At 57.8% G+C, this 68,840-nt stretch overlaps 3 protein-coding genes and 1 long non-coding RNA gene across 4 annotated transcripts; 1 reads left to right on the forward strand and 3 right to left on the reverse strand.

Moving 5' to 3' along the window:
* Positions 1-2,022: 2,022 nt before the first annotated feature.
* Positions 2,023-8,997, forward strand: OPRD1 (opioid receptor delta 1; the record flags this gene model as incomplete). The annotated part of the gene is made up of 3 exons (XM_084274402.1): positions 2,023-2,216; positions 7,479-7,828; positions 8,465-8,997. The coding sequence occupies exons 1-3, from the start codon at positions 2,200-2,202 to the stop codon at positions 8,995-8,997; spliced, it is 900 nt and encodes a 299-aa protein (XP_084130528.1). The 5' UTR covers positions 2,023-2,199.
* A 6,483-nt stretch (positions 8,998-15,480) lies between these two features.
* On the reverse strand, positions 15,481-20,107 carry RCC1 (regulator of chromosome condensation 1). The gene is made up of 10 exons (XM_084274295.1): positions 20,076-20,107; positions 19,383-19,464; positions 19,085-19,272; positions 18,618-18,797; positions 18,440-18,536; positions 17,771-17,893; positions 17,415-17,570; positions 17,098-17,217; positions 16,527-16,679; positions 15,481-15,973 (listed from the first exon to the last, which is right to left on the reverse strand). Exons 2-10 carry the CDS (start codon positions 19,450-19,452, stop codon positions 15,798-15,800), a joined length of 1,263 nt encoding a protein of 420 aa, XP_084130421.1. The 5' UTR covers positions 19,453-19,464; positions 20,076-20,107; the 3' UTR covers positions 15,481-15,797.
* Positions 20,108-20,978: 871 nt separating this feature from the next.
* Positions 20,979-22,440, reverse strand: LOC311200138. Its single transcript, XR_014617803.1, has 3 exons — positions 22,341-22,440; positions 21,963-22,003; positions 20,979-21,596 (listed from the first exon to the last, which is right to left on the reverse strand). It is a non-coding gene; the product is annotated as an uncharacterized lncRNA (long non-coding RNA).
* A 633-nt stretch (positions 22,441-23,073) lies between these two features.
* Positions 23,074-60,484, reverse strand: PHACTR4 (phosphatase and actin regulator 4). The gene is made up of 13 exons (XM_084274347.1): positions 60,346-60,484; positions 35,964-36,140; positions 35,455-35,535; positions 32,810-32,968; positions 32,332-32,691; positions 29,165-29,759; positions 28,312-28,526; positions 27,736-27,886; positions 27,035-27,090; positions 26,167-26,228; positions 25,283-25,420; positions 24,627-24,703; positions 23,074-24,057 (listed from the first exon to the last, which is right to left on the reverse strand). Exons 1-13 carry the CDS (start codon positions 60,359-60,361, stop codon positions 24,042-24,044), a joined length of 2,103 nt encoding a protein of 700 aa, XP_084130473.1. The 5' UTR covers positions 60,362-60,484; the 3' UTR covers positions 23,074-24,041.
* Positions 60,485-68,840: the final 8,356 nt, after the last annotated feature.

Raw genomic sequence — 68,840 nt, forward strand, 5'->3', positions numbered from 1 at the left:
ATGCTCTCCCCTCTGATGTTACATCCCTGCCTCAGTCTCCCCAGTTTTGGAGACTTCATCCAGGACAATCACCCCTCTCAGCAGGTGAAGCAGCACCAGCTGAGTGCAGGCAGATGAACGGCGAAGCCCTTTAAAGATTTTTCCATTTGTTTTATGTATCTGCTGGGTTTATTTTTAACATTCCAGCTGAAAAACAAATAAATAAAGAAAAGCCAGAGCTGAGCCAGGAGGATGTGTCTGCTGGAGCCTGCCAGGGCGATGAGCCCCTTGCAGATAACCTCTTGGGACAGGGTCAGCCTGGGGTCTGTGGCTGTGCTGGCAGCCAGGCAAAGGGCTGAGCTCTCCTCCAAAGAGCTCCTGGGCCATGCTAAAAGCTTCTTTACACCCCTTGACCTGATGTTTCCCTCCTGCTGGGAGCGACCAGCAGCCAGGCTGCCTGAGAGATGTGCACAGCAGAGTTACCACCCTGTTCCTGGCCTGGGGGGGGCTGTTTCCACCCCGGGAAGGTGTTTAAGCCCCATGTCCTGGAGCACACACGTGTGCAGGACGTGGCCCAGGGCAGACAGAGCACGTTAAAGGGGTCCCTGTGCTCCCCATCCCAGCCTGTATCCACCCCACCAGCCCTGTGGGGTGAAGCAGCCCCCCAAAACCCTCTCTCTGTGCCAGAAACCCACCGCCCATCGGTGCTGCCTCCTCGGTCAGAGGCCCAGGAGCTGTTTACCATCCGAACTGTTACATGAATGAAAAGCCATTAATTCCCTCCCAGGCGTTTTTCTGAGGCTCCTGATGAAATATCTGGATGCTTCGCCACTGCAGGAGTTTTATGCTGGCAGAGCACTACGCAGGCTGAAAACCCCATCCCCAGGGCTGAACCAGCTGCTGGCCTCTCCTCCAAGTCCTCTGTCCCCTGCCCTGTCCTTGCTGAGCCAAAAGCACCCAAAATCACAGTAAACCATCCTCCCTGGTCAAGCTAGCCCCGTCCCAGGGCACAGGACAATGAATGGATCCATCCTCAAAGAGGAGAGGCGACAGAAGCACCCCAAAGACACATCCCCACAGCCCCCACATCTGCTGGGTCTCCAGGGAAATCAAAGCTCCTGCTTTGCAGACCCTGAAAGGGGGCAGACCTGCAGGTTTGGGGTGGGGCTGCCCTCACACGACCCTCAGCATCCCACAAGCCCAGGATAAGAGCTGTTTCTACACAACCACACCACACACCCCCCTCCAGACAAAGAAAACCCAAACCAGACACTGTGCCGAGATACATCGACCCCAAAGCCCGGGACACACACCCCACGGATGCTCGGGGCTGCCCCCGCAGCCCTCACCGGCTCCAGGAGAGGGATGCAGGCAGGGATGGGGGGCAGGCAGGGACTGAGGCCGGGGACAGGCAGTAACCAGGTCGGGGAAGACAAGCTGGGGTGGGGGAGAGGCAGGGAGGGGTGGGGAGGGTGCAGGTGGGGACCTGGGGTGCGGTAAGAGGGGCAGGGATTGGGGTGGGGGTGTCAGCAGAGGCTGGAAAGGCAGGAATCGCGGGGGGAGGACGGGCAGGAACTGGGGGGAGACGGGCAGGGACGGGGGGGGCAGCGAGGGAGCAACGAGGAGTGGGGGGAGCAGACAGGGAGCGGGGCGGGGAGGGAAGGGACCTGCCGGCGGGAGGGGGATGCGGGAAGGAGGTGGGATGCGGGAGGGGGGTGAGATGCGGGAGGGGGGGTGAGATGCGGGAGGGAGATGGGATGCGGGAGGGGGGGGCGAGGTGCGGGGGGGGGTGTGAGGTGCGGGAGGGGGGTAGGATGCGGGAGGGAGGTGGGATGCGGGAGGGAGGTGGGATGCGGGAGGGAGGTGGGATGCGGGCGGGGGCAGGCGGGCGGGCAGGGCCGCCCCCGGCCCCACGTGGCTCGGGGCACACGCCGGGTTTATAAAGCGTCCCCGGCCGGCGGGCGGGCGCGGGAGGCGGCGGCGGCCGGGAGCGGGGCTGGGACCGCGGGGTGCGGATGCTCACGGGCTATGGAGCTGCTGCCCACGGCAGCCGGGACCACCTGGGGCAACGGCTCCGCCTGGGGCCCCCTGCCCGGCCACGGGGCCAACGACACGGGGCCGCAGCGGGCCAAGAACGTCACCTCCATCCTCATCGCCATCGTCATCACCGCGCTCTACTCCGTGGTGTGCGTGGTGGGGCTGCTGGGCAACGTCCTGGTCATGTACGGCATCGTCAGGTGAGCGGGGCGAGGGGGCAGCGTGTGCCCGGGGTGCGGGGCGGGGAGGGGGGGGGCAGGAGTGAGTGAGTGTGCCCCGCGTGTGAGTGTGCCCCGCGTGTGAGTGTGCCCCGCGTGTGAGCACCGGCAGCGGGTGTGCCCCGGCCGCTTGTGAGCAGCCGTGAGCACAGGTAGCGGCGGGGTGGGCGTGATGTGCGGGTGAGCAGCGTGTGCGTGAGCACGGGTGTGAGCAGGGGCTGTGCGGAGGCTGCATGAGAAGCAGCAGCAGCAAAGACCCACCCCCCCCCCCCCCGTGCCGGGAGCAGCACGGGGAGGGGGCGGATGGGAGCCGGTGTTTGGGGGGCAGCTGGACACGCACCCCGAGCCCAGCGGCTGCGGGTTCCTCCTCCTCCTGCCTGGGGAGCAGGACCAGAGCTGCTCACAGCTCGGGCTGGGAGAGGCTCAGAGGGTTTTATTCCCAACACGTAAATGCCACTGCTGAGACCTGCCCCCCTCACAGGGAGACTCCCGAATCCCCCCGGCACCCACCCCACAAAGAGGAACCGGGGGGGGGGTCCCTCTGGTCCCCACCCCGCCCCATCACCGGCACCCGAGATGCTCCGTGAATCCCCCCCCCCAGCCCGTGAGCTGGTGTTTGCGCCGGCGGCAGCTCCCGCAGCCGGTTGACTCCAGCGCTGCTCGAACAAAGAGCAGCAGCGCATCGCCCGGCCCCAGCTCACACCACGGCAGAGCTGCTGCCCCCAGCCCCCGGGACCGGCTCCAGCAGCAGGGCTCCCCTCACCTCCCAGGGGACCCCGAACCCCTCCTTGGCTCCATCCAGCGCTGCAGTGGGAAAGCAGGTGCTGGGGCAGGTCCTGAGCCGGCAGAGACCCCTCTACTGAGGTTTTTCCCTGCGCAGGGAGGGGTCTGTGGGGTTTCTGCGCCCCAGGACAAGGAACAGGACCCCAACATCCTCCTTTTTGGTAAGTGGGGCGCAGGGAGACGCTGCTGTACCCAGCCCAGCACTTCAGCCAGGCTGCAGGATTCTCTGCCCAGGCACCTGCCCCTTTGTCCAAGCTGCTGGGTGCTGCTCTCTGGGTGAGCAGGTCTGGGGGCCGAGGCTGCGGTTCATACCGGACAATGAAGCCAATCACAGACCGTGGGACCACCGTGGCAGAGCCCCCCATGGCCCCAGACCCCACTGGCAGCAGAGGAGGGGGCTGGATGGGGCAAGATGTGACCATCACACTGCTGCTGGCGACGGCACGGAGACTGCACCAGCCTGGCAGGAGAGAGCAGAGGTCCTGCTGGTACCTGGGCTTCCCAGCCCCCTCTCCCACGCTGGAGGGGGCTTGTCCTGGGGTGCCCAGGAGTCATGGGGTTAATCCCAAATCCCATTGCCCCAGGACTGCTGTAAGCTCAGCCTGGGCCAAAGCTGACCTTGTAGCTTGATTTAGACAAGTCCCAAGAACTCCCAGTTTTAACCATTTCCACCCCCTGCCCCCAGCACTTTCTGTCCCCAGCCATCCTCACAGGAGGTCAGCACAGCCTGGCACTGCCTGAGCAGGAAATAAATACGGTGACTCACCAGGGGGGGGAAGGAAACCAGCCTGAGCCACGTCCCTGAGCCACACCAGGCTGCCCAGCACCCTTGCATCTGGTTTCCCACTGGTGTGTGTTTTTAACCACCCAAGAGGACAGGCGGGTGGGCAGTGGGATGAGGGTGTCACTCCCTGTCCCTACCTGATGCAGGATGGGATTCTTCACCAACTTGAGGCAGCCCCAGACTGGAAAAGCAAATGAAGTGGTGCAGACGTGCTCCCTGCACGGTGTCACGGTGAAGGATGGGTGTTATTAGCCCCCTCCAGCTGGGTCTGTGCATAGAGAGGAGGGAAGGCATTTTAAAGAGAAGGTTTTAATGTGCAAACACCATCCTCCCTCTTTAACTCCCTAAGTAGCCTGATGTTACCCAGGTGCAGCATCCACACATCCCATCACCGGGGTTTCTAACCTCCTGTTTTCCAGCCCACCAGCTGATGCTGGAATTAAACTTGTCTCCCAAGGAATGGATGAGCACTGAGGTCCTGGGCCAGGAGGGGCTGTGGAGACACACACACAGAGCCCCTTACATGGCCCAGCCCACCTGAGTTCTAAAGGATCATGAATCCTTTGCTGGAAAAGACCTTTAAGCTCCAACAGTTCACCCAGCGCTGCCAAGAGCTCGCAGGGTGCATCAGCAGAGCTGCTCCAGGCTGGCAGGGTTTAAGCTGGGACTAGTTAGGCTCCACTGGGGAAACCTGTGTCCATGTGGGGTAGGGCTGTGAGGTGGGATCAGCTCGGGTTCAGACCTCGCTGCTGGGGACACACTGGTCATTGGCCTGTGGGGACATCTCCTGTGTCACTTCCCACCCTGCAGAGCTCCTGGGCAGCCTGCAAGCTCGGCTGGAGCACATCCTGCAGGGCTCTGGGACCCCCAGGGCCCTGGGGATGCGGTGCTGGGGGTGCTGCAGAGCCTGTGCCTTCCAGGGAGAGGGTACAGGCAGGACTGAGCCCCACAGCTGAGCTCCCCGAGTCGCACCCAGCACCCCAGGGAGCCCCACACAGTGAAACCCAAAGCACTCTGTGTCCAGAGCAGCGCACCCAGAGGGAGCTCAGCCTGCCCAGCACCCAACAGCTCTGAGGTGGCCGGTGCCTCTGCATTGGGAGGCACCTTTCAAATACCCCTGGAAGTGATTTGCAGCCGTGAGCTCAGGCTGGTGAGTGCCCACATCCCACAGAGCCCATCAGCCCCCTGCCAGCCCCTGCACAGGCTTCAGGGGGGCTCTCTGGTCCCTGTGCAGGATTTGCCCATCCAGGCTCTTCAAGGCCAAGGAGTCTGTCCAGTTGTTTCTTCCCCTTGTTATTCCCAAGTGGTTTGGAGAGCTGAGGGGTCCCTACGTGGGAGCCCGAACTGCCGGCGCCGCAGAGCTGCCCTGAGCCCTCTGCAGCCTCCTCCCTCCTCAGCACCCTCCAGATTGCCTCGTTCAAGTGTGTGACTTCCCAATCAAGGCACTCGCTTAATTGCAAAGGGTTTGGCAGCCTGGGGAGCTCCATCAGCAGAAGCTGCTCGTTCAGTGCTGTGGGGGGAAAAAAAACCTCTTCCCTGGACCAGCCCCTTCTTTTGTGGCTCAGGGGGAGGGGGTGTAACCATAACAGACCCCCCCCCCCATCCCATACAGTGTGTTTGACCCTCAGCCCAATCCTGGAAGGGGGCTGAATCCTGCACCAAAATCCTGGGGGATAAATCGTGTCTGACCCCCATCACTGCTTTGCCCCATCCTGCCCAGGGGGGGATGCTCCAGCCCCAGCCCCAGCCCCAGCCTGGCCCCCCCATCCCTGGCACATCTGGCTGGGGGCTGTGGAGCTGCTTACACAGCACGGCTGAGCACGCCTGCCAGAGCACAGCCTGAATCACTCGTGGTTTTTTCCCCACTTTGCTCAAAAAGCAGAGATCAGAGACATGTGCAGCTGCCCAACCCCACTGCTGGTTCACCTGGGTGAGACAGACCTGACAGTAACAGGAATTCTCAGCTTGTTGTTTAACCTGGAAGGAAACTGGTCTGAGGAGCGTTCGCAAAGAGCTTGGAGAAAAATAACACTAAAGAGAACTGAAAAGGACTTTTCAAGGGAAAGGCATTTGTGGGTTTTTTTTTCTCCCAGAGTTATTAAAAAACCCCAGAGTTCACCTCAGCTGTTTGCAGCCTGGGGCAGGGGGCTGCCATCCGCAGCCAAGGTGAGCAGGAAGGGGATGCTGCGGGGGCCAGGAGCTGGACAGAGCTGCTGTGTTCTCCCAGAGAAATGTGGTTTTGCAGCCTCTGTGTCCTGGTTCTGGTGACAGCATCACCTGGGAGGGGGTCTCTGCCCCCTCCACCATCCTCCTCTCCTGGCCCTGCTGAGGTGAAAGCAGAGGATGAAGTGAAGAGAACTGATGTTATCACCAAGCCCAGGAGCTCTTTCCTACACCAACCCACTCCCCTGGGCTGGGGCAGCAGAGCAACAGCCCTCTGACCAGGGGGACTCAATCCACTCACCCCAAGTTGTTCAATCTTCAGCTGGCAGCCAAGGGGCTGTTACCCCAACCCCCTCCATGCACCAGAGCCAAACTCAGCCCCCTCTGTCTAGGGCCAGACCCCACCCCAGGGGTGCACCAGGCTGGTTTAGCCATGCTGGTGTTCAAACTGACACCATTGTTTGGTAATTAATTAATTAGGGTGCATCTAAATGAGCTTGGGGCTGCGGAGGATGCTCTGAGCAGTGAGGACTTGCTGGAGGGAGCACACAGGGAGGGTCTGAGCTGGTGCTGCACCCCTGCCCTCAGCCCAGCGACCAACCAGGGGCTGCTGCAGACCAGCCCCAACTCGCTGCCCTTCGGGGACCCCCCCACAGCCCCCTCAGCAGCAGGGATGGGCACCCATTTCAAACCCACCATGCCAGTCAAAGCCTCACCTTGGGGTAACCCGCAGGGCTGGGTGCTCTGAGGATGGGCACCCATCTGCACCCAGCCACAGCTCCCACCACAAGGACTCCTCATCCCTTGGGCACTCAGGGCAGGGCGCTGCTCCATGACAAGGACCAGAGCTGGTGCAGCCACAGCCCCTGCCCAGTGCCCCCAGCCACGTGCCACAGCCCAGGCAGCCAGGCTTCCCCCAGGGCTCTGGAGCTCCGGGCTGGCTAATTGGGCTGCTTCCAGATGGCCGGTTTCCGGGGTAATCGATCCAATCTCTGCAAGTGAACTCGACAGGGAAGCAAGCCAGATAATCACGATTTATTGGGTGGAAAATCAGATAACAGGAGGTAAAGGACGCGGTGCAACTGGTCCAGGGGAACGGAGCACATCGATTGAACTGGGGAAGTGACTTCTCTGAACATTGCTGCAGATTTCCTTTGGATGAAGGCAGCCCCGTGGGCGAGTGTCACCTCCTGGCTCAGGTGAGGGATGATCCCTTGGGCAGAGGCTCAGCCACGTTCTGCAGGTGCTGGATGAGGTCCCATGAGCTCAGGCACAGAGCACATGGCACAGACTAAACTTTCTCAGGGTGCTCCCTGGCTCCTGGAAAGGTGCTGAGCATCTCTCTGCTGCAGGAGGACATGGCACAAGCACATCCTTTCACCCACCAAGGGTGATGGCACCTTGTGCCCAGCCAGGGAAGCCAGGCTGTGTCCCCTCCTCCTCACGCTGAGCACGCACAAAGGCTTGGGCACAATAAGCCAGCCCTGTAACGGTCCCTTCTCTGCCACCCCCAGGTACACCAAGATGAAGACAGCCACCAACATCTACATCTTCAACCTGGCCCTGGCAGACGCGCTGGCCACCAGCACGCTGCCCTTCCAGAGCGCCAAGTACCTGATGGAGACCTGGCCCTTCGGGGAGCTGCTCTGCAAGGTCGTGCTCTCCATTGACTACTACAACATGTTCACCAGCATCTTCACCCTCACCATGATGAGCGTGGACCGCTACGTCGCCGTGTGCCACCCGGTGAAGGCCCTGGACTTCCGCACACCGGCCAAGGCCAAGATCATCAACGTCTGCATTTGGGTGCTCTCGTCTCTCATCGGGGTGCCCATCATGGCCATGGCAGTCACCAAGTCCAAAGGCAAGTGGCTTCTGGGGGAAAGTCCCCTCCTGTCCCATCTGTCCACCCTGGGGGTGACCTGGCAAACCTCAGCGACCTGCTCCTGTGGCAGGTTTGAGCTGAGTGATGGGCGCCCGTCCCCAGGACCACACACACCCCCTGCCACAGAACATCAGCACGGTGTTATTTCCATCTTGGTTGGAAACTGTCCTAGAAATGATCCTCCCACTTCCCCATCTCCAGCCCAACCAGTGCCTGTCCCCAGCTGTCCAGGGGCAGATCAGGTGCCAGGAACACCCACAATGGTATTGCCAAGTCCCCAGCTGGCCCACACTCAGGTCCGTGTGAGGACACCATCCCTTGGCTGCTCAGACAGCTCTGGGCATCTTGAAGTGGAAGGTGACACAGGGATGCATCCGTCACAGGGGTTGGGAGGAGACAGCATGGGGATGGCCCAGGAGGCTCTGCAGGGAACAGCTCCCTGGGTCATCGCTCCTACCTCATCCCATTGGCACCCCCCCAGGGGCTGGTGGCATGAAGCTCACAGGGAATCTCTGCAGAGGTGGCGGGGGGGGGGGGCACACATCTCCTTGTGGACATGCTCAGCCATGGCCAAGCAGACACAGCCACCAGCTCCCTCTGTCCTCTCTCCTGCAGACGGGATGGTGCTGTGCACGCTCCAGTTTCCTGACCCCCCCATCTACTGGGACACCGTGACCAAGATCTGCGTCTTCATCTTCGCCTTCCTGGTCCCCATCCTGGTCATCACCATCTGCTACGGGCTGATGATCCTTCGCCTGAAGAGCGTCCGGCTCCTCTCGGGCTCCAAGGAGAAGGACCGGAACCTGCGGCGCATCACGCGCATGGTGCTGGTGGTGGTGGCAGCCTTCATCATCTGCTGGACGCCCATCCACATCTTCGTCATCGTCTGGACGCTGGTGGACATCGACAAGAAGAACCCCTACGTGGTGGCCAGCCTGCACTTCTGCATCGCCCTGGGCTACACCAACAGCAGCCTGAACCCCGTCCTCTACGCCTTCCTGGATGAGAACTTCAAGAGGTGCTTCCGGGAGTTCTGCCTGCCCTTCCGAGCCCGGGGGGACCAGAGCAGCTTCTCCCGAGCCCGCAACACCGTGCGGGAGCGGGTCTCCACCTGCACCCCTTCCGAAGCCCGCAACAAGCCCGCATGACTAGAGGTGGGCAGCCTCCAGAGGGGCTGCCGGGGCCACGCAGGGGACGACCTGCGCTCCGAAGTGACCCAGGTCACCAGCACGGAGCTGTAGCAGAGCAGCCTGGGTGCGAGCTGGGAACACCCCTGGGCTTTGGTCAGACTGAAACAAGGGACTGCAGAGACTTCGTTTTGCCCTGGAGAACCCAGGGTGGGGGAATCGGGACTCACTCAAAGGGACAGGGAGGGGAACAAGGCAAGAGACCACCTGGGCAGAGCTGCTCTGCTGCTGCTCCTCCTGTGCTGGGGGGAACCGGCAGCCCCACACACCCAGCAAGGGCTGAGGCTCCCTGACACGTGGCTGCTGGCAGAGCTGGGGCACCACGATGACAATGACCTGAGCTCCTCTTCCTGCATGGACTGAAACAGCCCCACGGCACGAGGGGAAACACTCCCATGGCAGGAGGGGACTGTGTCAAGAGGTGATGCCACCTCCCTCCCGCTCTGAGCCGTGTCCAAACATGGCTGGGAAGAGGAAACCACGTCGCTTTGGAGACACCAAATTGCTCCCGATCCAGAGTAAATGACTTGCTGGAGTCCTTCCAGCTGGGCTGCCCCTGAGGACAGCTCTCTACTGATAATGTCATCACTGTCTTATTTAGAGACCTCTGACTGCAGCCCGGGCAGCCTGAGACACAGATGTGATCCTGGGAATAGGGATACAGCCAGAGGGAAGGTGAGAGGTGGGAGGAGCAGGACACATCCCTCCCTCACCCCATCACCACCTGCCTACGCCACATCCCACTGGCCCCGGGTGATGGGAACTGCTCCTGGCCCATCTGCCTCCAAAGACTGAGCAAGATCTCAAGGAGGAAGGGATCTGTGGGGATCTGAGGAGTTTCTCACAGCGCTGAAGCAATTAGGGGGCTAATGGGCAGCACTGGGAGGGCTCAGCCCCTCCCTGCCCAGCGCTGCTGGGTTCCCTTCACAGAGCCAAGAACAGGGTTCTTCTGGTTTCAGTCCCAGGTGGGAAGAACATCAACATCACATCCCAATTCCCCAGAACACACTGAGGAAGGACCCACGACCCTGAGACAAAGAGACCAGGGGGAGCTGCTGTTCCTCTGCAGGGGCAGCCAAGCTCCAAGGCAGGACCCCCCAGGCAGGGACCCCTGGGCCATTTTATCCACGCCAAACAGCAGCTGATGGGCTCTCCAGCCCCTGAACCACCCCCTGAACCACCCCCATGCCGGCCACAAGCAGAGCCAGGGAGCCCTGATGTTTCCTTCCTCTTACCTTCCCACCATCGTGGCTGTGGCTGGCAGATCAAACAGGCTGAGGAAGAGGAGGAGGAGGCAGCACAGGGTGGTAATAGCTTTTATTGGACAAATTGATGCAGCTGGAGGAAGCAGGCGAGTGCTGGGTGCACCTGGGGCTCGCAGGCTGCAGGCAGAGTCTGGGCTGCGTCTCTGGTTTCTCCACTTGCATCAATTCAGCCTCATAAAGGCCATTACCTCTCCTCCCCAGCCCCACCTTTCTCCGGAGCCTGTGGAAATCACAGCCACCCCCTTAGGGTGGCAGAGCCAGCGAGTCCCTCCTGTCCCCTTGCTCTGACTGACCGCCTCACACACGGCCTTGCATCCACCCAGACACCTCCAGGCCCTGCCCAGGGCTCCTCAGGACCCCTTTGCAGGCAGGATGAGTCCTGGGCCACCAGCAGAATCGTGCCCGGTCTGCTCGTCCCCCATCACTGCCAGCCCACAGGATCGGCTCCAGGGCAGAAACTGGGGCAGAACTCCAGGGTCCCATGAGGATGAGCTTCAGCTCTGTCAGAAGAGATGCTCCAGAAGGAGATGAAGACCACCCTTCAGCTCTCCATCTCCATAGCAGCTGCTGAGAACACAGCAAAGAACCCAGGGGACACAGGGGAGGTGAACCCCATCCCTGTGGATCTCTGCCCTGGTACAGCCCCTTCGAGGGGCTCAGGACTCTGTGGGCAGCTCGGTCACCCCCCAAAGCTCAGCCACCCCTTTCCCCATCCCCTCGGGATCTTTCCATCTGGAGGAGCCCTGCCAAGTGCCCAGCGTGCTGGGACATGTTCCTGCAATGGCCTTTAAGCAGGTTAAAAGGCTTCAAGTCATTATTTTTTAAACACAGCTGGGTGATGACAGGGACCTGGAGCATCCCTCGCCTGCAGCAGCATCCCGGCAGGTCCTGAGGGCTGGTCCAGCTTCTCCCTGCAACGGCACCACCTGAAATCCAGCTCCACCAGCCCCTCGTGTGGGCTGGGAACCTGGGGTGGAACCCTGACCCAGGGAAGCGTCGCTGGGCCCCTGTGTGCCCACACAGAGCTGTGCTGCAGCTCGCAGGGCGCTCCCTATATTTATATATATATATATATATGTACATGTATCTCTGTCTATAGCTGTGTGGAATCAAAGTGAGCCTGGGTCACCCCATCCCACCCCCTCACCCCCCCCCAGCAGCTCCTGCTCTGCATGTGATGGAGCTCGGGCTCCTCCCAGGACCTCACCAGTATTTCCAGCTCCAGCCCTTGGGATTGGGGCTTTTGGTGGCATTTCTGCATAGGAACTGTGCTTTCTAATGAAAATAAACATAATGAGAGATGGGAAGCAGCTTCCAGCAGTTTCCAGCTCTCCTTTGACCCGTGGGCACTGGAAGGAGCAGAGCCCCGCTCAGGGTGGTGTTTGGGGAGGGATGGGAGAGGCAGGACCTTGGAATTCAAGGCTGTGAGACCCCCCCCCCAAGCCCCTCGGCCAAGGTTATTTCCTTTGCACACTCAGGCATCCCTCCAGCTGTGTTTTAATAGCCCAGCAGCCCCAGCTCCGGCCCAAATTACATTTGTAATTTAAATGCAAATGAGGGTTTAGTGGAAACGCAACAGAAGGGGGTGTGGGAGCCTGTAAGTCCACCCCAGCTTAATGAGACTTTGGATCTTGAGGTATTTATCCCTTGTACAGCGTCGATTTGCGATGTGTTTCTGTGAGGTCTCACACGGGGTGGGTGCCAAACCCGGATCCCCAGCCCAGAGGTGGTTTCCGGGGGGGGGGGCATCACACCTCCAGCACCTTTCCAGGACCCCCTCCCTCTCCATCCTCCAGTACCTCCGAAAACGCAGCCGGGCACCGACACCAGTGATTTCACAGCCCAGTTAAACCAGCAGCTGGCCCAGCTGAGCAATTCAGCGAGCTGGGTCGGTGTGTCCAGGGTCCCTGTGTCCAGGGTCTGTCCGTGCAGCCTCACCACAGAAAACCTCCTTCTATTACTTGAATAATTAATCCACCAAATAATGAGCCCCAGCGTAACGAGCTTTGTTCTTACACGTGTGATTAATTAGGAAGCCGCCTGTTCCTTTGTCTGTGCCGCAGGTTGAGGCTGAGTTTGTCACCACATCATTGTGCCTGTAGAAGTGAGTCGGTCGGGGTTCCAGGGGGGACGGGGGGCTGTTTCCCACCACCCTGCCCCCAGCCCGGGGTGGGTTCGGCTCCCAGCCCGGGATGGGTTCGGCTCCCGGTCCGGGATGGGTTCGGCTCCCGGCCCGGGATGGGTTCGGCTCCCGGCCCGGGATGGGTTCGGCTCCCGGCCCGGGATGGGTTCGGCTCCCGGCCCGGGATGGGTTCGGCTCCCGGTCCGCGATGGGTTCGGCTCCCGGTCCGCGATGGGTTCGGCTCCCGGTCCGCGATGGGTTCGGCTCCCGGCCCGGGATGGGTTCGGCTCCCGGCCCGGGATGGGTTCGGCTCCCGGCCCGGGATGGGTTCGGGTCCCAGTCCGGGATGGGTTCGGCTCCCGGTCCGGGATGGGTTCGGCTCCCGGTCCGGGATGGGTTCGGCTCCCAATCTGGGATGGGTTCAGCTCCCGGCCCGGGATGGGTTCGGCTCCCAGTCTGGGATGGATTCAGCTCCCAGTCCGGGATGGGTTCGGCTCCCAGCCCTGAGGAGACGCTTCCCTGCAATCCACCATTGCACCAGGACGGGTCCGGCTGTGCCGCTGCCGGGAAACCTCTGCCCAGCCCCGGGACCGGAGCCTGGCACAGCCAGGGCTGCCCCCCAAACCCCACCGCAGGACCCAAATTCCATCTCCTCTTCCCCACAATGTCACCACCTCACTCCACGGGTGCAAAACCTCGTTAATGAGACGTTTCCCTTTCCTCAATTAAGCTGTTTTCCTTCGCCCACCCTCTCCCCCCCTGCGCGGGGGCTTCTCCTTCCCCCAATTTCCAGCAACTTCCCATTGAAGTGTCACTCCAGCTCCCAAGACAACACGGGCTGATTCATCAGCTCCGAATATTTTAAACTCTCTTGTTGAATATTTTAAACTCCATTGTTCTCCCAGCTCTGCTGTTTTCCCTCTCTTCCCCTTTCTTGAAAACACCAGTGGTCTCCTCCCCTTGCCAGGGATGTTTTCCCCTTCCCAGGGCAGAACCAGCCCCCAGGATCGTGGATGGGAATGATCCCATCCCGTTGGGACCAAGGGGGGTTTGGTCCCCAGCTGGAGGAGACAGAGGAGGGGGCTGCATCAGATCCAGCCCTGTGGGGACCACGCAAGATGGTACCACCAGCCCCATCCTGCATCTGCTGCAAGAAATTACCCAAACTTGGAGGATGGGGAGCCACTGGGAGCACTGGGATGGGATCTGGGGAGGAGGTGAAGGTCAGACAGCGAGGGTGTCCCTGCCCTGGGGTCGGTGTGACCGGGAAGGGACAAACCAGCCCTGGTCTGTGCCACTGGGCTCTGCAGAGGGGAGGAGGAATCCTGCCCACCCATCTGCTGCTTTGCCCTGTGCCTGAGGGTGCTGCACCCCAAGGAGCACGTCCCAGTTCGGAGGGACAGACTGGGCCAGGCTCCCTGGGAAACGCCTCCCCAGGTACCAGCTTGGCCCCGGCTTCTCTGCCGGAGCTGCTCCGGGCACCCACCAGCCGCCCGCCCAAAGCCCATCCCTGGCCGGAGGCTCATTAAGGAACCTGCTCCCTCCCAAACTAATTAAGAGCGAACAGACACCGGGGCTCCGGTCACACCAGGAGGCGGAAATCTGCTCCGCGCAGGGCTCACACGCGCGTCCGGCTGCGGGGCTGCGGCACGGACACGCCACGGGCACCGTCCAGCCGCGCCGGGGGCTCGGCTGCGCCTCTGGAGCCCCAGATATGGCAGGACTGGGGTCCCACGGGGAGACGGGGGTCCCACAGGGTCCCTTCTCCCTGCCCCGCGCCTTCCCCTGCTGCCATCCCGCGGCCGCGCCCCACAACTGCACCCGCAGCCGGTGGGGCGGCAGCAGCGCCCAAAGGTGGCCCCGCAACCCGCCCCCCGCCCCCCGCGACCCCTTGCCGGGGGTGGCAGGAGGCCAAGGTGTCCTCTGTCCATCCAGCCCGTGCCGGGTCCTCGCTGAGCCCCGGCCAAAGGATGATGCTGAGCTCAGCCCCAGCTCCCCAGCCCCAGGGTGCCCCGGCTGCCCCGCACCCTCCAGCACAGCTCCAGGGGCAGGAACGCAGCCGGGTCATGGAGAGGGAGCAGGAAGGGACATGAACAGCCCATCCTGCCCCCACCAGCCTCAGACACCCACTGGGATGAAGCCCATGGAGTGGGGGGGGGAGCTGCCCACCCCTCCAAAGATGGGGAAGCCTGGGCTTTATCAAAACTCAATTTATTCCAAACATTAAAAGACTCCAGGTTTTTTTTTTTTTTCCTCTTCCTCAGTGAATCAACCAAAATACATTTTCTTTTTAAAAAAAGTCAACCTCTTCGGAACCGCTGTACCAGCCCCCACCCCACACACCCCCTTCCCCTATTGCTATAACTTAACATAGAAAATCAACCTTTGCAGACCCCGTCCTGGCCCAGGTACCCGGGAGGCAGCACGGGGAGGAGACGCTGGGGCAGCCGGGCGCAGGGAGCGAGACCAGTGGGAGCCAGAGGGGGGGTAATGGGGGGCAGGGACCCCCCGTTGCTCTGAGCCGTTGGGTGCAGAGCTGGGTTTGGGTTCTGTGTCCTCAGCAAGGCCCCCGATGGCAAATGAAGCTCCTTCCTCAGCAGGGAGGATTGAAAGAACAAAGTCCCCGCTGTGGGATGGATTTTGCAGCTTCCGAAGGCAACGTGAGAGCGGGAGAGTTTGGGACTGAGAAAAGCAGCTGGGGGTGACCACTCCAGGCAGGAGGGAGCAGGGAACCAGCTCCCGGCTTTGCTGCCTGCTGGGTTTTGGCTCAGACCCTGAAATGGGGGTGGGAGGAGGTAGGAGGCCCCCTTCCCTTCTCCAGCAGCCGCAGCTTATAGGCTGGGTGTTACCCAGCAGTGTTCCCTCCCCCCTTGCAGGCTCCCAGCTGCCTGGCATCGCTGCAGCCACAAGCTGAGAGAGGAGAGCACGTGTCTGCTGGGCTGAGCCTGCACCCCAATGGGCACAGAGGGGTTCAGTGGGTGGCAACAGAGGTAAAGATGTGACGGGGATGGGGGGCACCCGCAGACTGGGGGAACACAGGGACCTCAGAAAGCCTGATGGCCAAATGCTTCTGTGTAGTGAAGAACAAAGCCCGCAGCAATAGGGAACCACCCAGCAGCAGGAGGCCAGCTCAGGACCAAGCCAACCCAGGGAGAGCTGGCAGAGAGCACCAAACACCACGGGAAAAGCCACGAGCATCCCTGAGGCGCCCCAGCTCCGGCCACGCAGACGCTGCCAGGGCCCAGCAGCTCTGGGATCCACCCCCAGCCTCCCCACTGTGCTGGAGAGACCAGAGCTGGGCACCGGCCGCCCGAGCTGGTGGAAGGTGGGGGGTGTGTGGGTCCCGCTGGGCTCGGCTGCGCGGCGTCGCTTCATCAACTCTGCTCCTTGTCCCTGACCAGCAGCACCGTGTGTTGGCCACCGCTGGACACGGCCAGGACCCTGCGGTTCTCCAGCTGCTTCCCCGTCATCTCCACAGGGCTCCAGACGTCCTCCTCCTCCCCTGTGCCCAGCTGGTAGTTGGTGCCCATGCCCCAGGCGAAAGCTCGTCCTGCAACGGAGAACGGAGTGACTTTTGACTTCAAAGTGGCTGCAGGATGGGGAGGGAAGGGGACCCCCCACAGCCAAACCCACAGGGAATCCCCCACCCGGGCAGGGGGATGCGTGGTGGGTGCCAGAGACACGGGCAGGGGGAGAGGAGCCACACTCTCTGACTCCAAGAGAAGTCTCATATGCAACCACGACAGCTGCTTGTGGCTGGGAACCTGTGGGTCACTCACTGCAAATCCCCCTCCCCACAGCCCAGGGCTGCAGACACCATGCACAAGTTCAGGGTGTGGAGGAGGGATGGACAGGATGACCCCCCTCCTGCCCAACACCCCATCACACATCTTGCTGCCAAGGCCCCAGGGGAACATCCGAGCAGCTGCTGCCCAGCTGCCCCCTGCTTGGCAGGGGCTGGGTCGGCGCCAGGACCCGGCTCAAATCCTGGCCCAGTGTGTGATGGAGGGTGGAGGGCACAGGGCACCCAGTCCCAAACCCCAGTCCCAAACCCCGGTCCCAAACCCCGGTCCCAAACCCCGGTCCCACAGCCCCCCACTCACCGTCGCTGCTGACAGCGTAGCCAACCGAGGCGCCGCAGGCGACGGAGGAGACACTGGGGAGCTCGGGGATGGCGGTGGGCGTGCTCTGCTCCTCCGCGCCCGCCCCCAGCCCCAGGCGGCCGTACTCTGCCCGGCCCAGGCTGTAGGCTTTACCTGCAGTACAACAGACACACGGGAGGGTGACTCCAGGGGGTAGAAGGCCACAGCAGGGACCTTCTCCCTTTGGTGTGACTCCTGGAGGAGCTTCACTCCTCCCTACCTCACCCTAGATCCCAACCAGGGGGTGCAGGGTGGGATAAAGACCCCCGAGCTCCCCAAAACCAACAGGGCAGGCAGGTGCCTGGACAGACCACGAGGCCTGTGAGAGCAGAGTTCACAAGGGGGTCTGGGTCCTGACATCCTCCAAGTCACACCACCCTTGTTGCCTTGAACACCGAAGACCTGGAAGGCTCCAGCACATCCCCCTCACCCCAACAAGTTTCCAGCCAGGACAAGGGTCCCAAGGGGCACCCCCCTGCCCCCCTCAATCCCTCTCTGTGCCACTCCCAGCCTGCCTGTCACTGGTGCTCACCCTCCGAGTCGACGCACACGGTGTGGTGCTGCCCACCAGAGAACCCGACCCAGGACTTGGTGGAGTTCTTGAAGCAGGTCAGGTTCTGTGGGGAGAAGCAGGGCTCGGTGCCCTGGGTCCCTGCAGGGTGGGACACACAAACCCAGACAGGTCAGCTCCATCAGCACACCCCCCAACGCCCCCCACACCCCCCAATTTCCAGCTCTGGGACATCTGGCTGGCGCTGGGTGTTCAGGATCTCCCCCACTCCAGCCAAGGGCTGCATGGGACTGGGAACCTCAGAGCCAGGAGCTGAGGGGGCTGGGAGTGAAGCTCACCCAGCTGGTGGTAGTTGGAGAGGCCGAAGCCGTAGACGTGCCCCTCCTGCGTGACGGCGAAGGTGAAGTACGCCCCGCAGAAGGCGTCCTGGAACCGCATCCGGCCTCTGTTGCCTTTGCCCCTGACAGGGACGCGCTGCGGGACCAGCAGCCGCTCTGGGGGTGGGACACAAAGTGTTCTATGAGGAGCAACAGCCTTACAGCACCTTACAGCCCTTTTTCCCCTTCCCCCTCGATCCAGCCCCAAGGGACTGATCTGCACCGAGCCCCTGAGCAGCAGGGGATGGGGATGGGGATGGGTCTCTCTGCCCCTCTGTGAAGGGCAGAGCGGAGGCTGCAGCCCCAGAACAACTCACGCAGCCCTTTCCTGCCTCCTCGGTTGGCAAACAGCGCCGGCACCCGGCCCAGCTGGCCCTGCTCGCCGCAGCCGCACGTGAAGAGGTCCCCGTCCACCGTCAGCATCACCAGGTGGTCGTTCCCTGCCAGGGGAGGGAGAGGAGTGAAGCAGGAGTCGCTGCAGGAACCCAGCAAGACCCAGGGGCTGACACCCTGCCCGCGGACCTCAGCTGTGGCAGCTTTCTAGAGTGCAGTGGGGATCCTCTGAGGCCAGCTCCTGGCACAACTTAAACCACCAGGATGTCCCTCTGCCTGATCCCAGTTCCCCATCTGAAACTCCAAAGAAGTTTCTCCAGGAAGATTTCACCCAGGCCCTGGAAAGGTTCCCTGGCTGCTCTGCTCAGCTTCCCTGAGCCTAGAAGAGGGTGAGGGGCTTTGCCTGTCGTGGTTACAGCACTCTTGTAAGGTGTTTTCCATCGGATTGGGTGAAATATTAACAATGCCATCAGGGCAGGAAGAGACACAGGGTCAGTTCTCTCAAGAGAAGAGCAAGCACAGCCTTGCACCTGACTTGGAGCAGCCAAGAGAGACGAAAAGAACACGGACCTTCTGGACCTTCACCTTCTCCAGAGGGTTACAACAGCCTCAGGGACCAGCCTGACCCACACGTGCCCTGGGACCCTGCTCACCTGAGACGATTTTAACGACGGCTGCAGTGAGCTGGAGCAGCACAGGAACAGAGCTGGTCTTCATGGGCTCCAGCAGGCCGATCACCCCGTTGTTATCCTGGGTGGAGAGACAGACAGGTTGAGTCACAGAAGCAGCAGCCACCAGCAGAGCTTCCACCCCCTTCAGCAACCAACGCACCCGGAAAGAGCCCCAGACGAAGACCCTGCCGTCCTCGGTCAGCGCGGCCGTGTGACTGTCCCCGGCAGAGACCTGCACCACCTTCTCCTGCAGCTCCACCAGCCCTGGTGTGGTCTCTGACCCTTCTGCTGAGGTGTCGCGCCCGAGGGCACCTTCATCGTTGCAGCCAAAGGTGTAAATCTACAGAGAGTGTGAGACAGTCAGGACAGAACCCGGAGGGGCAACGGGCTGAGTGTGAAGCCAGGGGACAGAGATCCACCGGGCTGAATTATCCCTTTGACCCCCCTAAAGTCTGGTGATCTGTGGCATAGCGACCATGCTCATCCCTGGGATGGAGTGAGCTACATGTCTGTGCAGAGCAGGGTCTGATACAGACCCCCTGCTCCATGACACATCCCAGAGCTTGTGGGGAAGCTCAGCTCAGCCTCCCCACACCCCCCCCCAGGCGCTGCCCTCTCCGCACTCACCTTCCCCGTCTGGCTGAGGCACACTGTGTGCATCCCTCCAGCTTCCACCTGCACCACCATCTCTGGCAAGGGCACCAGAGCTGGTTTCTTCCTCTCCATCACATCCTCACCCAGGCCCAGCTGCCCAACATCTCCCTGCCCTAGAGTCAGCACCAGCCCAGGCTGCGTGCGGTGTGATGGGTGGCAAACTGCGGGACAGAGGAGAGAGAATCACCCTACAGAACACCCGTGGGATGTGGGGGGGAGTCATCCTTCCACGGGGAGAGGGAGGGGAAGCTCCCTGGGAGGGGGTTATTACCTTTAATTTTCTTTCTCCCAGGAGATTCTTCCTCGGGCACCAGCCTCTTCGCGGTGCGTTTCCCTGGCATGGCGGCTCGGACCTGGACCCCGGAGACACCCACGGGGCCTTCAGCTCTCTGGGGTGTGTGACCCCCCCCCAGCCCCCAGCTTAAAATCCCCTCGGGTCACATAGGGTGGAGGAACCAGGGTCCGGGCACCGGTCTCTGCTGTGCATTGCGGGGCTTGGGGTGTGTGTATAACGGGCGCTTCTCCCCGCGGGAGTGACCAGGCCCGGGCCCGGCCCCGGGGGCTCCAACACCCCCCCAACCCCGCGCCCGGCCGCGGCCCCGGGGGACACACGGGACGCAGCGTCCAGAGAGCGTCCCCGGGACGGAGCCGTGCGAGGGGCGGCGTGTCCCTGCCCCAGGGAGCCCCAGGGAGCCCCGAGCCCCAGGGTGAGCGGGGCCGGCGGGGCCGCCGCCCGTTCCCGCCGTTCGAATTCCCCGCCGCACGTGGGGCCGCGTAGGCCCCGCGGCCAGGCCCGGCCTCTCCTCCCGCCGCCTGTCGCTCGCCGCGGCAGCCGGCCGCACCGCGGGCGGGCCGAGACCCGGCGGGACCCCCTCCCCTGTCCGTCCCCCGTCCCTCCTCCGCTCCCCGGCCCCGCTGCCTCCCCCGCGCCACCGGCCCGGCCGCGGCCCCGCCGCGCTCCCACCTCCGCTCCGCCGCCGGCCGGGCCGCTGCCGCGCTCCCTCACTGCGCATGCGCGGGAGAGGTGGGGTTGGGAGGGGGAAAGCGCGAGCGAGCGGCGGCTCGGCGGGGCAGGGCGCCCTCTGCCGGCCGGCGGCTCCACCACCGCCCGCGGGCAGGACGGACGGACGGGACAGGAATGACGGGCAGCGGGACGGGCAGCTGCTGCCCCGGGGAGCCAGGACGCTCCGCGGGACCGCCCGCGCCTCGGTTGCCGTGTGACGGGTCCCGGCGGGGCTCAAGCAGCGGCTGCTCCGGGCCGCGGGGGAGCAGCGAGCGGCCCCGGCAGCCCCCGGGTGAGCGGGACCGGTGATAGGAGGGACCGGCTGCGGGAGGGGTGTGACCTGCCCCCCCCGGGGCTGGGGAAGGTCGGACACGGCTGCAGCCCGGCCCCATCCCGCCAGCCTCACCGTCTGAGGGGGGCTGGGAGCAGCCACTCACACGTTAATCACCACCTGAACCGGGACAGACCCCGTTCACACCCCGAGTACCGGCCCAGGACCCTGTCTGTTCAATGTCAGTCACTCAGCATCGCTCGTCCTTCCCAGACCATAAAGATCCCTTACAGGAACGCCAAGGACAGGATGCTACCAGGTTTTTACTCACCATTCTCGGGCTTTGTGCCACCGCCCAGACTCCCCCCGCGGCCCTTCAGGGACACCCAAGTCCCCACCAGTCTGAGTCCCACTCCCAGCCCTCCCTCCCCTTCCTCAGACACCACCCTCACCCCGGGACATGGGAACCTCGATGCGGCCAGCAGCGTGGGGGGAAGGCGGTTTCTGCACCTTCACCATGAGGACACACCACCAGCACGCAGGGACCCCACTGCACCAGTGTCCCGGCTTCAGAACCCACAGAGAAACAGACGCCATTTAAAAAGTATCCAGTTTATTAGTTGTTACTGCAGTCACACGGTTACAATCGTTTTTCTTTACAGCCTTGTTAACGGTAACAGAAGCACCAGCTCCTGCTCACAGCCTGTGATCCACCCCCACCCAATGTCCACATCCCCTGCAGCTCCCTGGTCAGGCTCTAGCCGTGCTGGCACACGTGGCCCCGCTGAGGGGTGGGTGGCAGGTCCGCATGCCAGCTGGGGACACGTACCTGGCTTCTTTTTCCTATTCCCTTCTAACACTCCGGACTCCCACCCTCAGAGCACCCCGAGGCAGCTCTGTCCACGCAGGGCCCTGCCCTTCACTCTGTGGCACCCCTCAGGCACAAGGACACCCGTTTCTACCGGCGTTCCTCGCCTGTAGCTCACCCAGCGTGGGCTCAGCCCCTGCACCACAACACGCAGCTGCTCCGTAACCCCACCACGCGAGCAGGGACACTGCTGCCTCTTCCTTAACCCAGGCTGTCCCTGCTCAGGGCGATGGGTGGCAGTGGGGGAGGCTGAGCTCCCTTCTAAACCGTTCTAAACCCTGGCAAATACTCACCCCCCTCCTACTAGGCCGCGTGGGTTCTTTCCTGTCAGCATCTTCATGATCTGTAACAAGACAGTAAAGTTTGCTCCTGCTCTTTGATTCCCGAATTGCAGAAACGGGGCCTTAAGGTAACCGAAGAAGTAAATTTAGCTCTAAGGGTTCCCCTGCTTAACAAAGGGCAGAAATCGGCCTCTTTCCCCCACCCACACAAAAGCCAACAGGTTGTAAACCAGGGAACTTCTGAGCTGGGCTTCTTTTCCAAGTCAGGTCTATCGAGGCTGCATCAATACTAAACTACTTCAGCCGACCCAGCTCAGGTCCCATCACCCACTTAACGCATAACACACGCTCAGGAAATGCCTCCAGCTTAAGTTTAAACTACAACAACCCCATAACTACACGCGGCTGACACGCACAGCGCTACTCACCTCCCTCATCGTGCTGCGCTCCGAGCCCCCCACGCCGAGGCCTGGAAGGATGGAGAGAAAGCAGCGTGAGCCACGGCCCAGGCGACCCCTGCCCCACGCGTCCCGGCCCCCTCCGAGGGCAGGAGGTGTTTCCTGCATGGTTTATCCCCTCCGGCACCGCCCGAGGGCCCGGAGAGGCAGTAGGAATATGCAGGCTGCAGGCTCGAGGCCCGGCTTGTTCTCCGACGTCGTGGAAAGGGACTGTACGTCACGGGCCCGCAGGCCTACGCTCCCTTGCGCCACACGGGCAGAGCCGGCAGAGAGCGACCTCTGCGGATGCCCACGTCGGGTCCCGCGCGGTGAAGCCCCTTCCCCGCCCGCAGCGAGCACGATACTCACGCAGGGAGCCGAGAGGAGGCGCCCGGGCCGGGCGGTGAGGCCCGGTCGGTGAGGCCCAGCCGAGGGGAGACGGTGACGAGTCCGAACCTGCTGCAGCCGCCGAGGAGAAAGAGACCGAGCGCCGCCGCGCAGCGGTATTTATAGAGCGAGAGGGGGCGGGGCGAGGAGGCGCATGCGCATGAGCGACAAGGGGCGGGACAAGCCGAGCGTGCGCAGTGGCAGGGTGTGGGCGGGAAAAGGGCGGCCGCGCGGGGTTGGCGGTTGGCGCATGCGCGGTGGTGAGGCGGAAAAGGCGGGAAGGCGGAAGGGCCTGAGGCGCCTTAACGGAGGGCGCGGGAACAGCGTTAAAAGCCGCCTAAACACACGTTTATTCAGTGATTAAACCCCGCTGCTGGGCAGAGCGGGGTACAAGGCGATGGGTTCGCGTACAGGCGCGCTGGGCAGGGGGAAGCGGTGAGGGAAGAGCCCCCTGTCCCCGCCCTGTCATGGCGCACAGGCGAGGCAGCACCCGGGCCGCCTCCCCTCCCTCCCCACACCCGCTCCACGCCCGGGGCAGGGTCTGGGCAGAGGTTTGGGCAGGAGACAGTGGCCGGTGGCAGATTATTTTTATTGTTTTTTTTAAAAAAAAAACAAACCCACCCCACATTTCAGAAGAACCAATGCAAGATCATTCTCAGGCGAATTACCGTTTTAAGGTCACTTTTCAAGCCTCTTCTTCCCCTCCCGCCCCACCCACACAGTGAAATCATCAAGTTTCCAGTAGGTTTGAGCTGTAAAAATGAGAAAAGGCAAGTTTCACCCCGATTTGGGAGAGTATAAAAACGTCTGAGAGGAAGCCACAATAAAAACTCAGACTTGGGGACGCTCACAGCTTCCCTAAATTAAAAAGGTTTTTAAAAGGCAACAGTCGCTCCCTGGCTCTGTAATTTGTTAAACAAGCCTAGATACCTCCAGATGAGGCGTGTTAACATCACAGCAGGTGTGAGAGAGGGGGGAGGGAATGTTTTAGACATCATTTTTCCTCTTTACAAAAAAAAAAATGCAGCATATGTTAATAATATCTACACAGTTCCCTTCCAGGACAACAAACTGTTGGTCAGTAGTGATTCAGGACATGAAGGACGTGACAGACACACAAGCACAACCAAAGAAAGGGCGAGCGACATGTCAGTTGTCTGCCAGGTCAGCGTCTGCGCAGGGTTCTCTGTACACAGGTAACACACACACACGTGCTGCCCAGCACATCCTCTCCCCGCTCCTCACACCAGAGCTGCCGGGGTTTGTGTGTTGTTCCACCCACCTTCTTGGTTAAGGAGGGGGAGACAAAGGAGTTGCATCCCCCAAAAGGAGTATGGACAGCTGAGAACTGGGCCTGTCTGGGCTGTGGGAGGGAGCTGGGGAACGAACATGTTCAGATGTGCACGGGCTCCTGGCAGGGACGCTGGTGCCAGGGCGCAGGCGTATTGCTGAGCCACGCGAGGTATAGTGTTCAGTTCCAGCCTGACGGCACTCGAGACGTGTGTTTTCCAGTGAAATGCTACATTCAGACAGGATTCCCCTTCCCTGGTCGAAAGCCCTTTTCTGGATATGTTTTGAAGGCAGATCGTGGAAGAGACGAGGTTCCACCCTCGCTGTATTGCCTAGGAGAGGGATGCAGAGAGCTTCCAGCCCTCTCGGGTCTCTTGCTCCCTTCTTGGAAGATTATGGTCGATGGTACCTAAAAGCCAAACGAAAAAGCCAAGCCTCAGTCCTTGGAGCTCGGGTTAAAGAGTTACCAGGGGAATACAGATGGCCAAGAAGAGTAAACTGAATTATCTCTGAACTCCCAGCCCTCAGCCACACTGGTGAGATCAACCAACTTCATCTCTGCTCTTGTGCTCTGCCAACGCCCCTCAACCCCACAGAGCAACTGCTGGGCTGGGGGGAAGGATCACTTGGGCCATGACCCACAGGTCCCTTCACAGATAATATCTGAGCTAGCTACCAAGGAGTTTTGTGGCTCCTGCTGCATGTCTCCACCCCAAAAAAGCTCCAGCTCAAGGTCATGCTGGTTTCAGATAGACCTCAAACCAACCTTTCCAGGACTGAAGCCTCATTTTAAGGAAGAACACCCCATTTCACAACAGGTACCCCTCCTTCACTCCCCAGGAACACCGAGGAAGAAGGGGACGCTGCTTCTGCAGCACAGGGGGTTGTTTAGGTTTTAACACTTCGCCTCCCAGCGCTGCTGCTGCAGCACAGCTCTCCCCATGAGCCTGGGGCTCTGAGCTGGCAGTGTGCTCTCACCTTGTGAACTGCTTGCTGTCTTCGTGGACTTCCATTTCACAGCTCTTGAACTCGTTCAGCTCCTTCCTGATGGCAGCCTGCACACAGAGGGAGAAACCTGTTTCTACACTGTCCTCTCCCCAGCTCAGGTGAGCTCAGAGGTGGCAGGAAGGTGCTGTACCTCCAGCACACCTGCTCGGGGCTGGTCTCTGCCACCTTCCAGTGAAGAGCCCGAGCAGGTTCGATACGCAGGGCTGAGTCCCACAGCTCAGATCACAGAGCCAGCCCAGCTTCTGCCATCCATCCACACCAGGCTGAGTTTAACCTGCCCCCCACACTGAGGGCCAGGCAGTCCCCAGGGGCACTCAGGGAAGAGGAGAATGTCTCTGTTCTGGCTTCCCTGCCAGCTTCTTGCCTAGGCCTGCCCCAGCCTGCCAAGCACAGCACCCCTCCCACCAACACCCCATCCTGTCCTCTCCTGCCACTGAGCAGCTGAGGCAGAGGCCGTGCTGGTGCACAGACCACGGTCTTGGGGCCCTGTCACTGCTGGGGGAGAAGCAGCGCTGGGTACAGCACAGGGGGCTGAGTGAACCATGAAGAGGGGAAGCAAAAGCAGCATCAAATCTTGGCTCACAGCCTTTTGCATGAGACACCCCGACCTCCCTCCCCACCGTTACCTTGTCAGCTGGTGTGAGCTTTGTCCAGGGCTTATCCGCTCGCCGGTCGTAGTCTTGAGCATCTGTTACTTCCACGTACTCGTTGAACCTCAGGATCTTCCTGGCCTGCAGCTCTGCCACTGTGGGCCTCTGGCTAAGCTGAACACCAGCAAGAACAGGGACAATCAGTTACTCCTTGTCACAAAGCAGTGCAGGGAGAAACATCCCAACAGCACAGAACCCAGCGCTCTCACTGGCCCTGCCTGCAGCCCTCTCACAGCATGATCCTGCCTGCATCACGAGGCCTGGCCAGAGCAGAGCTGAGGCCATGAGGAGAGGGAAGACTGAGGGGTCTGGAAACAGCCGCTGTCCCTGCACAACACCCCTAAACCAAGCAACCCCCTCCCTGCTCAGGCAATAGCAATGCTCCCATTTCACACCCACAGGCCCTTGGGAAGGTTATCCCAGCCATGAGTAACAACCACGTGGAACTCAGGTGTAACAGCTAAAAGCAGCTGCTGCTCTGCTCAGCTCCTCCCGACGCTGCTGTGAGCATTGGATTTGGGGGGGGGGAACCTGGTGTGAAAGCCATGCCCACTGAAGTGCAGTGCTGACACCCCAGGCCAGCACCAGCAAACCTTCCCAGTACCAGGTGCCAAAGTCGAGCTCTCATCTCGCTTGTTACGCTCGATGCCAGCTCAGATCTGACAGACGCGGCCGCAGCGCCAACGGCTCGCTGTCGGTGCCAGCCCACGATCCAAAGTCGCAGCAGTCGGAGGGCACGGGGGGCACTTACACAATAGCCCCGTGACTTCCCCTGCAGCGAGGTACCCACCCCGTGCTCAGAGCCACCAGCATCCCCACAGCTCTGCCAGATGGCCGCCGCAGCAGGCGGCCAGCAGTACCTTTCTGGTCAGCCTGCGTTTGATCTCTCGCTTCTCAGCCTGTCGGTCAGCTTCATTTTTTGCTGCCAGGGGAAAAAAGAAGAATCATCTTTCCCTGTCACCATCACAGGCTTTCAAAGAGCAGCTTTGTGGACTGGAACAGAGGCACGTATCGAGCTGCATCTGATGTGTCTGAAAGCCCACCGTGGCGTGCCTGCTTTCATCACAGGTAGAGCACAGCCCACCTCAACGCCTTTACTCCCCACACCCCCTGACTGACAGTGGGGGCCTTTAGGCAGCAGGGTGAGTCATTCCCTCCAGCCCAACGGACGTTAAAGATTAATGGCCATACTGGCAAAACACCCCGAGCCACTCTGCAGGCTGCTCCTCCCCAAGCTGTGCTACTGATGGTTTAAAGAGAACAACACACAGATAAATATTTTAGATGGAAACTTCCTGAAGCGCATTTCCCTTTCCTCAAGCTGTTTACTGAAACCTCTGCAGGGCAGGGTATGGCCTGGAGAACACTACAGACTGAGCAGCTGCCTCTTGGGGCACACAACACAAGGCTGGGGCTGCTGGACCACAGCTGAGAAGTCCAGCCCGAGGGACCTTTCCCAGTCCTCGCTCTGCCTGTGGAGCATCATCCCCCTTCACCCCATCAGGGGTGTGACTGGTGCCCACAGGCAGGGGACAGGCAGCCTGTCCGTAACACTCTGAGCTGTGCTGGTCGGTTCCTGATGGTAACCAAGTACCACAAAAACCTAGTGGATCAACAGCACACAGGCAGGGTCCTCCATCACTACAGGTGATGGTCCAGGCACACCTGGGGTAGGCAGTTAAAGGCAAATATCTTATGGCTTAGGACCACTAAAGGAGAATCACTCACGTTGAAGGATGTTCCTCTGCTCCAGTTCCTCTGCTGTCGGTCTCTGACTCAGTCGTCTAAGGAAAAGCGTGACAAGCACAGACTGTTCATGAGGAGGAGATGAAGACACAACTGCTGGGTGCTGGGGAGCCTCCCCGACTCCCCTCACACACCTGCAGAGCTCAATGCTGCCTGTTTTGCACTGTCTCCACTCACACGGCTGTTCATCCCCAGGCATGGGTTAGGGAAGCTCTACAGCCTCTCAAAAGCTCAGAGGCAACTGCTCAGGGAACCCAAGGAGATGGCAGAGCCTGGACTGACAACAGCCCCAGCTTCATCCACCACCTAATGCTTAAGCCTCAGCATCTGTCCACATCTTTAGGACACCCATATTAGAACCAGAGAACCATTTTGGTTGGAAAAGACCTTTAAGATCATCAATCCAACCGTTACAGCAGTAACACTGCTGCAGGCCCTGAGATTCTCTTCACAGCCCACCCAACAAATGGAAACTGGCGCCAGTCAGGGTTTGCTCAACTCCAGGAGGAGCTTCCAACTGCTGCAGCCGAGGGGGAAAAGCACCCCTTGGCCTCCCAGTCCTGACCCAGCAGCAGTGCCCATCCGCCCAGCGTATTCCAGCACAGGCTGCTCAGACAAGCCCCAGCTTTGTCCAGTCCCACGCCGTGCCCACAGCTCAGGCCTCCTGCCCCCCTGCTCCCCACCTGATCAGCGTGGTCCCAATCTGGTGCCGAATCTCGTTCCACTCCTCCTTGCTCTTCCGAGGGAAGGCGATCTTCTCCTCCTGCGGCACGGCTGCGCTGCCCAGCTTCATGGCCAGCGTGTCTTTCCTCTTCACCTTGTTGGCCAGCGAGCCTGTGGGGAGGAAGAGCAGCTGGATGGCCTGAGCACAGCGGGATCAGCCACGTACCCCGGCAGTTGTGCTCTCCCCCCTGGAGCCTCCTCACCACGTCCTGCACTACAGCTCCAGAGCTGGTGACTCCAGCGACAGCCTGTGGGCTCTGCCCACAGCTCACCCCACACTGTCCCACCTGAAGGGCAGGGACAGCACAAGCTACTGCAGCCACCTGCGACCCAAGGGGCTGCATCTCAGCAAAGGAGTGTAGGGGTTTGGCTGCAGAGCCCTTCAGAAGTGAGGAAGGGGACACAGGGTACATCCCCAAACCAAGACCCAGCTGCTTTGCTGCGCTGTGTGAACCAGCTCATTGATCCCGACCTCAGTACAGCCAGGCTGCAGTTCAGGAGAGGAATAACAGCCAGCTGCATTGCCAAAGCCTTACTGTTATGGCTTTCATCTTCTTCCTCATCCTCGTCATCTTTGTACAGGATGGGACCCTCCGAGTCAGAGTCGCTCATCCCTTCATCTCCTTCCTGCTCCTCTGGCAGGACCTGGGGTACCAGTTTTGGGATGACTGTGACAGATGGCACGTCTCCAATGTACACACGAGGGCCCAAATTCTGCTCCTCTTCCTGGTCGTCTTCCTCATCGTCTGGACTAACGAGAAGCAGACAGTTACATCTCTTAGCACATCCAGAGGGGCTGGGGAACAGCCCGAGATCAGCCCCCTGTTAGCTCCCCTCAGCCTGCAGCAGCAGGTCTATCAGATGCCAGAGTAGCCCCAGGATCCTGCACTGCCCCCCGCTCCGAATCGCAGAGAGCTCAGCAGAGGAGGTGCCAGGGGCAGGATTCCTGCAGAACTCAACAACCCCCCGATCCCCCTGCATTGGGACCTGCAGGTTAAACCCTGCTGCAGTGCAACAGTCCTTGTCCCACTTCTCTTCTGCAAGAGGAAAAGCTCAGGACGGCCATGAATGGATGAGCTCCAGGACCTTGTTCTGCCTTGGAGCACCTGAGGCCAGGGCAAGGCAGGGTCCAGCATCAGCCTGCGCAGCCTGGAACCCATTTCCCTTTGTAAAGGATAAAACCCCCAGGACCACGGTGAATTTTTTGGGAAGATCCAATGGCCCCTGGGAGGCTGCAACACAGACTCAGCCAACACACACAACTGTTTCTTGGCTGCTCTGCCCGCAGCCCTCCTGACCAGACACAGGGTGTACACCAGCAGGTCCGAGCCCAGCGTGACCCACACCACTGCCACCAGTTTACTCCACGCACAGCCAGGAGGTACTCACACTTTGAGCATCTCGATGGTGACGGGCAGGGACCTGGTCCTGCCCAGGCTGCCGTTGTCTTCTCCAAAGCCGTTGTTCTCGAAGAGCAGCGAGTGGGCCCTGTGCGAGCCATCGGCAGGCGGGGTGACAGGCAGAGGACTGGCCAGAGCCTGCTGGATACGGACGTGCAAAGGGATCTGGGGCAGACGAGGCAGCACGTGAGGTTCAAACCCCTGCTCTGCTGTCCTCTTTGACACTTCCACGGACCTGAAGTCTTCAGGAGGAGGAGGAGGAGGAGGAGGTGGAAGAGTCTCTTTAGGCAGGTCCAGGGAACGCGGAGGGTCCGAGGCAGGGGTGGAGGTGGGCAAGAGCATGCGTGGAGGCTCAGGGGGCACGTGCGTGGGCAGCGGCGGGGAGGGCGAGGGCGGTGGGTAGGCAGGGGCCACGCTGATGGGGATCGGTGCGGGGCGGTTCGCTGGCCCTGTCCTCTCGGATGGGGGCTTGGGAGCCACCGCTGCCTCCGGCGTGGTGCTGGGCAGGAAGCCTCTCTTCGGTGGGAGAGGAGGGGAAGGCTTGGACAAGCCTGGACCACTGTTCATTGCTTGAGAGAGTTCAGCTGAAAACGAAACCCACAAAAGCCACTACATTTAACAGGGAATCTCTGGACACCCACCCCCAGCATGGAACGAGCAAGGCAAAGCACTCTGAGCCCCTGAGCAAGCAGCCTCTGCTCTCTGTGCCAGAGATAACCAGGTTGCAAGCCTCTGGTTTGTCCTTCCTGCAGCAAAGGTAAGGCTTGGGAGAGCATCCAGAAACAGGCAAGCTGGGAGAGGTCTGTGCATCCCGCTGCTTTGGAGAGAGAAAACGGCACCGGCCCTCGAGTGACAGCAGATGGAGCTCCCCCAGCCCAGCTCGCTGCCTCAGCCAAGGAACACGGGTGTGTGGGGAGCTTTGTGCCTTTATCACAGCATTGGATGCAAAGAAATCAGAGATACCCAGGACACCCCGGACACCCGTTGTGTTAACTGCTCCCCTGCACATTAAAACACCTTTTGGGAAGAACCCCTCAGAGGCAACAGTCTGAACCACAAGCTGCAACGTCCTTACTCTCTCCCTTGCATTCACTGCCAGCCCGAGAACGCCGTGCCCACACAGCAGCTCCTGCCTGTTTGGGGATGGGGTTCTGCTCTATTCCCTCTGCACCCTGGTCCCCAAGCCCCACATAAGCTTCTCCACAACTACTAAACAGCAAAATGTTCAAAGGCTAAGAGCCTTGAGTCTACACAGAGTTTGTCTGCTGAGCAATGGGGGAGAGAGGGAAAATGCCTACAGCAACCTCAGGTTCCTAGGAGAAGGGAAGCCAGGGAAGGTGCTCTGTTGTAGCCTTTAACGTTCCATATCAAAGGCTTCTCGGGCTTGGGAAGGTTTTGCCCACCTGCTTGAAAGGGGCTCAGGTTTCCTGAGCTCCAGGTTTCCCCAGGAGCGGGTGGTGGTCCCAGCAGTGGCCCCAGGATGGGGCTGGGAGGAACCTGCAGTTCAGGCACAAGAGGGTGCTGCGAGCAGAGCGCTTCCCAGATAAGGCTGTGGCTGGAGAGGTGGGTGCATTTTTGGGATGTTTGGCATTTTTAGACTTTCCCCTTGCAGATTAAGGGCCAGATTGTGCAAAACACCAAGTGCCCTCAGCCCCCATCGACCTCAGCCCAGAGGATTCCAGTATCTCCTCGGCAGTGCTTGGAGCCTGGCAGGACCTGGTTCAACTCACCTTTGGGCAACCACAAACAGATTTTGAGAGGGACCAAGTAGCTGGAAGAAGGGAGAGGAGACAGAAGAGGGCTGGGCACCACTCCAAGCATCCTCCCCAACAGCCCTGTCTCCCTTTAGTGCACTAAGTCACCTCTTGTGATGTGCCACAGTGGCCAGACCTGGTGCTCCAGCACTGTAGCTCCTGAAACCTGCCAGCAGCACCGAGCAGTAGGGCTGCCACCAAGCTCCCAGCCAGCACCTCTTGCCCTACTTGCTTTTTCAAGCTGCTGCTGGTTAAATTCCCCCTCCCCAAAAGTGTTTCCTGAGCCTTATTTTCAGCTACTTGGGAACAGCTTGGAGAAAGAAGGTGAGGGAACATCTCCCCGAGGGTGATCTGCACACCAGCAGCCCTCCCATTACACCAGCAGCACAACAGCCAAGTCTGAGCACGCAGAGACCAGTGCAGAGCTCACAGAGCCAATTCCACTGTTGCTCTTTATCCACAGCCACACAAACCTGCTGCAGTCAGAGCTGCACCGTGCTGGGCCCTGCAGAGCGCTGCAGACCTGCTCTCTGCAGCTGCATTCTCATCCAGAGACAAAAGCAGGCTGGCTGCTCTGCCCTCCCTTCCCATCCCTGCAGCCCCAGGTGCTCTGAGCCCAGCCCTGAGCGTGAGGGAGAGGCACAGGCTGGGTCTGAACAGAGCTCTGACAGGCTGCTGTCCCCAGCCACATTCTCTTTGTTCCACAGAACCTCCTGCAATTAGGGCTGGGGCACTTCAGATGCCATCTGTGATGTGCACAAGCAGCTTAAAGAGAACAGTATTTCATGGAGTGTTCAGGCACAGCCAGGCCAATGGAGCTGGTACAGGAGTGTTTAACAGCACAGCCAGGTCCCCTACAAAGCCTCCAGAACAAGAGAGGACCCAGGGGCCAGGCTCCTTCAGATGGTAACCCAGGATCTCCTGCCACCTCTACCGCTGCCCCACAACTCCACACCTGGGTAACTGAAAGCATCTCACCAACCCCATACCACCCACCAACCCCAGCTGTCCACAGATGCATCCCAGCCCTCCTGAAGCATCCAAGCCTCTAACCATCTCACGGTTGTCAGAGAAATGTGTTCCTCTCTCCTTGCACCACCCTACTCCTGCCAAAAAGCAGGCAGGGTTCCCTCCTGCAGACAGCTATTGGCAGGTCTGGGGATGGGATGGCTCATGGCAGGAGACTCCAGTCATTACACTGTCCTGGGCACACCCACATCCTGGCTATAAACACTGGCAGATCTTCTGAGTCCAAACCACACCGTACACAGGAACAGTCAGACGTTTGTGATACAACATGTGCCACACTGTACCAACAACCCTCCCTTAAGGGGGGAAGGGACTCAGAGCGAGGGCTTCAGGACATCCCAGGGTACCAACACCAGCTCCCAGAGGCACTTACCTATGACTGGGTTGCTGTTTCTGTTGACAGGTTTAGGAGGAGGGACGGGAGGCTGTTTGGCAGCAGCCGTGCTGGCTGTACTGGTGGGAGCAGTAGTGTTGGCACTGACAGGAGCGGGGGGCAGAGTCCTGGGGGCTGGGGAGGGGGCAGCTGTGGAACCGACTGTCTTTGCTGCCACAGGGGCTGTGGTGGAAGGGGCAGTTTTTGCAGTGCTGCTGGCGGGGGCTGGATCCTGTGCCTGTGCTTCATTTGCTTCCTGGGAAGTGGAAGGAGGTCTCTTTGGGGGAAGCAGAAGCTGCCTGGGAGCACACGGCTCCTCGGGTGGTTCCAGTTCCAGCCCGGAGTGGCTGCTGGATGAGCCTGCGAAGCGAGACAGAGTGTGAGAGATGGAGGGACAGCGGGAAGAGTCAGGTGAGAATCCGAAACTGGCCCTGGGAGAATCCGAAGCAAGGGGTTCTGAACACATCTGGCTTCTTACCCTGCCTCTTCTTTGGCTCCTCAGCTGGAACAGGCTTCCTGAGGCTGGATGACTTCGTGGCCTCTTCTTCCGGGCTGGCCTCGGTACAGACCCTGCCGATGGGCACGGTGTGGCCATTCTTCAGCGCCGGCGGGTGCAGCTTCTCTGGCTCCTCACCATCTGCACACAGAAAACACTGAGAACGCAGGAGACAAGGCTGGGCTGCCCCCAACCCACACCAGCTTCTCTCTGCCTTCTGGAACAGCCGGTCCTCAGCCCGCCTGCTGCCCTGGAGAGCACAGCAACACAACTGGCTGAAGCCAAGAGCCTTTCATTTCATTATGGACAAGCCAGCGGGGCAGCTCTGTATCCCATCACCTGGTTTTCTTCAGCAGCCTCTCTAACCTGCCACCCTGTTAGAACACCACTGCATTCAGGACCCATATGCCCACTGCCTGCCGCCCCTAAAGCCCCAGTCACAGTGAGGAAACACTCAACCTTCTCTCTGCCCTTACAGGACAAACTCCGCATCACATTATCCCCAAACTCAGGCTCGGCACCCACTCTAATGGGCACTGCTTGCTCTGGGTGCTTTCCTTCTCAAGAAACCCTGCAGAGAGACATCACCCATCTGATTAACAATCCAGAGTGTTTAGTCTGCTCTCAAGCAGTGGCATCATACAGCATCATGTCCCTGAGGTGCTGGACCCCAGTGTGCTCTGTTGCTTGATGATTTATGCCACTGCTCTTGTCACCTCTTCTCTCTCCAAGGCATTACCTCCCCTTCCCTGGTGTTATTCAGGAGCTAAAAGCAAAGATACTGAGAAGCCAAAAGCTCCCCTGGGTCTCTTTTTGTAAAAACCCCAGTCTTGATTCCTGAGAGGACATGGAAGCAGCTCTGCCTCTCCTGCTTAGCTGCCCTTCCCTGAAACACAGGACATTCAGACAGCAAGAGCAGGGAGTTTCCTCCCCAGCCAGGGCTGAATCGCAGGAGATGAGTCGGAGCTTTTTATAGCCACAGTGGCCTCTGAAGTTTCCAGCCAGGGAGAGGGGCACAGCCCAGCCCACCTTTCCTTCCCATCCAACCCTACACATCCCCCCCTCTGGCACAGAGCTGCAGCACGTGCAGAAGGCTCCCAACAGCCTTCTTACTGGGAACTGTGTGGTTCCAGTGACCCCGCCAAGGTCACACCAGTCCAACCCCATCTACTATCCAGCCAGCCTAGCATGACCTGCTGACCCACCAGCCCAGAGAGCAGCAGGGCCTCTCCTCTGCCAGCTGCAGCAGCTTTGGAAGCTCCATTCTGGCTCTTCCCCACCCCCTCACTCCCCTGTCTCAAAGGGTTTCCAGCAGTTTAACCCCTGAGAATTTACCTAAGGAAATGACCAACCCTGTAAGAGCAGGTGTTAAAGTGACAGGCAAATACAATACCTTACACCAGCACCTCAGGGCTGCCCGAGTGCCTCAGACTCACAGAAGGGATTAAGATAACGTGTGTCTAATCTGACTGCTCCCTCATACCTGGACTCTGCACTTTGCCCAGATTGCAGCCATCCTCTGCTTCTTAAACCAGATCAGATGACTCAGAGCAGAAAGGAATTCCACCTCACAGTGACGCTCCTGTCACACCCTTACAGTTTGGAAGATCTCCCCTCTGCCAGCTCTAGTGGAAGTTTGTTACCCAAAGCCTTTGATCTCTCCCCAGAGTTTCATCCTGTGACCTCAGACACTCTTACAGCCCAGCGAGCTCTCCCTCCAGCCCAGCACTCACCCCTGGGGTGGCTGGAGGTGGCTTTCCCTGCTGTGCAGCTGCAGACAGCTGCGTTATGACTTCTCCTCAGTTTTACTTTCAGTGGTTTGACCCAAAATCAGCTTTTTCACCTCCACTTTTCAACTTTTGCCTGTTTCTCAGAAGCTCCTGGGATGAGCATTAGGGCTCTGGAGGCACAGTGAGTTACACAGCTCTAATCCAAAGAGCACCCTGCCACAGGCTGCTGCTGCACCCACATCACCCAACATGCAGCTGGGTGACTGGACAGTGACCTGATCTGCCCAAAGAGTCAATTTAATGTGGCGGTTCCAGTGCAGAGACATCAGGATGACAGAAAAGGGGACACCACTTCTCTGACAGCAGGGCCAGCTTCACTAAACTGTGACCATGACACCATACCACCAAGCACCTCATCTGTGACCCTGTGAGGAACTGCCCCTACCAAGGCAGCTCAAGTCAGCAACTGGTTTAATTTTCCAAGCTTGAAGCCTTTGAACCTGAGCTCCAGGGTCAGCAGCTCTCCTGTAGCAGCTACAGCGCAGTCTGGAGCGTGATGGGAACTAGGAGGAGATGGTGAGCACAGTGTGATGGAGAAGCTTCGCAGGAGAAGACAGTGTAGCTGGAGTGGGACACACAGAACAGCCCTTCCCTCCCACTGGCAGCAGACAGGAAGGTGTCCAAGATGGGCACTGCCCCTTGTTAGCAACATCTTCCCACCCGAACCCACTGCCCTTCTCGCCCAGTGCCAGAGCCAGAGCAGGGAGCGTATTGAACAGGGTGAGACAGACAGACAGGGTCTGTCAGCAAAGAGCCACTGCAGGGCTGATGCCTTGCTACAGGAAGATCAGGGCTAAAGAACACAGACCAGGAGGAGAAGTTCATTTGCAGACTCACCCTGCTCAGGGTCTTCCAACAGCACCCCTCTTTTCACCAGCTCCTCTCTTGGCTTTCGCATAGAAATCTTTCGTTCCAAGACTGGTATTAAATCAAACACAAAGAAAGGCACTCAGAGAAGGGGGGAAGCCAGGAGGGGAAGAGAATACTTTTTTTTTTTTCTAAGGATCCTCTGGAGGAAGTAAAAGGGCTTCAAATTTCACTGGTTTTGCAGGGATTAAGAGGAGGGAGGAGGGATGGCAGGTTCAGACCTGCACTTCACACCACACTGGTGATCTGGAGCAGGGCAAACCCTCCCTCCCCACGGCTGCTGGGGAGGCTCTTCAAGAAAGGAATTTGTTTGTCTGAAACCACTGCTCCACGAGCAAGGTGACTCTGGAGAGGTTACAGATGCCAGCCCATCACCAGGTCACACTGCGGTTCTTACACGTGTCAGCACTCCGGCTGGGGGGCAGCGAGACCCCCTCACACCCGTGGGGCAGGGCAGGACTCCCAGCAGCCCCCCTTACCTTCTGAAGTCTCCTTGAATTTGTCACTGCTCTTCTTTTTCCTCCACTTCCACGGCTTGAAGATCTTGCCAAAGCTGGAGAACTTGCTTTTCCTTTTTGTGGGAGGTGTGGTGTCCCCCGACTCCAAAACATCTACCCCCATGCCGGCATCAGTGGGGGGGTGATCCACGTCCTCGGCTGCACAGGAGAGAGGAGAGACGTTACCTTGTGCTGTGGGTCCCACCTGCCACCTCCCACCAGCCTGCCCCTCACACAGGGGGGAACGGCCACACGTGCTCATGCAGGGCAGCCAGGCTCATGCCTGCAGCAGCCAGCGCCTCATGTCAGCCTGGGGAGACAGGAGTGGGGTTCCCAACGTTAACAGAAAGAGGATTTCCAATGAAACAAGGGTTAGTTTGAACCTGCAGCATCACAGCTTCACCCAAGGAGCACAAATCGCCTTGCTGCAGTTTCACCTTCAGCTGGAAGCAGCTGGTGCTCGACACAAGAACCACAGGAACACAGACACAGGCGGCAGAGCCGGCGCTCAGCACTGCCGACCCACCCTGGAGGTACCAGCCCTGTCACCACGGCTCTATGTGCAACAGCTTGGCCTCTCTGATTTTTCCCTCTATAAATAAGGCTGGCAAAGCCAGCCAAGAGCAACAACTACACAGGAAAGCAACACAATACAGGCCTGCGCTCCACCTACTGTGCTCCGAGTCTCCGGAGAGCAACACAAGGAGGACAGGGAGGTGGGAAGGGATGCACGAACCCCCCAGCATGCTGCAGCCAGAAAAACCCCCAGAAAGAAACAACTTGCAAAGCAGAACCAGAGCACGAAATGCTCAGCTGGTGACTCAGTTCTGGCTTGCCTGGTGTTGCTGCTTTTTGGGTATTTGATGAAACATAAGGGAACACTTACAATCAGAGAACCGAGCAGGGCTCGCACAAAACCTCATCCCAGTGCACATGAGGTAAGTGGAGCCAGCTGGAGGCTGCTGCCCCCTCCTGATTCACAGACCCAGAACCCCTCAGCTTTGGCACAGCCAGACAGGAGCCCCTGAGCTGCACTGCAGAACTGCACACAGCACTGCCAACAGAGCCCTGAGACCCCCACAGCCCCCAGGGTGACACTGCCAACAGAGCCCCGAGACCCCCACAGCCCCCAGGGTGACACTGCCAGCAGAGCCCTGAGACCCCCACAGTGACACTGCCAACGGAGCCCTGAGACCCCCACAGTGACACTGCCAACAGAGCCCTGAGACCCCCACAGCCCCCAGGGTGACACTGCCAGCAGAGCCCTGAGACCCCCACAGTGACACTGCCAACGGAGCCCTGAGACCCCCGCTGCCCCCAGGCAGCACACAGCGCTGCGGGCCGGGGCCACATTACATGCTGCACTCATGAGTTCTTGTTTCTGAGGCTCCAAGCCCAGCGTTCTGGAGGTTGCAGGCCTTCTGGGACCACCAGAGACCTTCCAGCCACCTTCAGACAAGCCTGTATAATGTGCCTGGAAAAGACAATACCCCGCAGGCCACGCAGAGAGTTCAGCCAAGAATCCCATCTCCTGAGGGCAAGAGATTGGGAGAGGAATTTTAGGGGAAAGCCCATTTTGTACAGGACAAAGAACTCAAAAGGTGTCTGCTGTATCCTGCAGCTACCCTAAAATGCACGAGCCTTCCAGCTTCGCTCTTGTGAGACTCCAGATATTTTCTGTTTGGCTGATTGTTATTTTATCAGCCCTCTACAAGGCCACTCACAGCCCCAGTGCAAACCTGAGTTTGCTGGGCAGGCAAGAGCACTTGCCAGGCACAAGCTGTGGGCTGAGCCTGGATCCCCAGCGCCACACAAAGGCATCTCCCTCACCTTCCCAAGCAGCTGGAGCAGCACTGGAGGCAGCTGTACCAAGCTCACTCCATACACATTACATCCCTTCCCGGAGCTGCCCTGTGGAATGTCTCCTGTGCACTGCCTGCCCCCCAAGGGGTCGAGTGCTGCGCTCAGCAGAACAGGTTATTAAAAGAAAACTCAACCATCAGCTCCTCAGATTAAGGGAGACCTGAGCGAGCTGCCATGACTCCATGTGCAATTAGAGGGGGAATGACAAGCATTCCCAGCCACAGCCACCTCCGAGGTGGCTACGGAGGAGCAGGGGGTGTGAAAGGCTGAGCTGAAGCTGCAGGAGACACAGGATGTCCCACACTTGGAGCAGCTGGAAGCTGGGTCAGTGGGGAAAAGCCCATGTGTGAGTTTTACTCCAGGCAGAACAAACTCTTTCAGCAGCTTCTGCTGTCCAGGTCTGGCTGTCAAAGCAAATAACACCTCGGGGTGGAGCTTCCCGGACTGTTAATTGCAATCACAGACTGTTAATTGCAATCACACAGGTTGACACAAAAGCCAAGTTCCACCACGACCTTCAGCATCCATGTGGAGTAACTCAGGTCTTGCTCCTCTGCGGCGCTGCTCCCATCAGCTCCTAGGCTTGTGCCGTGCATCAGGGCTCCTCCAGCAGGGAAACCCCATTTTCCCTGTCTCCTGAAGGTGATTCCTGTCCCCAGTATGCGATACAAACTGGGATTCACTCTGCAGCACAGGCTGCTCGGGCGCAGAGCTGCACTGCCCTTCCACAGTACTCTTCCTTTTCCCATCCACAATTACCACGGGGACATAGACATTTAAAAGAGCCTGTTGTGATGCAATTACGAGTTACACTGACTGCTAATTACCGGGTGGATCAGCAGCTGTAGGTGTGCTTTACTGATCTGTATTTTAGGTAACCCCATTGTTCGGTGACTGTTCACATGGACAGTGCTCACACCCCCTCAGAAAGGGACCTTCCCTTCCCTGCACAGCTCCTTTCCAGCTCCCTTTCCAGGGAGGATGCAGAGGACTCTTCTTGCCCCAGCTGTCATCTCCTGGGCAAGGTGGCTTCTCCTCTCCTCCTCTTACTCTGTTCTACCAGGTGCAGGAGGGTCCTGAAGCTGCTTTGCACAGCGAAGGCAGAAACCCCTCCTCATCCCAGCTGTGTGCTGGGGAGCTGCTGAGGAACCACAATGCAGTGGGAAAGACATGGGCCCCCCCAAAAGAAGGAGGAGCTGGACTTTTAGTGAAGGGTGAGAAGTGCCAGGGAGTTGATGCCTTCGCCCAGCACCACGGCTGCTTACCTGCCTGGCCAGCCTGTGTCCAAAGGACCAGCCTCCCCCCCTTCACTGCCACTCCAGGCTGGAAATGCCATTTAGATTTATGAAAAAGGCTAAATGGGGGCATTCAGGTGAACCCAGGGGAGTCCTCATTGGAAGGTCAAGAGCTCTCCAACAAGCAGGTCCCTACTGTGCCCCATACCAAAGTTCCCCCTCCAGGAAATTGGGAGAAGCCCTGAGAGCCCACCCAGACACCAGCACACCCTGCCCAGCATCCTGCCCGTGACACAGCCCTGGCTGAGCAGCATCTCCAGAACAAAACACCCACTGCAAGTTCTGACCATCACCCCAGGGGAACGCGGGTCCTGGAGTGGAGCCCTCGACCTGTTGCCCCAGCCAGAGCCCAGGACCCCGCAGGTCTGGGGAGGGAGCAGTGCCCTGCCTGCCACCCCCCAGCTTCCCCAGAGAGCCCACTGCCAGGTCAGATCTCCTCTCCCAAACACTTCACGTGGCCTGATCCTGTTCCATCCAAACAAGCAGGTGAATTTGGGCTGTTTAAGCAGCAGATCTGTGTGAACCCAAAATGTTTAGACTGAAATAGTCTTGGGAAGCGTCACAGAGTTGGCACAGCCCAGAGACACAAGGCAGCAGAGAGCTCCAGCAGTGCCAAGCAGCTCGGGATGCGACTCTCCATCAGTACACCCGGCCAGCTGGTCCCCAAACCCCCCACAGCCTGTGAGGTACATTCACACCCAGCTCTTGCTGCAGGGAACAGAAAGCTTCTCTCCTGCTGCAGCCTGCGCGAGGTGTCACGGCTGCGCTGAGCACTGCTGGTGCTCAGCTGCTGCTGTCGTGGGTTTTCCAGAGAAAACAAACCATTTTGGTTGCAAGAAGCTGGAGATGCACTATTGATCTCCAAGCTCATCACACAGTGAGTGGTGCTGCACGTGTCATCTGGTGCCACAGCTTCCATCAGGCTCAGCACAGCCCTTCCTGTGGGAGATGATAAAGCTGGGTACCTACAGCCCCCGGGTACCCACAGCCCCCGGGTACCCACATCCCCCAGGTACCAGGTGAACACAGAAAAAGCCTTTCCTTGGTTAAGGACCATCTCTCAGGGCAGACACCTGTGATGGTGCTTGAGACAGCGGCACCTCTGACCTACACTGTGAAATAAATCATTGAGCCCACGGTGCATCCAGTGCAGTCACTGCAGAAAGAGTTCTGGTGAGTTCTTACAGAACTTTAACCCAGGCCACTCCCCATGGAAAGCCACCACGGCCATGGAGATGTTCAGTTGGGTTTTAACTGCCACACACAAGGGAAAAAAAGCCCAACACTTCAAGACCCAAGTCAGAGACCATGACAAAGCAAGACCGAGGGTTGCAAAGAAATCCAAGAGCTGCAGCCCAGATGCTGACATGTCACATCGTATCGCTCTGTGCCTGGGAGGGAAACTGCTCATCTCCTGGGCTCAGGAAGAAAACAGTACAACGCTGTAAGGGTGAAGGCTCAGTGACCCCCAAGACAGAACTGCTGACTGGGATTGTTAGGAAAAGACTGAGAACATGCTGCTTTTCCCCCTGAAATCTCTCTCCAGGCATCCAAGAGTTGGCTGAGCAGACTTGAGCTCCAAGAGATGATGCATCTCGCCATGCCTGCACTACAACAGGCTCCTTACCCCCGTCCTTTCCAAAGACATGAAGATCTGTTAAATTCTATGTTCACTAGGAGACATCCTTGCAAAGGAAACAAGAAACCATCAATGTTGTAACAGGACTTGCATACTGTGCAGATCAACAGCTTGAGCCAGATTCTCTCCATCTGCAAGCCAGAGCTCACCCAGAACCTGATCCACCTCTTATCGCAGCAGTTACCGCAGGATTTCCACAAATCCCAGGAGTTTCAGTTCACAAGGAGCTCACTGGGTGTTTCTGTCTCTCAGTCACAGCCCCAAGGCTCACAGCCAGACAGAACCTCAGCACCCAGACCCCGCTCCAGCAGCAGCAGTGTGAACACTCAGCTGAGAGCTACAAGCACTCAGACCAGTGAGGTGCTTCCACGCCACGCAGCAGCTTGGGCTCCATCACCTCCACCCCTACACAGGCACCTGGAGCTCCTGTCACACGAGCCCAGAAGGTGCATCAGGACCTTGTGCTGAGAACAGAGTCACTCATTACACACCAGCTATCACCGTGCCTCCAGAACTGTGTTTCGTGGTACAGCTGGGACAGGGGGCTGCCAGCAGCGTGGAGCCCAGGCAGGTCCTCACAGACCCTCCCCGTTGCCAAACCAGCACTGGGGCACGGGCTGGAGAGCAATTCTGCTTCCTCAGCTCTGGATGAGCAGCTGAGAATCCCAGAAACTTCCCAAGCCAAAAGCCACAGCTCAAAGAGCAAACAGAGACTCTTGGGAGGGAGATGTTGTTAAGGTTAGAGTAGCCAAACAGCACTTCAGGTGAGTGGTTGTAGCTTCCTGTAACTTCACTTTCCCAGAGGGTCCAGGGAAGATGCAGATCCTGACTTAGAGCAGTAAATTCAGCCTCCAACAGCCCAGCCCTGAGCTCCCTTGTACCTTTCTAATCCCCATACTCTTCACGAGAGCATTTCCCCACTAACATTAACACAAGGACCATCTCTTTGGGGTCACACTTTATCCAGCAGCAACTCTGCAAACTGTGCAGTTAAAAACCCCTTCAGCTGGCAAATGAGGATGTGCAGGAACAGCAGGGACACTGACCTCCTGCCTCCATCCCTGCACCCAGAGCCCACTCCCCAAAAACTGCTGGGTGCTGGAGAAGCCAAAGAGCCCAGGACTGAGCAGGTCACCTTCTAGCAGCACCCACGGAGAAGATGCTGTTAATCTCCATCAGCAGGAGGAAGACGACTGGAGTTTCACTTCTCCTTTCCGCTCACTCAATATCACTTATTTTTAGCTGCTCTTGAACAAGACTGGAGTGAACTGGGGGTGGGGATGAGAATCACTGGCTTAACCTGAGCCCCCCAAATACTCACAGGTTCAAAGACATGAAAGTGAAAAAGAATGAAGTGATCTGTACCCCAGGGAGGTCCCCACGTGCCCAGGTCAAGTGGTCCCCTAGAGATCAGGTAGTTTCACCTTCCAGAGGAGAGGGAGAGCTGACAGCGAGTGGCTGTGAGATAAGAGGGAACGGGCGATGCAGAGGCTCCTCTTAGAGGCAGCACATGACAGTCCCGGCGCTGGGAACAGCACCCAAGACAGGGACTGGAAAGAACACCGACCTACAGAGGAGCCGTGCTCCCTCCTTCCAGGGCTTAAAGCAGGGCTGTGCTCACTACAGCAGCCTGCCAGCCACCCAGGCACCTCAGAGAGAACAAACGGGCAGGAAGAGGATGGCCAGGAGCCCCTTCTCCCCCCAGAACTGCTACTGCTGCCCCAGAAAGCTGGGGCATCCCAGGAGGATTCTGGGCAGATCATCGGGGCTGGATCCCACCCCATCCGGGTGGGTTTTCCCGCTGTCCCAGCCCTTCCCAAAGGTACCATCCCTGAACCTGCCATCCTGAACCTGCCACCCCTAAAAACTGCAGCTCAGAGCCAGTCCAAGGCTCAGCGACTGCGTGTGACAGGAGGAAGAGACAGGAAGGAAACAGAGTTCTTTCCCTGGTCCCTTCCCAGCTCCCGAGCCGGGCACAGGTTACACAAGCCCTGCGTTCCACTCCTCCCAACTCCTCCGTTTCACCTGCAGTCCTGCCCTGCCGCAGCCCCAAGTTTCCTCCTTCTCCCTTACCCTCCATTACTCACCAGAAGCAGCTGGATTTACCGGTCTGGAGAAGTGCGGCTGCCCCATTGGATTCTTTTCTAAGCAGCTCCCGGGGAGGAGGCGGGAGGGGGAGACAGAGAGGGGGAAAAAAAAGAAGTCTACCCTGAGAAAACACTTCAGTCCTTTAAAATGGTAAATCCAGGCTTGGGGCTGGGAAGGAGCCTGATGAGCGAGGCGGCCACAAGCTCTCAGGCAGCGGCTCGGGCGTCCCAGGGTCCAGCACCGCTCCCGTCCTGCCCGGACCCCATGGCCGGGCACTTGATTCTCATAAATAGGCGTCCGTGCCAGCTCCCTTCACGCAGGAATGCCTGTCATTCCAGAGCCGAGCTGGCTAGGGCTGAAGCTCAGGAAGGGGAGGAGACAGCCAGCCACGCTCCAGCCACTTAGCTGCATAATCCAAATCATCAACACCCCTCGCGCCTTCCCCGCACCAGTTCAGAGCAGAGAGAAGCCCAGAGCCAGGACACAACCCGGGTGTTCTGCTCAGGAAGAGCCCGGAGAAACCACCTACAACCAACAGGCGGAGGGGTTTCACCTTCCAAAGGGGATGGAGGAGGGAACGGTGGAACCAAGGCTGTGGGGAATGAGAACGAGCGGCACTGGCTGCTGAGGAGCCGGAGAGAAGAGGGATTTCAGAGCCTGATACACATCCAGCCAGGCCTGTAATAAACACACAATTCCAAGGCAGTTCCCCTCTGCACACCAGGAAGCAGGTTGGAGCAGGGAAATTTAAATTTACCAAAGAAAGGAGGAGCTTGTTGTTTATTCCTGTGTCACATTTTGGCAGTTAAGGCAGCAAATATCCCCCTCAACCTCTGCATCGCAGTAACAAAGATCTCCAGAGTTTCTAGCTGTCCAGTTGGATTCTTTAATCTCTCATCAGAATTTGCACCAGGACATGGTAGGTCCCCTGAGCATTCCCAGCCCCTGAGCAGCACACTGCAGAGGAGCAGAGAAGCCTTCAACCATCCTGCAGCTTGATCCTAACTCGGGGAGGGGGAGGAGAAGCAGTTCTCATACAAGATACAGACATGTGCCACAGCATCCCACCAGGACTACCCAGGAACTGACACGTCCAGGTCTGTTCTCTCCACAGAGGAAGAGCTGGAGAAAGAGGCAGTTTCAAACACACCACAACCTGCTGCAGCCCTCGAGGTCGCTGCCCTCAGCATCCCAGCAGCTGCGGTACTCCAGTATCACCCAGTGTTACTGGGGCAGCTGGGGAGGGTTCAGGAGGTGCTCCCTGCTGCAGCTGTCCCAGCAGTACCACCCTGCTGTTCCAGGAAAGCACGAACTCAAAGATGGTCCGTTCAGACCAGTGCAGCCAGGAACAGTCTGTGCTGCACGGGGGTCGGAACAGGCACCCGACACCAACACCCATCCCCAGCTGCCAGTCGCGGTGGGAGGCAGCTCTGCAGCCAACACACCCCAGGAACGGGAAGGGGCAGTTTTCACACCCAATAAAATTCCACCTAAGCCACAAACACACCTGGAAGACGTCGATGCTTTTGGTTCCTCCACTAAAATACAGCCCATGCCATCCAACACCTCACAGACTCACTCCTCCCACCCGAAGCTGCGAAGATGGGAGGCAGCAGGACACCTCTGCACCTTTTCTCCACCTACACCAGCACCCTGCTGGTCTGTGAGCTCTGTGGGCTGAGCAGATGACCCCTGTGCAGGAGCAGGCAGAGGAGCAAGGGCTCAGCAGACGTGTGGAGGTGGAGGAGCAAATAGCACTCTCCTCCCTCGCGCAGAGCACATGGACGTTCCTGGGAGCGTTGATCTTCTCAGCCTCCCACCATCGGGCATCTCCCTGCTCAGAAGAGGACCCAGCGTTTCTGTCTGGTCAGCCACAGAAGTACTTTTCATTTTCATTGTGGGCAATTAACACACTGAATCACAGGCGTGCTCCACCTCACTTTGAAACAAAGAAAAAAGCCATTTTAAAGCCATTTAAATATGCTGCCATCTGGCAGAGACCCACAACATTTGGAGATAGGGGCTAGAAGACTTCTCCAACTCTACAAGTCCAGCTTGGAAGGAGGTCTGGAAAAAATACCCCCGCACCAGGGAACACCACAGAACACTAAACACTGCATCAACACTGCCTGAGTGAAAGAAAGGAGGTGAAAGCCACTCTGTGTTGTATTGATGTGCAGTAAGAGTGCAGGAAGCTCTGCTGCAGAGCAGGCAGCCCACGGTAGGCAGCAGGATCACGAGCCCGGCCCGTAGCTCTGCATTAGTAAAACATGAAGCATTAGCTTAAATTTCAATGACAGAGATGTAAACTGGTGCATTTATATTCACAGCCTGGAGCAGGGAGCAGGCAGGGCCGTTACTCAGCGGGCTGCACAAAGCCAACCCTGCGATGAAGCCCCTTCGCGTGTCTGTGCTGCCCACCCGGTCTCACCAACCAGAGACCCAGACCAAGGCAGAGGCACGTGCAATGAAGCTGCTACCACAAGTGTTAATAGTTGCTTCTGAAAGCCACAACTCTCCCTTCTTTAGGGAAGGAAGAGCTAAAACCTCACCAGAAGTGGCAGAGAACAGCAGAGACCCAAACCCAAAGGACACCAACACCACTGTTTTCCAAGTGGCCTCGCTGGCCAGAAAAACCTGCCTGTCCATCCTCCCCTCTGGAAAGAGAGGTGTAAATCCTGCACCAGCAGATACAAACACTCCTGTGTCTGTCCAGCCCCAGGACAGAGCAGTTGTGCTTACTCTTAAGTAACTCTTTGTATCCCAAGAGCTTTGTTTCACAGCTGGGGAAAAGCCTGGGACAGAGCAACCCAGGACAAAGCACCCGGCCAAGCTCCCTGCCAACAAGAGCCCATCTAGTGAGGCTGCTTCAGCCCTACCAACAGCAGAGAGGAGATGAAGCCTCATCTGGCATCCAGTGGCACACCCAGGGTGAAGGAAAGTCCCATTTCCAGTGAGGACAAGTGACAAGTGTCCAGAATTCCCATCGTCACCCAGAAGGGCCATCGCACACAGCAGCAACCAGAAGAAACCAGAGCAAAGCCTTTGCTCCTCGGGGACAGGTGACCCAGTGAAGTGGGAAGGTTACAGGGTTCCAGGGGAGTCACACAGCTAAACCAAACCAGAGGAAGGGCTGTGGGCTGTAAGCACCCCCAAAGTGGGGTGCATCGCTGTCCTCTGGGGTTTCATTTCCCCTCTGCCCATCAAACACCCGACACTCACACATTAATAGTCTGTTAACAGGCATTGGGAAAGGAGCTCTTCTGGATTGTTTCACTTTGAAACCGAATGAAACCCATAATGAGCACAAATATTAGCTCCTCCAATAAAGACACTGCTGTTCACGTTCCAGTTCACACCAGCATGAAACACCACATTCATCCAGAGTGACTCAAGACATTTATGTCCCATGATTCAGCCACCGGCTCATTAAGGACTCTTGCATTATTACCCCATCCAGGCAGACTGGGCCATCTATTTAAAACCAGTGATACTGGGCGTTTTCCTCTAAGAGCCCATCAGCAAGAGTCAGCCGTGGCTATGGGGCGTTTAAGGCTCTGGAGATGCACCCACCTGAAATACAGACCCCTGATACCATTTTACTGGGAGGACTGGTGGGGAGAAGACAGCAGCAGCACCACAGGTCCGGATGTGTTCCACCACAGATCTGTTTGCCAGCAGCCTGGGCAGAACAGGAGTATGAAAAACCATGTGATGTATGGTGACAGCTCTGGCTACCTACAGACCCCTGTGACTGGGGTGCGCTCTGACATGAAGCCAGTGGCAGAGTTATTGAGGAGGAGAGCAGGGTGGGGGGAAGCCAGGCAGGCTGAAAGGTCACAAGCCAACACAACGTGACGCTCTTCCTTTCTCCTCACATGGTGCTGGAGTCAGCCCGGTACCGGTGTGGAAATGGAAACTGGTTTATTTAGAAGGCAGCTGGCACCCATTGTTCAGGGTCTGTGCTCTGAGGAAAGGGCGCTGGGTCGGATGGGACAGAAGAGTGAGGTAACTGCTCCTACACCACATGATTTCCTCCGTGCTTCCTGTGACATTTCCAAGAGGGAAACTCCTATTTCCCAGAGCATTCCAGTCCCCTTGGCCCCACCAATTAGTCAGCACGGCCATAGCTGCTCCATCTCCAAGCACAGGGCAGCGCATCAGGGGCTGTCCTGGTGCCAGCACATACGTGTGGCGGTGGGGAAGGTGAGCGACCCATGTCCCACAGCAGCCCAGATGTTGGCTGGGATGGAGCACAGCTGGAGGAGGAACACTGCCCCAGGCTTGGCAGCAGCCTCTGCCCACAGGCTGACCGACAGCACGTCCAGCCTTCAGAAGGGAAAATAAAGCTGAGGCTCCTGGGAAGCCCTGTGATCCCAGCGGGTGGCTGGAACACAAGGGCTGGGCTAAAGGAAATTGGGTAGCAGGGCCAGAACACCCCCCCAGCCTTGTTTCCCAGCAGCTGACCTGCAGCTTTTGATGGGAGCCCATTTTAGCCAGTACTGGAAACGCATCCTCCCCACTGCCTCCTCACCAACTGCTCTAATTACAACACATGCTAAAGATTTTCTTGTTTGCTAGCGAGGGAATAGTGTAATCCTGACAGAATTAAGGATTCAGTCACCTCCTGGCTCACTGCATCACGATGGTGATTCATGGCTTTGCCATCTTGAGGCAAGGGAACCTCCAAAGCTGACAAACTACTTTTTGGAGTACCTTGAAGCAACATGAAAAGCAGCACTGGTCAGGAGCCAAAGGAAGCAGAGATACAGAACACATTCCAGCAAAGCATCAGGCATCAGCAAAGCATCAGCATATTCCCAGCAGTGAGGCACTGGGAGGCAGGATGCCCATCTGCCACTTCCAGCTATGTTATCAGGAATGCATTAAGCAAAAACACAGAGAAAATTACATTAATTATTCCATTGTTTGGGGGAGAAGCAGGCATGGCAGTTAGCTCAGCTCTTGTTTAACCCTCTCCCGCAGCGAGAGCTAAGACACTCAGAGAACCACCCACGAGCTGACATCACCTGAAGCTTCCCACTGCAACACCCTGGAGCTGAGCCAGGACAGAGCTTCAGCACAGACCCAAAACACAGCCCTGTCCTCCAAAGCACTGCCCAGCACACGTGCTGCTGGGGCTGGCACACACAGTGCTCCTCCTAAGCGAGTGGCAGCAGTACACACCGTCTGGACAGCCCCATCCTCCACAGTGACCCCCTCCCTGGCCAAACCTGACCCCCTCCCTGGCCAAACCTGACCCCCTCCCAAGGCTTTCCAGTCTTATACAGGCGTTAGGCAGAACATCCGAGTCCTTGGGAAAGGAGGTGACTCCATGATGCCACCTATAAAACCAACAGGACAAACTCAAGCACCACACTGGGACGGCAAAGGAACAGCAGGAGCAGCAGGAAACATGGAACCTCTAAAGATTAACTGGAAACTCACCCTCAGAGGCAGCGTGACACTGAACTCTGTGAGCCAGTCTGCAGCGCAGAGGTCGAGGTGCCCAGGCTGGGCTCAGCATCCCTGTTCTGATTCATTACAAGACTCTCAGTCCCAAATCTCTTCCTACCTTTAATCCTTCAAGATGACAAACTAGACCTTGAGCCAAGAGCCTCTCTGCCCACACACTGGCTGAACAGGCAGGCAGCAAGATTTCTCTGTAAAACCCCCTTGTTTCCACTTCTTAACACTTCCCAAAACTCTCCGTGTCCCAAGACAAAACTGCCCAGCGAAGCATTTTAGTGTTTCCCCTGCCCCCCCGAGGGGCTCACAGCAGGTACCCCACAGCAGGTACACCGTTCCAACAGTGGAATTACCCTCCAACACCTACAGCTCCCCAGTCTGAAGTGACATTTCCCCACAGAGCAGCCAGTGTCAGGGCACCCGACTGCCCTTTGCTCGCCTGGCTCTGTGAGGGACTCTCATAAAAGCGCCTTGGTTCAGCTTTTGGGGAACACCCAACCCCCCCACCCTCCCCAGCACCTGCTCAGCTTTAATTATTGACCAGGCTAGCAGCTCCTTATTAAAATGCAAGGCAAGTTTGGCACACCATCTCAGCTTCTGATCATCTCAAGCAGATCCATTTGGGAGAGAAATCCAAACTCCCCGCCAGGGCTCAGAAATGATAAGAAACCACACACAGATTTGACTTAAAGCACAGAAATTCAGCAAGAAAAAAATGCCTTTTGCACCCACACAACTCAAAACTCCCCTAAAAATTTGAAATTTTAAACCACAGCTTCAGATTCACACACAAAACATCTGGCTGGAAAGCTTCCTCCCAAGCACACTGTGATTTACAAGCCAGGGTGAATCCAGCAGGTAATTACAGGTTTGACCTCCTTCCATTGCACAAATATGCCTTTTGAAACAATGTGGATAAATATTTGCCCAATACAAGACAACAACTCCAAGAGGAACCATTCCAGTTTATCAACTCTGTGATTCATGTTGTTACAAGCTTTATTCTCTATTTAAAGAACGAGATAAGGCTTAGGAAGTTCATCCAGCCATCTACCTTCAATTGATCCAGCATGGACCACCCTCCACAGCGGCACATCCAGACCACGGGTCACACCCAGGCAAGAGCCACCAGAGAGCGAGTGAACCTCAACCTCAACTCTCCAAATATTTACCATTGCTCAAGCCCCGAGGTGTCTCCAGGCACCGCTGAGGATCGAAACACGCTGAGTAGGAGATTGCTGCTGGTGGGATGGGAGCAGCGCCGGGCTGCGCGCTGTGAATCATCCCTCTCCTTTACCCCCTTTTGAACTGGCTCACCCAGGTGAGAATTAGGGTGGCCCAAAGCTGGGAGCACAAGGTGAGCTTTGGGTCTAAACCCTCGTCGGCTCCTCCTGAAATCCCAGCCCCTGATGCTCTGTTTTCTGACAGCACCAGGAGCTCTGCTGAACACAGGCTGGTGGCAGGTACCAGCCCAGGACAGGGCACCAGCCCAGGACAAGGCACAAAGAGCAGATGTGATGACTGCAAGTGAGTGGCTTTGGTCCCAATTCACACAGAGATTGGGCACTGGCTCACACAGGGCGCAGGGACAAGGCTGTGGCAATTGTTCCCCCTGACAAGGCCATTCCATATAATTAAAGGAAATGTCAAGAGATGAGATAACACCAGCAGCTCAGGAGGTAAAGCTAATCACAGCCTTAAGAAGCTGTTTCTCCCACAGTTGATCCCCTTTTTGCAGGAACACACTCCCAGAATACTCAATTCACCTAATTTCACCTCATTTTCTTGCTCCTGCCTTCACAGAGCACCAGCAGTGACCTTGGTTAGGAACAAGTAGCACCATAACAAAACAGCGGCCAAAATCCCCTCCTGAGACTCCCAGATCATGCTGCCCCCTGCTCCCACCCAGCACGGGTGCTTGCAGGGCTGCAGGCAGCATTTGGGCACTGCTGGAGGAAACAGCCAACCTGGAGCAGGGTTGTTTGGGCCAGGAAGAGGTTTGATGGTCGCCCAGCACGACCACTGTGGACCATCAGGACTGGCTAGGAGGCAACCAGCTGACATGCCACGACTCCAAGCTGCTCAAGTATTTACTCGTCTTCTCAGAGGAAGTTTGCAGCAGGAGACACAGCACAGGACTGCTTCAGGTACCCAAGCTAAGGAGCTGACAGCCAGCCCAGGCAGGCTGATGGAGCTGTGGCTTTACCCTCACTGCAGTGCAGACAACCCCAAGCCAGTGGGCCAGAGCGAGCAGCGTGATTCACCTCACCCCAGCCACACACCTCCCTTCAACATCTGGAGATAGGGGTTGGGATCAAAGAATCACAGGGCAGAGATTAGGCAGGGACGCAGCTCTGCGCTACACCCCGTGGCTCCACGAGGTTACAACAGGCTTCCCAGGGCTCGGAGCTGCTGATGGGGGAGAAAGATCTTGCAGACAAGTATCAGTAGAGAGTCCCTGCCACAGCATCCACCAAAGAGTTCCCACCTCACGACCCACAGTGTGCACAGAGCAGCTCTGAAGCTCGAGTTCAGGGGTTTTCAGCTTGCAGGAAGAACGAGTCAGAGTTGTTTGTATGGGGTTCAAAGAGAAGCCACTGAGAGAAGGCAGCTCGTCTGAGGTCACTGCACAGGGGCCTGTGCCTCCTGTCAGACACTGTTCAAAGGGGCACCAGCAGAAAGCTGGGTTCCCATCCGAAGCTCGCAGGAGGCACTAGCTCTGTTCCCATATGAATGCCATCCCAGCGCTTCCCTCGACATCCCTGAAATTACAGGGTACAAGGAAGCCATCTAAATGCATCACCTTACCAACAGCAGGGCCAGCCAGCTCCCCAGGCACTTCACCTGAAACTCCAGCTGGTCCAAAAGTCCCAGGGCAGCCCCTTGGCTACACAACTCCATCACCTCCCTGCTGTCTTTTGGAGTCACTGGCAAGGCTGCAGCCCATTTCTGCTGTACAGGAGCTCTGCAGAGCTTCCAAAGCAGCTCTCACCTTCGTTAAGAGTAGGAAAACAAACCTAAAAACTCCCCCCCAGAAAATCTGCAGTTCTTCATGAGATTGGGGTCAGCCTTAGAAATAGGAACACAGCTTGGAAGGTACAAGCTGACTGACCCTCCAGTGGGACTACCCCGTGTTCATGGAAATTCCTGGTTTGGCACAGACATATCTGCTCACTGAGTGGGTGTTGTAGCAATCACTCCTTTATCCTAGCGACACGAAGAGAGAGGGGGCTATTTTATTGCTAATTTCCCTCTAACTTGAGGGAAACCTGTTTTCCCTGGCTGTGAAACTGAAGCTCTAATTCTCAGCAGGGTGCAGGTCCTCACCTCTCGCAGGATGCACAGCAGCCCGATTCTGGTCCATAACCACAGAACCCCAAGTCCCCCCTGCAGCCAAGGACACAGCTTGTCCCAGCACCAGCAGCACCACGTTCCAGCCCACAACAAATCCCACATCAACATCAGGCCATGAAAATCCAGAGGCCCAACAGGAAAGCAATCCCACCCACAGTGAGCATCGCCAGCAGCTCAACACGCACTGTGGCTTTTCCCTCAGCTCCCTGTGTGATGCTTCTGGCTCTCCTGACATCCAATTTATCAGGCTGCTCAAACCCAACTCAGGACAACCCTTTAAAACCCCTGTGGGTTACTGTTGTTCCCAACAATTGCTACAAGGCCATCGTGGATGCAAAGTTACACTTTCAACCCAAAACTGATCACCCTTTGCACACACCATGGCTTGGGAATTGGCTTGTGCACAGGCACTCACTGAACTGCAGACTCCTGATGCTGGGGAGGCATGGCAAAGGCACAGCTCCTTTTATATTCGTCCTTGTCCCTCAGTTCTTTTCCTAAGCGTTTATTTTGGGGATGGGCTCAGGGGATCTTTGCCATAGAGGAGTAAATGGCTTCATAAGGCAACAGGGTGACCGTTATCAAACTCATTTTTGCAAGAAATAGTAAGGAAAACGGTGCCCCAGGCACCACTTCCCCAAATTCACTCCAGAGCTGTGATCAATACTGAGCAGGAGAACAGGAGCGAGCCCTGGACAGAGAGGGAGTGTCAGGGGTGCCGGGCTGACTCGAATAATCCCATTATGGAGTTATCCAGAGCAGGCAGTTTGCTCAATATTTGCGAGATAACAGGATTAACTCCATGTTCAACATCATTTCAGCCCAATAATTGCAGAATCACTCCTCGGGCCCTCATGTCATTGATTCAACAGGGGATTCCCACGCACGCCCCTCCAGCCCCGTTCATTAGCGTCAGCATCTTAAGTTAATTACTCTGAGATATGTTATTTTTCCCTTTCCTCCCCAAAGCAAAACGTAACTTAACCCCTGCAAGAGGCAAGGCCCGAGCAGAACCAACTCCCGCCCTCCCTCCAGGAAGGGACCGTGTTTACGTCCCTCAGCACCACCAACCCCTCCGTGATTTAAGGTTGGGATCAAAGGGCCGGGGAAGGGGAGCAGCTTTGCCAACATCCTGGTTGGATTTCAACAGAAATCCTGGCAGAGGCCGGTCACAGCCCCTCAGCGACCGCGGGTCAGGCTCAGACATCACCTCTCGGCCCTCCGGAGCTGGGGAGAGGCTGTTACCCCACATCTCAGGCAGCGCTGCCAGGTGGTGATGCCCCAGCGAGGGTCCCCATGAGCCTTGGGGATGTGTTTTCCTCACAGGGCCATGGAAGAAGGGGTCCCTTTGGAAGAGGGGGGGGTGATGATGGGAAAACAACCAGCACAGAGAGCTGGGGAGAGCCGCAGGAACCGGGGCGGGTACAGCAGGTTATTGAACTCCACCTTCCAAAGGGGGGCAGGAAGATTCTGAGCCGTGAGGCCGAGGGCCGCAGCCCGGCTGCGCCTCGGTGGGCTGGGGGGCGAAGGGGTGCGGGTGTCCCCCGAAATGCGTGGGGGGGACGGACCCCGGGGCGGTGACAGAGCCGCGGGCCTGGCGGGCAGGGGAAGGGCCCCGACCCGCCCGACCCGCTCGCCGGGGCCGCCCCCTGGTGGCCGCAACCGGCGCGTCCCCGCTGTGTGTCCCCCGCACCCAGCCCCGCCGGGACCCCCCCCCCCCCCCCCCACCGATCCCGCCCCACGCCCCGACCCCGCAGCGGCGATACGGGCCGTGCCCCGCCGGCAGACGGGCCCCACAGCCCCGGGAGGCACCGCAGCCCCGAACGCGCACAGCCCAGCACCATGAGGCCGCCCGAGGGGAGCTCAGGAGCCCCTGAACGGTGGTGGGGTCGCCCTGCAGAGGAATAAAAGCCCATCAGGGCCCAGCCTGTACCTTACGGCCCTTCGGAAACCTTAAAGCCGGTGCCACAAAGCCAGGCAGAACAGGGGCTGGGCCAGGGAGCGACTCTGTTCCCAACCCAGCCGGCCTGATGCTCATCCCGTCACAGCCAGACCCGTCCAGCCCGCAAAGATCCACACGGGATCCCGGCTTCGTGTGGCACTCAGGGCTTTAGGAGACAAAAGGCACCTTCAGGAGCCAGAGCCGGGCTCCTTTCCACGACAAACACCCAGATAAAGCGGTGACGTCAGCGGTGACAACAGCCACTGTTAGCAACAGCCACTGTTAGCAACAGGCCGCAGCAGCGGCACCGGCCCCCAGCCCAGCGGGGCCCTGGCTTTGTTCGGGCCGCTGGCTCGCTCAGCTATTGACAGCTCACAAGGGCCAACAGCCTTAATGAGAACACTCAGGACTCTGTTTCCAGAGAGCCAGGTCTGCCATTCCACCCCGACACGTTGCTGCTGTGCGACCAAGGAAACAGTAATAACAGAGCTCCCTTCACTTGGACCGAGCCCGCTTACCTCCAGTGCCAGGCAGGCTCCTCTTCCACCCTCAACCCCAATAAAACAGCTGCTAAAACCCCTCGGGGGAGCTTCCAGGCAGCAATGTTCCCGAGAGCAAGGTGAATTTAAGGTCCAACAAGTTGAAAATGAAAACTAGAAACTCTCCAAACGTGACCCCGCTGCTCCGTGCCCTACTTACTGAGCCACAGCGACTCCACGCTCCCCGTTCCACAGTGAGTCAGCCTGAATTACCTGGAGGATTGATTACATGTCCTACAAGGTCTTATCTCTTCATACAAGGAAGAAGATCGTTCAATTCAATCGGGAAGCACTTCAGCGTTTCTCACTCAACATCAGCCCGTGCTGCTATCTTGCTCCAGCCAGCCCAGAGGCCGAAGCATCTCATTCCCAGCACGTCCCAGCTTAGGCACTAAACCACAAAACCAGCAAAATTAACCTCAGCTTTCCTCCAGGCAGAGCTATCTCAGAAACTGCACGGCCATTCGCTACGACGGCTTTAAAAGTCACTTGAAATGGGGTGCCCAGGAATTACCAGGTCAGGAAATAATCTCTGTAAAACACTTGGCTTGTAGGTCAGGAGGGAAAGGCAGCGAGAGCTCAGACACCCACTCAAATCACGAGGGGCTTGTTCAGGGTGGGGGATTACTGGGTATTTCTTAAATGCCACACCAACTACTAGATGGACAGCTGATCTGAATGGCTTGGAAATACAGCACCCGCATCCCCTTCACGGCCCCGAGCACCCTGACAGCACTCAGCACTGAGAACTAGCAAGTTCACTGCAAATTTAAGAACAAAGGGCTGTCAGGGTAATGCCCCTGAGTGTTTCACTACTTCATCAAGTGCACTCATGCTAATTGCAGCAGGTAAGGAAACGCTCTGCACCAAGATCAGCTCAGCCCTCTGGTAAATCTGGCCAAGGAACAGCAGGGTTTTGCTTTTCTTTCATGCTGGCAAATCAGAAGAGTTCACTGTGATTAAGCATTTAGTCTCAGGCCCTTTGACCAGTTATGTCACTGTACATGTAACACGCAGGATCTCAGGAAGGAATCGCAGCTCCTGTCTCTTCCCTGTTCCTTTGTCTGGAACAGGCATTACCAAGAGGCTGCACTGGCTGGTTTGTGTTCACTGATCTCCTCTGCAGCCTGGAGCTGTGTGACAGCAAAGCCCCTCGACAGCCCGAAAAGGAGGGGTGCCACCTCCAGCAGCCCAGCTGGCACAGAGAACCCCACTCAGAACACCTCCATTCCACATCAAAGTGCACATTTGGCAAGTTTCCCTAAACGCAAGCTGCATCCATAGTTAAATGCTTGTCCTGGCTGATTTCCAGTTGAAACTGGAAAGCAAAAGGGGATTCCCACCCCGTCCCAGCACTGGCAGCGAGCTGAAGAGCCCTGGCTCAGAGGCTGGTCTTCCAGCCACCTTCTTCAGCAAGAACAAAGATCCAGCAAAGCACCCTCCATCCACCTCACCCTCTACCTCCCCCCCTCTTCCTGGACCTCTCTCTTTCTGAAGGGCGCTACCCGAAGTCCCAGAGCCTCAGTCCCAGAGACCTGAAGCCTCCTTAGGTTTCTGAGGAGCAAAAGACCTCGACAGAAACAAGTATTTGCTCCTCAACCCTGACACCCTGTGGCAGTCACCATCAGTTCAGGTGAGACCTTCCCCCCACGCAGGCAGCTCCATCCCATGGTCCTCGCAGAGCCCTCGGCTCTGTCACTGGTCCCCACGATGGGAACTCACAATCTCTCCTCCATGGGCTCAAACTATCGACCTACCAGGAGAACACTGCACTTCCTAACAGCTGCTCCCTCAGCTCTCTCTGCTGACTAACACAAAAAGCTTCATCAACAGAGGAACAGCAAGAAGAAAGCCCCTTGGCAGGCACCTCTGAAGCAGAAAGCTCTTCTCCTGAGCAGGGTTTGGTTTCTCCCCACAGATGCTGCACATCTGCAGTCTCTGCTCTCTTCTGCTCACACACAGAGGAGGTGCTGAGCTTGGGGGGTCTCAGCAGACAGCAGCAGCAATGGGCTCTGGCAAGAGGGGCCCACTGATGGCTCACGCATCAGCCTGATGAACACACAGTGCTATTCCCAGTCCCAAAGCAGAAGGCTGATGGCAGCCAGTGATTAAAGCATCTCTGGGACAGGTCATGGTCACTGCACCTTTACATCACGCCCATCTCTCTTCTGAGCATTAGTCTCTTAAAAAGCAGCACCACCAGAAGCTGCTCAGATAATCCAGCCCTGGAACAGCTCGATAGGTCTTTCTGACCTCAAGCTTCCCTTCAGAGAGCAGGGCTGCTAGGAAGCTGCCAGCAAGGGATGAATACTGAAAGGGGATGCTTCTTCAGACTTGTTTTGAACCAGAAGTGATCTACAAGCCCTGTTCCCTGTGCACACCCGACAGCCCTTGGAGCATCTGGAGGTTTCGCTCTCATTTTTAGGGATAGAAATGGGAACCAGGTCGTGAGCCATGCACCCTGCCAGGAGCAAGGAGCAGGGCTGGTGGCACAAGATGCAAGTCCTCACATCTCTGGCCGTTTCCTCTACTCAAGACTAAATCTGGAGTCCAAGGCTCCAATAGCAGCAGATTCACACTGGTTTCCTTGTGGGGCCTGAAGCCCAGAAGCCAGCATAGATGCTAAAACAAGTTACCTCTTTGTTTGCACAAAGGTCAAGGACTTGAAGAGTATTTCCTATTCTTAGTAGGGAAAGAGTTGGGGAGAATGTAGCACAGCAGGAGATAGAGAGGGTGGAAGTCAAAGGGGACAAAAATCAGCCTTGAATGAAGAAATAACTGCCAGATTTGTTATCATCTGTGAAGTTACTATTTTGAGTGCTATTTGAATAAAGCAGCTTTGGGTAGGAGCCTGTGTAGGCAAAGGCAACTCCACTGATTCCCAAAACGCCTTATAGCTGTCCCACAGAGATTTTAGACCTTGTTGGGAAGCTCCTAGAAGGTTCCTACCCTGATACCCGTGAAGAAGTGTGGAGCCACGAGCAGACAACTGTCAACAGAGCACCAAAGTCCAGGAGATCCAAGGACCCAAAGGCAAACACTCCCCCTGAAGAAGGGCATCGCCATGCTCCCTCCACAGCTACTCCTGAGTGATGAGCTCAGACATCACCAGGCACGGGGCCTGCAGGGCCTGTTCCCATGTTAGTCCATCCAACGCCGCAGCAGAGGCCAAGGAACCACAGGCTGGAGCTGAGACTCTCACCCTGCCCAGCACAGAGCTCTTCAGCACTTCGCTTTTTAAGGTCTCACAGACCCACAGGCAGAGGGAATGGTTGATATAAAGACAATCCCTTGACTAGGGAAAAGGTCCAAGCTGGGCTCCTGTTGCATTAAGGCAAGAGCAGGGTCTTTGGGAGAGGGTCTGGGCAGCGACAGCGTGGGCAGGAGATGGATCAGTGGCAACAGGCTCCAAAAATAGAGCGTGATCCCTCACCCACACCACAGGAAGGATCTGAGGAGGGGAAAGGTATCCCTGTGACATTTCCCTCAACAGACCACTCGTGTAGGAGGGCCCTTGGAAAGCAGGGAAACTCAGCCCAGCAACAGGAGTATATTTAGATCTCATTTATTCCTCTCACTAAGCCCCATCCTCCCACCTGCCCCACAGCTCCACTGACAGCCTGGGGGCTTCACACCGAGCCACAGCCACCACCCCACAGCTCCTACACAGCCCTTCTCAGGCTGCCACTGCTTCCAAACTTCATCCCCAGCAGGATTCACAGCACGAGTCGGCAGCAGTGGGTCAGGCTCAGGAACCAGGCAGCTTCCTGTGACTTGAGCAGTTAAAACCTATTTTGTTTTGAGCCAAGACTGGTCACACAGGCACAGCCTGCAGTGAAGTGACTTCAGCAGTAGAGTGAAACAGCTACACCGTCTGATGCTGCCCTATCCACATCCCACACACCCAAATCACTGTGGGTAACTGACAGGCAGCTCCCAGAGACACAGTCGCTCGTGGCCACATCCCTGGGCTCGCAGGACTCTCTGTATTTCTCCTCCATACTCAGAAAACCACCCAGGCAGGCAGCTGGTTTTTAAGTTGGGTTTTTTTTTTTTACCTGTTCTAAACCAACTTCGCTGCAGCTGCCTGGAGACCATGCTTCCACCAGTCTTCAGGGATAAGCATGAATTAAAATCTGAAGACAACAGCAAATTTCATTTTTAATGAGCCAGGGCAGGCAGCCAGGGAGGGCTCCCCCCCCTCCCACCTTCCACAGGCAACGAAGCCTGACAGCTCCACAGGATTCACGCTCGGCTGCGCAGTCCCAGCAGCCATTCCAAGCACACCAGGCCCTGAGCAGGCAGTTAGAACAGGAGCTGGCCATGCAGCACTGTGGAGGCAGTTAATGCACAACCCGCTGAGGACAGCCACAAGAAGCACCGAAGCATCACTCAGCTCCTGCTCGCAGCTCCGCCTTACCTCATCTCCAGTCCCAGGGCCGGCAGCCACCCAGGAGCCCCGAGCTTAGCAGCACCTGGAGATTGAGCGTCCTTGAAAGCAAAGTCATTTTAAGGAAATACAGGACCCATGGGCCTGTCCTGCCTTTACTGTGGGGGGGGACACAGCTTGGGAGGCAGCACGTGAAGCCTCGCCGCACGCAAGGATCCAGTACGGATACTCCATCCTGACCCGTGCAGCTGGATGTGCTCGGTGGGACAGGAGAGGGGCTTTCACTAAGGGCAGCAAAACACAAACAGAACATCAGGGCTTCTGCATCCCCAGCCACCAGCGCTGCTCAGATCAGGACCCAGAGCTCTCAGCCACCTCCCCAGGCTCCAGCCCCACGGCTCGCTGACCGAGCCGAAGAGCAGGGCTCGACTGCAGGCAGAAAGGGGCAAAAGCTTCGTGGTACACACACGGCTGGCTGCTGGCATTCCTGGCAGAGGCTGAGCCCTGGTGCACAAGCAGAGGCCAGAGCGTTGCTCAAAGCCATCCCATTAATGCAAAGAGATGGAAAAGCTCACCCGCTGCTGCCTGTGCTGTGCCCTGGGGTTGAGTGGGGAGCTGTCACCTCCACAGCCAGGGGTCCAGCATCAGCTGCCAGCGCCGCCTCTGCCCATCCTCCCCCTCGGAAGGTCCTCACTTGGGATGAGTTTGCCACGAGCAAGTCATGAGGGAAAGCAATCACCACAAATTAAATGTGTGCCTCACAGGCCAACAATTAGAGGGCACAGCAGCAGCTCCTGCCTCCAGCATCACAGGCATGGCATGTTCTTACACCGGTGCGCTCGGCTCCGGCTGCTCCAGCGGGGCCACGGGGCTCCGACAGAGCCGAGCCCAGCGCTGGCTCCAGCACCCAGCCTGGGTATGTCTGTGACTCTGTCTGCGGCACCAGGCATCCCGTGCTGCTGGCACAGGCACCGATCCTCCAGCTTTAGGGGTGGCATCACCCAGCTGCACAGGAATCACCATGGAACAGTATTTCTGGTGGCAGAGGAGCCAGGTGTCAGTGGTGGCAGCACCACGGCCCACAAGACACGAGGTCAGTACATGCTCCATAGAGACTGGCTCCCAGCAAGGGCTTCCACACAGGGCTCCTCTCCCAACAGCCACCTCCCTAGAGTCTGCACAGCCATTTGAGGGAAGCAGATGGGAAAAGCATTCCAGGAGATCTCTGAGGCAAGAATTCCCCAGTTTGAGCTGCAGCCATTCCCTCCAAGCTGACAGCAGCGAGTTCCTTGCCTCAGGCACGCAGCACACAGTGCCTGAAGCTGCAGCTTTAAAGCCAAATTTTGTTTAATTAAAGAAAAAAAAAAGTCCTACACCTTCTGCAAAACAGAGCAGCCTAGAGAAATAAACAAACACACACAGAACGAGAAGTGAGGAGCTGCCATGAGCTGATCCTTCCTTATGCCTTGCCACGTGCCTTGCTCGAGCCCTTCCAGCCTGTTCAGAGAGGGGATGATGCTCCTTGTGTCCAAGAGCTCATGCAGCTGACAGACTCCCAGCTGGGAGGGTTTAGAAGAGACCTTCCAGGGGTACAACACAGCTCTGACCGGAGCCCAAGCCATCAGTGCAGCTGGTTGCAACTGATGCATCTGCCAAATTAGCTTGTTCTCTAATCACCTTCCATATTGAAACCCAAGGCACCAGGTTTACAGTAACAAGGGGTTCTGATGCTTCACCAAGGAGGAGAGCGGTGCCCAGCCCCACTCGGTGTCTCTGTGTACTCACCAGCACTCTCGTCCATCCCTCTGGCACGTCACCTCCCCCAGCGGCTCCTACAGATGGGAAACAAAATCAACACACAAGTTAGAACACCAAGTACAACCAAAACCCGGGGCTGGTTCCACTTGTCCATGGGCCCTGCTCAGCCTACACACACCCAGAGCCAAGGGAGCACAGATCCTGCCCAGGAAAGCCAGGGATGGGAGTGTGGGGCATCCTGACCCCTCTGAAGGCACCACTGCCCTCTGATCACACACACGCTGCGTTGGGAGGGAAACGAAACTGAGGTGGAGTAAGTACAAAGCATCAGATGTTTGTTCCTGGGGAAAACATTCCACGCCTGCCCCAAGGAGCCACGTGTCTGCTGTAAAGGGAACGGCTCGTGCTTACTGAGCAGAGGCAGCGCAGCACGTGCACAGGAAGCACTTGAGATGTCACACAGCATCCAGGCAGCTCTGAGCATACCAGGGGGAAAGGCAAAAAGGAGGAACTAGGGGTTCAGTAGCAAAGCCAGCTTTTCTCTGGAGAAAGCCCTGAAATCAGGTCCAAGAGGAACTAAGTTTGGGCAAATCAGGCGACATTTGACTCTGAGATATTACATATCAGGACAAGAACAAGCTCAGCATTTTAGAAAGAGAACTTCTGTCCTGAAGAGACTGTGGTTCACTCTGAGACGACCACAATAGGAAACGCCAACAGGCACAGTGTGGGGCAGTTGGGAAAGAGCTACCAAACAGGCTTGTTCCAGGGCTGAAGTCAAAGCTGGCAGCTTGGCACAGCCCATGTCAGCCCAACCCTTCCCTGCTACAGCTGAGACAGCCCCCCAGCTCACCCCCCAGCCCCCCCAGCTCACCCCCCAGCACGGCACAGTTTGCTGCCTGCAGCGCAGCATCACGACTGGATGGCTCCATCTGATAACTCACTGCCTCCCAGCACGTGCTCAGCTCGCACGGCAGCGTCAGGCTGCGGTGTCGGAGCAGATAACAGAACCAACACCGTGGCTCCAAGGGCACCTCAACAAGCTTCAGCTTTGCTGCTCTGAACTGCGTGGGCGAAGCGCTGCTTTTGATCAGCCAGCCACGCTCCAGGCTCCTTCTGTGCTGCAGCCAGAACACGACTGCAGCAACGCTCTCAGAGCAGCTCAACCAGCCATTGGACTCTGAGGAGATCACTGGCAATCACAGGGTTTACAGAGCTTGGGAAGGAGAAAGGCTAACTGTGCAGCCTCCTGGGCAGCAAGTCAGCTGCCCAGCAACATCAGATGGTCTTTGCTTCAGGGGCAGGTTAGTTGGGAACGTGCCAGGAGGTTACCTGGGAAGCCCCCTCATAGCCCCTCCAGCTCAGCCCGCTAATGCCGCTCAAACACAGCCACCTTCCACCTGCCTTTTGGGCTGGTGATTCGGCACATCCCTGAGCACCAAGGGCACCAGAACAGGCTCCCCTCTGCAGGCAGAAGGGCCACGGTCACTTCTGGAAATCCCACGATCGGGTCAGCATCTCCACACCCCCCAAACCCCAGTTAGGGGCAGCGCTCCCGCACAGGGCGCAGGCAGGAAGGTCTCCGTGCCTGTCCTTGCAGTTGCCCTGCTGGGAAGCAGCACACACCAGAAACAGACACCTCAAAACCTACTTGGACCTCAGCGCAGATGACAGGAACCCTCCCACTCCCCAGAGCCACGGGGGATTCAGTTTAATTTGCCTTTCAAGGGCATTCCTGCACAGGCTGCGCTGAGCTTTGCATGTACCAGGGGCCGTGTTTGTGTCCGGAATACTAATCCTGGCAGCCCGGCGCTGCCGGCACCAAGGGCATCCGCACTGCTGGCAGCACCTCAGCCACAGGGGAGAGGATCCTGCTGAGCAAAAGGCTCAATCCACACTCCTCTGGTTAGTAGCAGAAGCAGCAGAAAAGGCACATCAGAGAGGGGAAGAAGCGCTGCCGGGTGAGAGCGAGAGGGAGCAATGACAGGGCTCCCAGCAGCTCCCTGAGGATGCCCGAGCAGGGGCACACGTCTGTGCCCACAGCAGAAACAGGCACTGTCACACTCTGCAGTGGATTGGGCAGCACAGATCTGGCTGCCATCGTTATCCAGGACTGGATAACTGGGAAACCGTAGGTCTGGCATGGGCAGGCTGAGAGAACCTGCCCCACAGAACACGAGTTCCTTGTACCCTCCCAAGCCGGAGCACACTGGGATTCTGCATTTCCTGGCACATGCTCCAGCTCCCCAAACACACCTCTCTGCAGAGTGCTCGGGCTCTGAGCGCTGTGTGACATTCCTGCAGCCCCACTCTGGCTGCCTGTCCCTCCACACCACAGCACGGCCTTTGTCTGGCTCGGTAGTTCAGCCCCTTCACTCCCTGGTACCACTCTAAGAACACATTCTGGTTCCACTGACCCGGCTCTGAACTGGCAGCAGCGAGGTGATGGCGTTTCCCCAGCCAGGCAGCTAATCCACACACAAAGCAGTGACGGCTCCGCAGCCACGCTGGGCTGTTCCTACCCCCTTTTCCACCCTCTTTCTTCCATCTCCATGGGGAATTCCTCCTGTCCCAGGCTCAGCTCCGGCGCATCCTCCCAAGGGTGCGGTCCCACAGCACCACAACCCGGGCAAAGTCCAGGCTCTGGATCTCCTCCCAGGCCTTCCCACTCCTCCTTTGCACGGGACTGACCCGGAGCAGCCAGAGAGCTGACCAGGGTTCAAGCTCAGCTCTTGGGGGTGGGAAGGACAGGACCTCAACACCCCAGCTCCAAGCACCAGGTCACACTGAGCTGCACGCTGAGGTGCCGCTTTTCTCCAGCCTCAGGCAATCCACAGCGTTCAGCTGGAGCTCCACTGATGACCAGCTCACCCGCTAGCTCACGATCTGGCTTTCAGCAGCCCTTACCCAGACACTCAGCTCCCTCCACAGTGCAGCTCATTAGCTGAACCACTCCATCCTCACAGGCCTGTCTGATCCAGGGCTGCTCATCTCCTCCAGTAACACTAAACAGCTTCTTTTAAAAGACTGAGGAACACTTCCAAAAAGTCCAACTAAACCCACGCCAGTGCTGGTTGTTTTTCCCCAAGTAAATGAGCAAACTGACAACTCTCCCAAGCAGAAGTGGCACATCCCTTCTCTCAGTGCCTGCTAACAGGCTCGCCTCAGGCGTGCAAAGCCAGTTTCCATGCTGGCTCAGCCCTAAATCACCATTGCAGAGAGGGACGTGACAGCAGCTGGGCAGCTACCACAGGGCTCTTTCTGTAATGAGACACAAAACCCGAGGCTGTCTTGGAAAGAAAGCAGGCTGGGGAGAGAAAGGATGCTCTTTGTAACAGCCTTGAACTACCCCGTGGGGTGGAGGGAGAGGGAAGCGTTAACACAGCCCCACAGCCCCAGGAACAGGGTCCTGCACACCGGTACCGTGTGCCCAGTGATGCACCCGTGATGTGGAACTAGCCTCCCAGGAGGGATTTGAGCCTGACCCAGTGCAGCACTAGCAGCAGTCAGTACAGTAACATAGGATTGCAATTCCTTCTGCTAGCTGGGCACTTTGCTCTCCTCTGTTCTATAAACACCATCACTACAGCAGCACCCAGCAGCCCAAATTCCAAGCAGGTGCCCACTGGGCCAGACAGCAGCGGAGCCCAGCAAGGGACAGCTCCTGCCTGCAAGAGCCATGATCCCGGCAAGAAAAGGCAGCCAAGAGGAGCACAGCAGGCTGGGAGGCAGAGGAAGGCACCGAGCAGCCTGCTCCTCATCACACATTACCCAGGAAGGTTCTGGGTTTCCATCCCAGCTCCCCAAACCTCACTGGGATGGCTGAGCTGAGCCATGGGAAGGATGTGCCTTAAGCCTGTGCTTAAGCCCAGCTTACCCACTCACAGGCTGTTTCTGAAAGGCTGGGCAGCCAGCAAGCCCTTCCTGACTGCCCCATCCAAGCTGACTCCATCCCTTCTCACACATGCAATTAAGGATAGCCCCCTGTCTTATCCTCTCCACCATCACTCGCTCCTTGCAGGGGGAGATGAGCAGATAACCCCACCTCACACTATGGGCACACCAGCCATGGAGCCCCCAGAGTCCCCAGGGAAGGGCTGGAGTAACTCCATTTATCTGCCAGCAGAAGATTAAGAGCCCAGTAAACAATATTAAAATTCTGTTCTATAAAGCTGAGTAACTCAGCAGCACTGCCCAGCTCTCCAGGGGCAGCTCACAGCACAGTGTGCAGACCAGAGCTTAAACATCCAGAGGGAAACCTCTTAAAAAACCCCCAAACAGATCAAGGATGCCAAGGTGAGGCTCTAAATTACAAGAGGAGGTGTGAAGGCAGAGTTAACCTCTTGTGGGACCAGCACAGAGGGGAAGAGGCACACACAGCCCTTCCTTGGGTCAGTGAAAGGCAAAAGGCTTCTCTGTCTCCCCCACTTCATCCAGTACCAGACTCAATCCCACCTAAACCCCAAGTCAGTCTCAGGTCTGCTCATGTCCTTTGGCTGTGTGGTTGGAGCATCACTTCCTACAGACCAGGATGCTGGTTTCAGAGTCCCCCAAGCAGGAGCCAGGGACCAGTCAACTCCTGGGCAGCCCTGGAGGTAAATCACAATGTTCCCTTCAATGAAATGACCCGGAGTAAACTGTGTTGTTCACACAGCTCCATCTGGAAACACCTCAGCGAACAGGGGGCACCAGTAATTAACAGCCCCACAGTCCCCTCACTTCACAGGGACCCTGAGGTGCCAGGCTGGAGAGCAGCTGGGTTCCTTCCCCTGAGCAGGAGCATGGGAGCTGCTTCCCATGAGAACAGGGCTTTGGGGAAGAAGTGGGTAACAGTAGAAAAACCAGAAAACAACATAATTATAAATGTAATTTAAGTAGAAGAATGGAATAACCAGCGGTGTGAAATCCAAAGGCAGGAGACAGGGCAGAAAGTGAGGGCAGCAGCTTCGTGTCACAGGTTTAAGCTCTGGTGACTGGCTGCCCAAGCAAACAGCAAACATTCCTCAGCAGTGTGGAAGCTGCCTGTGGGTGGCACAGTAATAACACGTTACCAGGAGCTGGGAAGGGAGCTGCACCCTGCCAGGTGCAGGAGGTGGGTGGGTTCCTCTCATCGCTCCCACCACACAGACCTTACAAAGACAGAGCATCGAAGGGGGACCCACCTTCAATCACAGCTCTGCTGCTGTCTCTCTCTCTCTCTGTCTGTGCCTCAGTTTTCCCCCCTCTTCAAGCCAGGATTAACTTTTTGGGAAGGCAATTCAGAGCCACAGGAGCACTCGCAGCGCTGGCAGCTGAACCCCCACTCCAGAGGGGTGGATGCACGTGGGGTAAACAACCTGCAGCATGAACATGGCAAAGCAGCTTCCCTCTCACTGCCCTTGAGGCATCTGAAGGGCTTGGCTCCACCAAGTTTATCTTCCTGGTAAAAGCAGAGGGCAAAAATTCAAGTGGAACAGCTGATTTGTGTTGAGGACAGGTGACCTCGTCACAGGAGTGATGCAGGAGTCAGAGCATCCAAAGGGTGGTCACAAGGCACGGCTACTCCTCAAGCAGCTGCCCAAATCCATAAGCCCAAAGTCACCAAGAACAAGAGACAAATTCCCCCTGGATTCCTGGCTCACAGACGGACTGTAACACTTCAGCTGTACCTCAGCTGTTGAATAAATCTGGGTGTTTTGCCCCAGAAGGCTTGAGGGATGCACCCATCACCTGCAGGCTGCCACACGTCTGTGCACAGCGGGTATTTACTGCCCCAGGCTCCCCAAACCCCATCGCATGGGCTGTCTGCCCAGCGTTCAGCAGCGCTGGGAGGAGCCTCTCAAAAGAGAAGGTGCTTAGCTCAGCACCCCACAATCAAACCTCTAGCTGCTCCTGGAAGCCAACAGAACCTCCTGAGGAAAAACTGGGTCTGGCCAACAGAACCCACCCTGACCCACCGAACGGGGCTGAAGAGGTGAGCTCAGCCCTGTGTGTATGGCTGCCTAGTTCAGGCTGTATGGATGAGCCCCCCTGGATTTACAAGAACCCTCCCCATCCTCAGCCTGCACTGAGGCAGTTGAGGGCTGTGGGTGTACAGACCATCGGGGCTGCGTACAGTCGGTGACAGGCACCCACAAGGCACCTAAGGAGAGGGCTCCTGGGTATGACACAAACCACTTGTGCTTTGGTCCTGTGGTTTCCCATCCAGCTCCCAGTGAACGCAGGGCAGCCCAGGGCCCGCTGCAGGAATGCCCCTGTAATTATGACTCCAGATGGTCTCCTTCGTATCCACCGCTTCCTCACCAATGTGAGGCCGCTCTCATCACGGCTGCGGCAGCACCAGCTCGCTGAGGGTCACCAAGCAGCAATGGGAGCGAGCCCAGCCATGACCAGAGCACTGCAGTGACCCTCCTGGTGCTCCTGGAGCCCAGCAGAGCCAGCAGCAGGCCCTTCCCAAAGCACCTCACAGGCTGCTCCTGCCCTGTGTCCTCCCTGGCATAAACACAGCGCAGGGTACGTGGGACCCAGCGGGACACTGTGCTCTCACCAGCACCGGGGTGTGGAACAGGCACCTCCAACCCAACAGGGACACAGGGAGAAAGGTGAGAGAGACACAGGGACACAGCAGGTCTCTGGTATCAACGTATTGGGTCAGCACGTGGTCACTGGACACAGCTCGGTGATTTACCATTAAACCTCTTCCTGAAGGAACAGCCTGGGCAGATTGGGTAGCTTGTGATTCAGTTGTTACCTTGTTTTTCCCTTCACAGTCTCACTACAGTAATTTCTAATTGCTTCTGATTAAGATGCTGGATTTCCTTAAAGAAACCCTCCCCGGGCAATTTATTCTCCTTGTGTTCCACAGCTCAGGCTTTAACAGGAAGGTGCCCCAGCCATAACTAGGAAAACAGAGGAATTAATTCCCACCACTGATCCACAAGCTCTTTGCCATGGACGTACAGGCAGTGAGGCAGCTCCAGAGGAGAATTAAAATCCTGGGGACATGAGCTGTGCATTTCTAGTGACGTCTCTGGTACCAGGTTCAGCCCCCTTGTCCCTGGGTACGGTGGCAGGTTCGTTAGCACCCCCCTAACCCCCCCCCACCCCACTCCCAGGCACAGAAGCTGCTGGTTTGCTCAGCAAACAAGAGCCTTTGATCCCTGTCCAGCACGAGGACGGGTCACAGAAACACCCCCACTCCCTCCACCCACACCAGCACTGCCAGCAAGTTTAACCACGAGCTCTGGGAGTGGAGATAACTAGGGGAGAAGGGATGAAAAAGGAGTGAAACTGCAGGGCAGTGTGATCCCCTGAACACTGCCGAGTGGAAAAGGCACATTAAGAGCTGAATCCATCCCCAGCCACATCACCAGAGATAAACACCCAGCACCCTGCCAGGCTTTCAGACTTCAAAGGTGGCTCTGAGTAAGCCCCTGGAGCTGGAACCCTGCGTGTGTATCAGGCAGCCAGGAGTGTAAGCTGACAGTGATTCTGGAAATGTAAAGTGTGCTGACACCTTGTTGGGATTGTCTCCTTACCTACAGCTGGGGAACACAACGTGCTTCACGTGGAACCTGCCAGAACACCCCTCAGCTCAGCCCTGACAGGAGGCAGCGGGTGCTGAACGCTCCGTCTTAAGGAGAGAGATTCTGCAGCGTGCTCCCTGCTTCCAGGGAGCTGTGGGTAGCTACAGAGAGCCTGCACAGCACCTCACTGCTCTGCCCCAACAGATGCATGTCCAGGGGAAGGACCTGTGCCTCCTCCAGCCCCACTCCAGCACAACCCTCCTCAGGAAGGAGCCCCCTGCTTGGTACCATCCCCTGTGGGCACTCGCAGGGGCACGTGTTCAACAGACGTGCCACATGCCTCTGCCACACAAGGGAGGGACCCCAGGTCCCTGTGTGTGGGGACTGCATCGCTCCTCACTGCCCAGCATCCAGCTCCTGGGAGCTAACAGGGGTCTGTGCCAATTCACCAACAGCCACAGGTTTATCCCAGGGAAACCCAGCTCTGAAGGGCGCTGAGGAATGGCTGGTTTGGTGTAACAAGGAACTGGAGCTTGAGCCAACCTGAGCCAGCTCCACTCTTTAGGCCAGGTCTGGGTGTTATTGACCTTGCCAGAGTCCAGCCTTGGGAAGCACAAGAAGTCTCTGTCTGCATCCCACCTGCAGCACAGAGCCCACCACAGAGAGGTGCCCTGCAGAACTGTGACCCAGCCTGCATCTGGGTTAAGATGAGCTGCTCTTCCCTCAGGAGAACACATTCACCCCTGGGAGCCAAAGGGGAACACAGCCCTCCCACAAAAACTGCCAGGCCTGAGGAAAAGCCCCCCAGAAGCTTCCTTGAGGGAGGAATTCAGAGGGAAGCAGTGGGGGAAGGTGTGCAGGCACAGCCACACACAGAGCTGAGCCTGAACCCCAGAACAGCTCCATGCAGGCGGTGAGGAAAGCCTGAGTTTCACAGGCACAGAGCAGGGCATGGAGCAGCTCTGCCCCTGGCTCAGGAATGACCCCAGTCCAAACCAGCCCGGTGCAGAAGCTGCT

This window comes from Gallinula chloropus (assembly GCF_964237585.1).
Source record: "Gallinula chloropus genome assembly, chromosome: 22".
NCBI lineage: Eukaryota > Metazoa > Chordata > Aves > Gruiformes > Rallidae > Gallinula > Gallinula chloropus.

What these genes read in the sequence shown, in the direction of transcription:
- RCC1 (XM_084274295.1), bottom strand. Translation starts at nt 19,452, where the DNA reads ATGCCAGGGAAACGCACCGCGAAGAGGCTGGTGCCCGAGGAAGAATCT. An exon ending in CGTGTGCGTCGACTCGGAGG is followed by an intron (nt 16,680 to 17,097) that starts GTGAGCACCAGT and finishes GTTGTACTGCAG; the next exon opens with GTAAAGCCTACAGCCTGGGC. An exon ending in CTACGCTGTCAGCAGCGACG is followed by an intron (nt 15,974 to 16,526) that starts GTGAGTGGGGGG and finishes TCTCCGTTGCAG; the next exon opens with GACGAGCTTTCGCCTGGGGC.
- PHACTR4 (XM_084274347.1), bottom strand. An exon ending in AAACAGCAACCCAGTCATAG is followed by an intron (nt 29,760 to 32,331) that starts GTAAGTGCCTCT and finishes TTTCGTTTTCAG; the next exon opens with CTGAACTCTCTCAAGCAATG. An exon ending in GCAGAGGAACATCCTTCAAC is followed by an intron (nt 26,229 to 27,034) that starts GTGAGTGATTCT and finishes TTCCCCTGGCAG; the next exon opens with CAAAAAATGAAGCTGACCGA.